Genomic DNA, 72089 nt, shown 5'->3' on the forward strand with positions numbered 1-72089 from the left:
CCTGATATGTTGATTAGGGAAACCCTTGATCAGAGGAAAACCCTGGTGGGGATGAAACCCACAAGATGATGTACTATTATAAATGTTCCTTGTGAAAGGCTAGACCCTATTTGGAGTCTGATTAATCACATTCAGTACATATGAGTCCCTATTATGAGACTTTGAATCCCTGTTACACAATTACAACCCTATTAGGAGTTGTGGAAGGTAGTTGAACCCACTATCCAAACAACTTCAGAATCATATCAACAAACCCACTGTCCAATTGATCTCGGTACTATTCCTTTTAGAACAATAGATGTGTAACAAGCTTTTACTTCTTCCTTTGTCCAATATGTCATACTCTTTCAACTTTAGATTGTGCAATAGATCTAGAACTCTATACTTAGTAACAATAACCCTTAAGGTCACTTGCATGCATATGTAGGTCACTCTACTTCTGTATTGCTTTACTGCTCAGTAATTCACAAGTCATCTTTTCTCTTTATGTGTTAAACATGAAAAACATCTTTCCTTTATACCATACTCAATAATAAATCCTTGAGTCAGCTTCCCACTTAATTATAACATGTTAATTAAATGAATATTCACATTTAATTAATGTTGTCGGCTCACAGTTATAAACAAACTTTCACATGTGCAACTTCCGCACATGCACACTTTCTAACATCATCAATGGTCAAAATACTATCTCTAGTTAACTGCACCTTTCACTACATTTGTAATGAACTGCTACAATCATGCGATAGGAACTACTTTCCTAATACTCTATTTCCATATGGTTCTTTGTAGATCAATCATATCTTTTGTACGCTGTTGATTCAAGTTATGTGCACTCACCCTTGTAACAAGGACATATTGTAGTATGCATTGGATACTATGCATAAACAAATAAGTGATATATTGTCCTTAATACAAAAATCATAGTCTACTGCTCTGTTAGTCTTTGCAAACTTATTACTATGTTGTCATCAATGACAAACATAGTTATGAATACATCATATCAATGTTTTGCAATGCTCCCCCATAGCATTAACATTCATGCTAACAATCTCCCCCTTTGGAATTGATGGCAACATAGATGAAAAATATCTAAGTTCCAAGAATACCAAATGTACATCTTCATCATGTTCTACTTTCTTCCAATTGAATGTTTTTCGCATTACTCTCTCCCCCATTGACATCAATGTCAAATGTAATATACAAATGATTTAATTGTTCAAAGATACAATAATTTACCAGCACAACTACAAGTTGGTTTGTTGCTTTACAATCCATAAACAACTCAAGTGTCTAGAGACATTGTTACTTACCAATAATCAATTACCAAGAGTCCTCTGACTCTGTTCACCACATATACTCCCCCATTGAGGAAGCATCATTATTTAGTCCAGTCTAAAAATGGTGCTCTATTCCCTAGACTGATGCACTTTTACATCTTCTATTTTGAATTAGGCAGGGGCATAACTTGAAGCATACCTCTTAGGTATTCAAATGTATCCTTTGGTTAGGTTTTTGTGAAAATATTTGCAATCTATTCCTTGGTGTTAACATACTCTAGGTTGATTTCTTTTTCTGTGACTTTCTCTCTCAACACATGATACTTTATAGAGATGTGATTAGTTTTAGAATGTAAGACAGGATTTTTAGACATGTTAAGCGTACTTGTATTATCACAGTAAATGATAACATGTTCTTTGAATGTAATTCCAATATCCTTCATCATTTACTTCATTTGTATGACTTGATCATAGTTTTTTGCTATTGCAACATATTCTGCCTCTGCAATACTTTGTGAGGTGCAATCATGTTTCTTATTGAGCCAAGAAATTAGTTTTCCTCTAAGAAAGAATACTCCTCCATTGGTTCTTTTTCTATCATCCATATCTCCAGCCCAATCAATATCAGTATAGGTGCAAAGAGTAAAACCATTGCTTCTGCCATACCAAATGCCATAATCAAATGTCCTTTTTAGATATCTAAATCCTTTTTACTACTGCGTAGTGATATTCTTTAGGATCAACCTAAGTCTTGCCACAATTCCAACCACATTAGCTATACCTGGTCTACTATGAGTTAGGTATTGCAATCCTCTAATCATAGATCTATACTTCTTTTGTTCAATAGGAGGTGTCTCATCTTTGCTAGATAACTTGTGACCAGTTACCATAGGGGTTCCAGTAGGTTTACAATTTTCTAGTCCAAATCTTTTTAGCAAATATTTCAAGTACTTAGTCTAATAAATAAAGATACCTTCTTTGTTTTTAACAATTTGTAATCCTAGGAAGAATTTCATCTCTCCTATCATACTCATCTTGAATTCACTCTTCATATCTTTTGAGAATTTGTTACTAGCTTCATCATTTCCTCCAAAAATGATATCATCAAAAAATACAATGATTATCAACAGAACATTTTCTATTTCTTTCAAGTACAAGTTGTTGTATGTTGTCCCTTTAGCAAATCTAAGCTTTGCTAAGTATTTATCTAACCTTGCATATTAGGTTTTGGGTGCTTTCTTTAATCCATACAAGGCTTTCTTTAATTTGCAAAGTGTATCCTTCTCTTTTGTCAAAGGAAAACCTTCATCACTCCTTGGATCAAACTTACCAATATCATCATCTCTTTCGATGTAACACTTGCTTCCAAATATTCTAAAATATTTGATTGATGATGAGTATCCAAACCATAATTCATAAGGTGTTTTTCCATGCCTTTCCATACCTTTTCTAATACCAATTGTTAGTAATTAATGTTCACAATATAATTGAGAAAGGGGGGGGGAGGTGAATCAGTTATGCAATTATCAAATTCAAGAGCAACTTAAATCTAACTTAATTATGTGAACAATGTAATTAGCAATCATGAAAGATAGATATATACAGTGACACTAGATATGTTGACTAGGGAAACCCTTGATCAAAGGGAAAATTCTAGTGGGGATGATACTCACAAGATGATGTACTAATATAAATGATCCCTATCAAAGGCTAGAACCTGTTAGAAGTCTGATTAATCAAATTTAGTACATATGAGTCCTTGTTAGGAGACTTTGAATCCCTGTTAGGAGATTCCAACCTTGTTAGGAGTTGTGGAAGGCAGTTGAACCCACTATCCAAACAACATCAGGATCAGATCAGCAAACCCACTGTCCAATTGATCTTAGTACTATTCCTTTAAGAATAATAGATGTGTAACAAGCTTTTACTTCTTACTCTATCTAGTACATCAGACTCTTTCACCTTCAGAACATGCAATTAGATCTGGAATTCTATACTCAGTAACAATAACCTTTAAGGTCACTTACATGCATAGGTAGGTCACTCTACTTCTATATTGCTTTACTGCTCAGTAATTCACAAGTCTTCTCTGCTCTTTATGTGTCAAACATAGAAACCATCTTTCCTTTATACCATGCTCAATAATAAATCCTTGAGTTGACTTCCCACTTAATCATAACATGTTAATTAAATAAATACACATTTAATTAATGTTGTTGACTCACAATTATAAACAAACTTTCACATGTGTGACTTTTGTACATGCACAATCGCTAACATCATCAATGGTTAGTATACTATCTCCAGTTAACTACGTAACCTTTCACTACATTTGTAATGAACTGCAACAATCATACAATAGGAATTGCTTTCCTAATACTCTGTTTCCATATAGTTCTCTATAGATCAATCATATCTTCCATACACTGTCGATTCAAGTTTTGCGCACTTACCCTTGTAACAAGGACATACTATAGTATGTACTAGATATTGGATAAAAACAAATAAGTGATATATTTTCCTTAATACAAAAATCACAGTGTACTACTCTGTCAGTCTTTACAAACTTATTACTATGTTGTCATCAATGACAAACACAGTTATGAATACATCATATCAATGTTCTACAATGCTCCCCCATAGCATCAACATTCATGCTAACAATTTTGACTATTAGGATTCCTTTCCTAGGAATGTTTTATGATTATTTAGTCATTTATGGATCATTCATTATCTTCCCCACATAGTAGAAGTGGAAGCCCAACTAGGTGACCACGCGGTTGGGAGGTAGTGTATTCTTACCATTTGGGGCCCCCCAATTTGATAGATGTTGAACATTCATGGATGTAGTTGTACCATTATCATTCATATTCTTATCTTAGAGACTTCTATTCAGTTTATGTATATGTTTTATCATGTTCTCTTGTACTTTGATGTACTTGTATGTATTCTTGCATACCATGTAACATGTGTAGTGGATGTTATTCATTGGATATATTTTTATTGTATTAGTTGTACTTATGCATTTTCTTATGAGTTGATGTATTTGTTATTTCCTTGTGATTCATGAACATGTACTTAAGACTTAAACTATTTAATATAACTTCTTAAACATTATTCAACACGAAGGAACCCTTCACGAATGAAATATGTATTGTCTGCATTAGTGTAAATGTTGTGTTTGTGTATATTGCTTCCACATTATTAGTTTAATATTGTTTAAATTTTAAAAAAATAGTTCAGTAAACTTTGTAACATATTAATTTTATTTCTCTTGGGTTCCTAAGTGGGGTGTTACATGTGTAAAGGCTATGAGATGGTGGCCCTCAAATGAACCAAGTTATGCAACCCTTGCAAGGTGCACCATAGAATGAGAGATTCAAAGATGAGAGCAAGAGTGCTAGCATCAAAGAACCAATATGCAAATGCAATACAAGCTAAATGAAAAATATAAACTAGAAAAAATGAGAGTATTACAAAGCTTTCCTACCTAAGCTATGTGAGCTAATCAAGAGCATAAAGAAAATCCAAAATAAAATTTCACAATGCAAGAATGAGAAAGCAAATATGAAATGCAAATGCAAGAATGGTCCAAGTCCTTCAAAGCTCCAAAGTCACCAAGAAAACCTACAACACAATATTAGCATGAGAGTCTAAGATTTTAGAATGAGGAGAGAGCCCTCCCTTTTAAATAAAAATGGACGGTAGAGATTAATAGGCAAAAGAGTCATAATCAAGGGAGGAGAATGCATCTTGAGTGATCCATGTGCACAAGCATCTCCACCAATCACAATCAATAGTTGATTTTTAAGAGAGTTTGATATGTGTGGAGGAGAATTAAAGTTATTTTAAAAATAGAAGATTCCTTTCACATAGAAAATTATGCATTCATGTGTAGACAAAAATGTCTTTTCCTCTTATTTTTAAAATAGGAATAATGCTTTATGTGTGCACATTTAGGATAAGTGGGAAGTGGGGCTTTTTATTTAATTAAAAGGGATCATGTTCTTTTAATTAAATAAAAGACTTATGATAAAGTGGTCAAACCATAGGTTATAATCAAATAAATATATTTTTGAAAATTTGATCAAAGATAAGTAATGGATAAATTATACAAAATTGCTAGAAAGGGGGCTCATAGTCTAGATGACCATTTTTGGGTGATTACATTTGTCCCTCTTTGACTAATGTGTGATTGATCTAGGAACACATTACATCAAGGAATGAAGAAGCCAATCGAGTAGCAATAGATAGATCTAACTCTAAAGAATGAAGTGCAAAGAGATAGCAATTTTTTAATGCACAACCTGTTAGCAGCAAAACTAGGCATTAGGAAAGAGCAATAGACAATACCAATACGTGAGATGAGCACTAATATGTCAAGACAAGCAAGAAGATAGATCAAGAGAAAATGGAAAGGTCAAGCACATGCTCTAGAGAAATAAATAGCCATATAAAAGAAATTTGCATAAATGATAGAATAGTCTTGCCACCTCGGGATCGAAATCGAAATGAGGTAGAGATGTAAAAATGAGCTAGATCTAGATCAAATTGAGATAAAAAATAGTCCATGATAATAGATAAGAAATTAAAACAAAACAATTTCCACCAAAAAGTGATATGATTCCCCAGTTTGACCAAGAAAGATAAAGTATATGAATTAGGTCAAACTAAAAAGAAAGGAGTGAAATGGAATAGAAGTGAATGAATAACAAGAGAGGTGAAGAGAGCATAAATGATGAAGAAATGAAGAAATAATGATTTCCCTAGTGAGATTTGAAGATTAAGCCTCAAAAAGGCATCCAACTGCATAGAAGAAGGGAGAATTTTAAAATACAATTTTGACTAGCAAGATGAACCCATATTTCAATTTTGATCCCAAAAATGGATCCAGGATGATTACAATGACAAGGAAACAAACAAATAAACAAAAAAAAGGAGATGCAAAATTTGACACTTGAAAATCCACAAAAAAACCCCTTCAATATTTAAAATGTGGCAATAATGTAAACTACATCTTACTAGACACCTTGTAGTTAATTAGACTACATACAAATTTTACTTTTACCATTCCTAAATTGACCATAGTTCAAATAGAGCCTTGGTGAATGTGACCAAAATGATCAAAACTAATTAGTAGCCAACACCTATGGCAACCCTATTTTGCTAATTTTTGAGTCGACTAAGAAATAATAAAATTTCTCCAAATTCTACAAGGTTGATAAAAGTTTCAAGTGAAACTAGATATCTCTACTTCCCATGTACTAATTGCTCAAATTTTTATTTGTACCTACTTTAAAAATGCACCATTTAATGACAATATCATTGGAACAACTTTCATTTTTTAAAATATAATTTATTGAGAAGACATCTTCTTTCCCACTATTTCACATCAAAAGAGAATGAGTTCAACCGTATCAAGGACACCATAGTTCCTTGCCAACTCAAATTCTCAATAGAAAAATCCCATTGTCATTCTTATTGAAATCTTTGGAGTTGATGGCCTCATGGTTTGGGATGAGTAAATCTTTTCTCTATCAAATAATTTCAGATTTTACATTCCAAACTTGTTGTTCATTGGAGACTCCAACATGAGGAGATCCTACTAGTGGGAGATATTTCAGATGAACTCTATAAAAGACATATTAGATTGTCTTAAAGGGAAGAGGCATCAACAAGTGTGCTAAACTTCCTAACAAGAAGAACCATTCCAACATCGAAGGTCATGAGAAACTTCGAGATTGGATTGTCTTGATTTTATATTTCGTCAATGCCAACTAATTCACGATGTTGACATAACCACTATTTCTTGGTTGTGTGAGATGTTTCTTGTCATTGGTTGCCCCAATGAAAAGGCCTATCAGCTAATAAACAACAACCTTAATCTATTCTTCAATCTATTTGACTCTGAGTTTAAATGACTTTTATCTACTTGACAAAATAAATACAGTAAGACTAGTTGGGCCTTAGCTAGGATCTATAGAGCACTAAGGTTGGTTCAGGTTGGTTTGAGTGGAGTCAAGCGTGTACTTAATTACAATGGAGCTATCCCCTTTTAACATCACTTATCTATAGAAAATAATCAATATCCAAAGTTGATAATCTCTATTTAAATATTTAAATATTTTATTTAATATTATCTTACTTAAAAATATATAACTAGTTTTCAATACCATTCTAAAATTATAATCATACTTCTAAAATTTTTTAAAAAATAATAAATAATTTAATCTATTATAAACTTGAAAATATATAGTATATGTTTAATTTAAATTACAAATTAATTTCTTAACAATATTAGATTTCCACAATCCATATCAATATTGCATTCTTACTTCAGTGATAGATTGTGTGACAGTTTTTACCATCAATGTTTCAGATCACACTACATGATGTGATCCAAAACATTGAAGGTAAAAACAATCACACAATCAAACCCATATGTAAGAATAGAAAATTGATTCTTATTTATTTTAATCTCTTATGCATAGTATCATCTTATTTTTAAAACATATGAATCATGTCTAATACAAAAATAAAATTGAAACCACACCTCTAAATTTTAAAAAATAGTATTATTTTTTTTCCACCAAATATACCAAACCCTCTTAAAACTATAAATTTTAAAATTTGAATTTAATCTTTCTTTTTTTTTAATATTCTACTTATCCTATACACAAGGCAAGAGCCTAGAACATAATGGTAAACTGTGAGCCTCTTATATAGCAAGTCCTTTTTTTTGGACTAGTAAGAGGTGGAGCCAAGATTAATAAATATTAAGTGTTGTGATTGATTATCATTATTATTATTAAGCTCAAGTAGACTCAAACCCAAGACCTCGCAAATAAGAGGCTCATAATTTACCATTGTGTTGTAAGTTCTTGCCTACCTGGGCTTCGACCTCTTACTAAAAAAACTCGTATACACAAACAAAATCAATCTTGGTGTATTATCTTTATAAAAAAAAAACCATATTTCTAATACAATACTAAAACTAAAATCATACCACTACAGTTTTAAAATTTAACTAATCTTTCCTACCAAAATCTAAAAAATATACTAAACCCTCTTAAAACTATAACATTTGAAATCACATATGATAAACAACTTTTCCCACTCTAAAATTTAATTTAATTTTTTTTTTGAAAAAAGAGGGGTAAAAACTTTATTGAAAAAGAAATCAAAGCAGTACAGAATAGACCAGGGCCTGAACCCCAGGAAACACTAGAAACCACAGAAAAACTGTAGAAGCAAAATCAACTCTCCCTAATTCCACTAACATCCTCTGTCAACGTCCTCTCCAAATCTTGACGTAACTCACCTAGCAGCTGCTCCCACTCATCAATCCGCCAACCATCTATAGTTCTAGATGCCCATTTTGCCAAACTATCAACTGCCCTATTCCACTCCCTTGGAATATGGGTATAAGACACTGAATCCAACATAGAACTAACCTGTAAAATCTGTTGCACTATCAAAGACAACTCCCAGCTAACATCCGAACACTTTCTCTCAAGTAGAAGATTCATAAGAACTTGAGAGTCAGATTCACAAATCACCTTACGCCACCCAAGAGCAAATGCCCTCTGTAAAGCATAAAGAATAGCCAACCCTTCCATTCTATTAACAGTTTGCATCCCTTTATTGACTGAGAATATAAAAACCACCCTACCAGAATAATCCCTACCAATTCCACCTATACCAGCAGGCCCTGGATTTCCCCTAGATGAACCATCAGTATTAACTTTTAAAATGCCAGCCAGAGGGGTCATCCATTTCCCTATCCTTTGAACTTTATGTTTCGCCCTTCTACCTCTCCTAGCACAGGCAGAGTCTGGAGAAATTCCTAGAATTCCAAACTTGTCAACCATTATAGCATCCTCCCTCTTAAGAGGCATCACCACCTCACTCTTAGCTAAGACTGTGTCCTGAATCATTCCCAAAATTCTAATCCAAACCTGTTGAATCCTTAAAGCTTCTCCCCGAAATATTCTCCGATTTCGTTCCAGCCAAACTTGCCATAGCAAAAAGGTAGGTCCAATATACCAAACATCCTGCAAGAAGGGAGCCAGGGACGGGGGCCTCCCCAGTCTCAACCAAAAATCTGCCAGAGAGGAAGCGTGAATGCACGGGCGTTTCCAAACATCCCACCAGAAATGCCATAACTGTAGAGTGAAAGAGCAATGGAAGAACAAATGCACAGAGTCTTCCTCCTCACTACTACAAAGGATACATCTTGACGGGCCGAAAAAACCCCTCTTCCGAATATTGTCCCAAGTCAGGCACCTGTTCCAAACCAAGGTCCAAGTAAAGCAGTTACATTTTGGCCAAGAAAACTGACTCCAAACTTTCTTCCACCATTGAACCTCCCCTCCCACTAGCTGTTGGGAGAGCAACTCGTGATAACCAGAGGAAACAATATACACGCCCTTGGGATTAGGGGACCATGCCAACACATCATCACCCCTAAGGGCATTATAGTTCCGCCCCGAAAGAATGTACTGGAGCTCAGCTCGCTCCACTTTCGAACCAAAAAATAGGCCATTCCTCTGAATTCTTCCACCTCGCCTCCACTAGCTGACCCTGAGGGGAAAAAGATTTAAAGTCGCACACTCTTGACCATCCAGCATCAGAGAAACTCTGAGCCAACATGCGCAAATGAGGATACTGAACAACCAGGGGAGGATACTCATCCCAAGCATCATGCCAGAACTGAGCCTCTAAGCCACTTTTGCAGATCCAATGTAAGCCACCCTTAATGAGCGCATCTCCTTTCTTGAGAGTACTCAAAATCACAAAGCCTTTCCCGCTCAAGCTATATCGAGGGATATCCTTATGGGGGATCCCTGGAAGGTACTTCAGAGACAAAATTCTAGCCCAAACCTGATCATTTTCCACACACCAACGCCAATACAATTTGGCAGCCAAAGCAGTACCAGTTAGCACTAATTGTCGTAAACCAAGACCACCAAACTGTTTTGGGCTACAGACAACCTCCCATTTGACAAGACTCCACTTGGTCGAAGAAAGATTACCAACCCATAAAAATTGTCTTGCTAAGGAGTCCAGTTCCCTAACAAAGCTCAACAGTGCCACTTGAACCATACTCCTATAAAGAGGCAGAGTTTGAACCACAGATTGAATCAGTTGGACCCGACCAGCAAAGGATAGCCAGCGATGGGTCCAATGAGTAACTTTGGCTCGGAACTTGTCAAGAATGACCTGCCAAGAATCCTTAGACTGCCTACCACCAGAGATAGGAATGCCAATGTAGAGCATAGGAAGACTTCCAATTTGGAATCTGAGAATATGAGCGATTCTCCTCTGAATAGAAGGTGGAGTGTTAAAGAAAAAAAATGGAAGATTTGTCCTCATTAATCAACTAACCTGAAGCAGCAAGATAAACATCCAACACTTTGCATATATTAGAAGCCTCCTGAATGGTAGCCATGCCCATCAAAGCCTTATCATCCACAAACTATAGGTGAGACTGCACAAGAAGACCTCCTCCCCATTGCCAGCCCTGAATAAAGCCCCCTTCAACATTATTTTTTATCAACCGACCCAGACCTTCTGCCAAAAGAAGAAACAAATAAGGAGATAGGGGATCGCCCTGTCATAATCCCCAAGAGGCGCCAAAGAGATTAGAGTGTTCCCCATTAATCAAGACTGAGAAAGAAGTCAAATTCACACAACTCATAACCCATCGGATCCATTCCTCCTCAAAACCAAAGGCACCCAGAACCTTTTGGAGAAATGACCAATGGACTTTGTCGTATGCCTTAGCCATATCCAACTTAATGAACATAGCCTTGTCTTTCGAATTGGCCATAGAATGAATAGTCTCAGTCGCCACAACCACCCCATCCAGGATCTAGCGTCCCTTCACAAAGCCACTCTGTTCTTCAGAAATTAACATTGGAAGCCACTTTTTTAACCTATTAGCTATCAACTTAGATATGATTTTATAAATAACATTACAAAGAGAGATAGGGCGAAATTGACTTATCCGATCAGCCCCCTCCCCGTTGGGGATGAGAGCAAGGAAAGTAGAATTCAGAGCCCGAAGCACTTGTTTGTTCCTCTGGGATTCTTAAACAACTGCCAGTAAATCTATCTTAATAATATCCCAAAATTCCTGGAAGAACTCAATCGGAAAGCCATCTAGACCTGGAGCTTTTCCTTTTTTCATCTAGAAAACACTCTAAAATTTAATTTAATTTACAAATTAATTTCTATTTTTTTATATCTTAAATCTCCTATACATAAGTAAAATAAATCCTTGTATATTATCTCGCTTAAAAAATATGTAAGACTTTTCTAATACAATACTAAAACTAAAATCATGCCACTATAATTTTGAAAGCATAATTAAAATTTTCTACCAAAATATACCAAACCTTCTTAAAAGTATATAAAAATAGTCATAGGCCTCTCTACGTTTACTATTATTTTGAATTGGCAGTGATTACATCCCTTACGAAGGTAGTGGTTCTCATGGTAGGAAAACACCATGGATCTAACCAATAGATTAGGAAGACTTGTTAGAATATATAGTCCACTGATATAATTTGTGGGGGGGGGAGAATCAGTTATCCAACTAATATCACAATTATCAACCTTAATAAACTTTAACCATGTGTGCAATATAATTAGAAACCACAACAAGATACTCATGCACAATAAACCAGATATGTTAACTAGGGAAACCCTTAATTAGAGGGAAAGCCTTGGTGGGGATGGTACCCACAAGATGAGTACTAATATAAATATTCCTTGTAAGAGGATGGACCCTGTTAGGATTCAATAACAACATTCAGTGCATATTAGTCCCTGTTAGGAGAGTCCAACCCTGTTAGTAGTTGTGGAGACAGCTGCACCCATTGCCCAAATAGATTCAAGGGAAAGATCGGTTCATTGTCCAAATGATCTATGTATTATTCATTGCAGAAAAATAGAAATGAATAGTATTGTTCCTTCTTCTTCCTATCCTGTCAACTGGACTTCTACTCCTTCTAATCTTGTAACCAGATCACAAGTCTTGCATCCAATAATCCCTTGGATCGCTTACTCGCATTCAATAAACACTCTGCTCCTTTTCACACTTCGCACTCAATACATCAATTACAACTACCATGCACATCTTACAAATAAGGAAAACATATTTCCTCTATACCATATCTTCAAAATAATTCCTTGAGTTGGCCTTGAGGCTTTCCAATTAATTATAATAAGATAATTAGTTAATTTACATAAATGACAAACATAGTCATGAATGCAACGTGTCAATACTCTCCAATGCTTAGGATACTCCCCCAAAGTAGTATCATCAACATTCATGCTAACAATCTCCCCCTTTGGCATTGATAGCAACATAGATGAAAAACATCTAAGTTCTAAGAAATACCAAAATAGTACTCTGATGTTGTTGCTGCTATTCTCATCTTTTCAAATCCTCTTCATTAATCAAATCTAAAATCCTCTAGAATGTTGCTTTATTCTTCTTCTTCTTTAGGATTGACAATAATTGTTCACACTAAACAACTCACCATACATCAAAATTCCTTATGCTATATATCTCCCCCATAGAGACATTCCTCCTTCTTTCTTACATGAATCTTTCCAAATCTCCCTAATAAAGTAGAGATTTCTCTCGCATTCATACTTTTCTTATGCATTATCTCCCTCATTCAACTAGAGGTTGTTTTTCATGTACATATCTCCCCCATCGACATCAATGAAAAAGGCCTCATTATATCAATTTACTGCTCCAAGTCTTTAACCAACTCAAGTGTCCAAAGACATTGTTCAAGACCAAATACCAAGAGTCCTTAATGACTCATCTCATCACAAATACTCCCCCATATAGGAAGCATCAATATTCAGTCTAGTCTAATAATAGTGCTTTGTATCACTGGACTAATGTAATCATTGCATCATCTACTTAGAAGTAGGGAGGGGCATAACCCAAAGCATACCTCTCAAGTACTCAAATGTATCTTTAGGTAAGGGCTTCGCAAAGATATCTACAATATGATCTTTAGTACTCACATATTTCAATGTAATCTCTTTTTATGTTGCCTTCTCTCTCAAGACATGATACTTCATATGCTTATTCTTAGAATGCAATACAAGATTCTTAGACATACTTATAGTAATTGCATTATCATAGTATGTGATAATAGGTTATGTAAATTCAATCCTAATATTCTTCAATATTTGTTTCATCCATACAACTTAATTACAATTGTTTGTTGCTGCAACATACTCTGTCATAACTGTACTTTGTGAAATACAATCTTGTTTCTTTCTTATCCAAGAAACCAATCTTCATCCAAGAAAGAATGTTCCACCACTAGTACTCTTTCTGTCATCCATATTGCTTGCCTAATCTGCATCAATATATGTACATAGAGTGAAATCACCCAATCTATCATACAAAATTCCATAGTTAGATGTTCCTTTCAAATATCTGAATATCCTCTTCACCACTACATAATGATACTCTTTAGGATCATCTTGAAATCTAGCTACAATCCCAATTGCATTTTCTATATTTGGTGTGGTGTGAGTCAGATATTGCAAACCTCCAATCATGGATTTGTATTTCTTTTTCTCAAATGTAGGCATCTCATCTTTGTTAGATAACTTGTGACTAGTTATCATAGGTGTACCAAAATATTTACAACTCTCCAATCCAAATCTCTTAAACAAGTCTTTCAAGTACTTAGCTTGTGAGATGAAAATACGATCACTATTCTGCATAATCTATAATCCTAGGAAAAACTTCATTTCTCCTATCATGCTCATCTCAAATTCATTCTTCATTTCTTCAACAAACTTATCACTTACTTTATCATTACCTCTAAATATGATATCATCAACAAATATTACTATTATCAAAAACTATTCTTGATTTCTTTCAGATACAAGTTACTATTTGTCGTACTTTTAGCAAATCCAAGTTTTGCCAAATAGTTGTCCAACCTTGCATACTAGGTTCTAGGTGCTTGCTTCAATCCATAAGGAGCTTTCTTTAGTCTACATACCATATCTTTGTCTTCTATTAGAGGAAAACCTTCAGGCTAGTCAATATACACCTCGTCTTTAAGTTCTCCATTCACAAAAGTTGATTTAACATCCTCTGATATACTTTGAACTTCTTATTCACTACATAAGCCAAGAACATTCTTACTACTTCTATTCTGGCTACTAGGGCATATGTTTCCTCATAGTCTATGCCTTCTTGTTGTGAGTAACCTTTGCATACAAGTCTGGCCTTGTTCCTCACAACTTCACCTTGTTCATTCATTTTATTTTTGAATACCCATTTGGTTCCTATCACATTCTTGTCTTTAGGTCTAGGAACTAAATCCCATGTTTCATTCTTCACAATATGATCTAGTTCTTCCTTCATTTCTTGAATCCAATGATCATCTTCATAGGCTTCATCTACACTTTTTGGCTCAACTTGAGAAATCAAGCATATCTCTTCATTAACTTTGTTTCTTATCATTACACCTTTGTCTTTACTTCCAATTATCTTCTTAGGAGGGTGATTCTTTGTCATGTTCCTATTAGAGGTAGGAGTTGACATCTCAGCTTTGATCTTATCTCTAGGTCTAGACCTCTGCTCTCCTCTTTTCTCAACAATTTGCACATCATTCTGCAGATCACTGTTAGTCTCAAAGAAAACTTCTACATTTTGTCTAACAATTCCAGAATTATCTTCTTTATTTGAATTGTAATCTAATATATTTTCCTTAGTTCCAAACTTTTCATCAATCTTTACATTTGCGCACTCAACTATTGTCTTAGTTTTGTGATTAAAACATTTATATGCCTTACTTTTCAATGAATAGCCAAGAAATATACCTTCATCACTTCTTGGTTCAAACTTACCAATATCATCATCTCTCTTAATATAACACTTACTTCCAAATATTTTGAAATACTTAACTGATGGTGAATGACCAAACCATAATTCATAAGGGGTCTTGCTCATACGTTTTCTGATATGTACTTTGTTCATAGTGTACACTATTGTATTGGCTACTTCTCTCCAAAATGTCTTAGATACATCATTCTCAAATAACATCGCTCTTGCTACCTCTGCTACTGATCTATTTATTCTTTCTGCAATCTCATTCTGTTCATTCTCAACTATATTCTTAAATACCTTAAACTTTGCAAAAGCTTCAAACTTCTCTTTAAGAAATACTACCCACACCATTCTAGTGAAATCATGAAATACCTTTCACCATAGAATCCTCTTGTTCTAGAGGGACCACTCAAATCTGTGTGAACAATTTCCAGCTTCTCTATAGTTATGAACTTCTTGCTAGGAAATGATACATTTTTCTGCCTAGCCAAAATATATTCTTTGCAAACAACATTAGTAGGCTTTATTATCTTAGGCAAATCTCTGACTACAAATGTGCTACTAACTTTTAAAATATGATCAAAGTTTATATGACAAAATCTCCTATTCCATAACCAAATGTTGTCCACTTTAGCAACCAAATATGTCATTTCAATGGAATTCAACTGAAATACATTACCTCTTGACCTAGTTCCAGTTTCAATGATCTTACCATCTTTATCCTTGATAGTACAAGTATTTTCTTTGAATTACAATTGATGCCCTTTGTCCACCAACTATCCAACACTCAACAAATTATGCTTTAATCCATCAACAAAATAAACATCGTTAGTGTTAGTTCTTCCATCTAAAGTAATGGATCCAATCCCTATAATATGATAGGATGAATTGTTACCAACTCTAACAATACCTCCATCATAGTTTATGAATGTAACAAACTTATTCATATCACTAGTCATGTATGTGAAAAACTATTGTCTATTATCCAATCAAATTTCTCTTCAACTTGGGAAACTAGAGCCTTTTCTTCTTTAATTTCTCTATCAAGATATATTCCTTAATAGCTACAAATCCTAGCTCATCATCACTTTCACTCTGAACTTTTTCATTAGATTCTTCTTCTTCATTAGCATACAAGAAATTCCTAAGTCTTCTAGAATTAAAGTTTCCCTTATACTTTTTCTCTCTTTCAGGACATTTAGATGCATAATGAGAAAACTCATTACAAGTCCAACATTTAAAGATATTCTTACCATCTTTTTCTCTTCTCACAAGAAGAGCTATACCTTCCTCAATCTTGTTATCTCCATCAGATCTAGTCCTACTACTACTAGCAAAATCTCCATGTGTACTTGCACTTCTAGGCAGACTTGGCCGAACATTTAACACACTGAAAGTTGTCTCCACTCTTGTTAGTTCTCTTGATTGTCTCCAACCCACTTCTGTTGCTTCCAATCTTCCAAGCAACATTTCCTTGACAAACTCCTTAGTACAAGGTATAAGTAGTTGAATCATTTGAGCTACTTGTCTAAATGGTGTGTCAAAGTCTTCAATATCTTCAACGCAACCTCATCTTCTTCCTTTTTTCCACCATATCTCATGATTCCTACAGAAATCTCCGATATCCTACCAATATAGCTTCTTATAGATTCATCTTCCATCATGTTATCATCTTGAAATGCACATATATAATTCTGCAATCTTACTCTTTTGTATGTGTATCACCTTCAAAAATAGATTCTAATATTTTCCAAATATTATCAGATGTTTGAATTGACTTTACCTGACTATATTCGTTCTTTGAAAGAGCTAATAGTAAAGCTTCTCTAGCTCTCTTGTTGCACATGAATAGATCTCTCTCTACTTCATTGTGTTCTTCAAGTTTCCCTTCTTTGACAATTATCTTTTCACTCTTTATCAAGAGCCAATAACCTAGACCCATACAAACTAGACAAGTCTTCATCATCTCCTTCCAACTGTCATAGTTGGCCCCATCAAATCTAGGACAATCCTTTCTGAAAAGATTCACCATAAATCTCCCAAAGCGGTTAAGCTTATCCTTCAAGGACCTAATGCTCTGATACCAATTATTAGACTGTATAGTCCACCAATATAACTAAGAGGGGGGTTTTTTTTGGGGGGGGGGGGGGGGGGGGGGTGAATCAGTTATCCAACTAATATCACAATTATCAACCTTAATAAACTTTAACACTGTCAACAATATAATTAGATACAATTAGATACCACAAACATGCACAATAACACCAGATATGTTAATTAGGGAAAACCCCAATGGGGATGGTACCCACAAAATGATGCACTAATATAAATATTCCTTGTTAGAAGATGGACCCTATTAGGAGTCAGTAACAACATTCAGTACATATTAGTCCCTATTAGGAGATTTTGAATCCCTGTTAGGAGATTCCAACTCTATTAGGAGTTGTGCCAACCCTATTAGGAGTTGTGGAAGACAGCTGTACCCACTGCCCAAATAGCTTCAAGGGAAAGATCAATGAACCCACTATCCAAATGATCTTTGTATTATTCCTTGCAGAATAATATAAATGAATAGTACTACTCCTTCCTCTTCCTATCCTGTCAATCGGGCTTCTGCTCCTTCTAATCTTGTAAACAAATCACAAGTCTCACATCCATTAATCCCTTGGATCTCTTACTTGCATTTAGTAAACACTCTACTCCTTTTCACACTTCCACACTCAATACAATGATCACAACTACCATGCACATCTTACAAACAAGGAAAACATCTTTCCTTTATACCATATCTTCAAAATAATTCTTTGAGTCGGCCTTGAGGTTTTCCTAGTTAATTATAATAAGATAATTAATTGATTTACAATTATTATAGCACTGTTGACTAACAGTCTATGCAACTTCTCACATGTGCAATACTAGGGCTTGCGCATCCATTGACATTTGACTGCACATCAATAGATTATACCATTGCTCGAGGATATAATGCAAACATCAGAAACTAGTTCTTAGGTAGTATGTTTCTGTACCGCTCTCTGTCAATCAGGTACAACTTCTGTATGTCTTTGACTTACATGTTGTGCATTGAACCTCCACATCAGGATAGTGAACCAAACATGTCCATGAACATGCATCACCAGACAATCAAAACATTGTCCATACAACTAAGATCTGTGTCTGCTACTCAGTCAGTCTTCACAGACTTATTGCTATGTTGACATCAATGACAAACACAATCATGAATGCAACACGTCAATACTCTCCAATGCTTAGGATACTCCCCCAAAGTAGTATCATTAGAATTCATGCTAACAAGGCCTCCGCTTTCAATGTCAACAATGCCTCTCTATTGGTCATTTGGCTATAAATTATTCTCCTTCATGTCTAAAAGGTGTTGCAACATAGTAGAAGGATGCAAATGATGATCATTTGACTGCCTTGGCCTTTGAATCTTTCTTAGATGACCCTTTATAGGTTGATGGTGTCTCTCTTAAGGGTGGTACTCTTGTTGTGGTCCCCTCTAACCCAATGTAGATGTCTCCACCTCCTGTTGTTGATACAATCCCTTTGGTATAGTGTCCCCCTTTTGATTGTTTATTACTATTGATGTGCTCCTTCCTAGAGTTGTTGATGTTCATCTTTGTCAACACTCTATTCTCGATGTTGCTACTACATTCTCTTGTAGTGGTGACCTTCCTAAAAATATAGCTTGGATGATTGTTTGTTAGTGAAGCAAAAATCACTCTATTATCACTCTCTATTCACCCCTTGATGTTAGTGAGTTGTCTACCATCTCTTGATGTAAGGGTGTACAATTTGAGTTAGCCAGGTTGACTCATTTTACCTTGTTGGCACCTCTGACTAGGTATCTTTCTTTCATGTGGGCTGACTGGGTTGTCATATTTGACTTGGTGCCAAGATTTGAGACTGACCTGCATGTTTTGGAGCAAGGATAATTTGGGTTCCATGATGAGGCTCCCATTCTTTCCAACATTGTGATTTGGTAGCTCACTTCATGGATTCATGTAACTCTTTTTTACCTTGGAGAGTGTTCTTTTGGAGCCAGCTTGTGTAGCCATAATGTCTTCTTAATCAATGAAACATGTGTGATGCATTGATTGAGGATACAAAATGTTTGGATCTAGCCCTATTTGGCAATGACTAGTTCTCCTGCATACCCAAGGTGTCTCTATTTAAAGATACCTTGCTCATTTATTTGGACATGAGGATGGTTGGAGAAATTCATATTCAAGCAGTGAAGGATTTTCGACAATGGGACTTGGAGAAGAGGAGAAAACTGGGCACTCCTACTAGGTGGGTCTTTATAGCCATTCTTTATATTCGAGCCAGGACTCATTTCTTTGTAATAAGATATGTGTGAAGACTTCCTTGACAAGAACCTTGGGGACAATATGTATTTTTAAATACAACATCCTATCCTTGTTATTGTAATATTGGATTGCATATAATAAAAGAATCTGGGCATTTCACCCCACTATAACTTGGTCTGTGTTGTTGCATCTTTTTAATTTGGCACCATTTTGTCATGCACCACATTGTTAAGATTTTGCATACTTGGGATCATCTAATCTGATCATCTACACATTCTGCATAGGTGCATAGGAGAGACATAGTCTGGCATCTTTTTTAGTAAGGTAACTATTGACATTTTTCTTATCACACTTTAGCCCATTGCAGATAACCGATCAGAGACATCTTATATGCGCTAAGTTCTATTTGTTTTTGGCCTAGGAAAAGTTGTGTATTTTCAGCATTCTTAGGTGCACAAAAACATTGTGCATTTTTGGGCGTCGAAGTAGTTGGTTGAATGAGTTTGCTTATCGTATGAGTCCGTTTTTGCTCATTCAACATTTGTAGGTCAAAAATATAGTGCATTTTAGTGCTCATGTAGGATCACATGATAATTTGAAGAGAAGGGACTCTTTGTTGTGAGTGCACTTTGTGTTAGCCATGTCGACTCATTTTACCTTGGTGGCACATCTGACTAGGTATCTCTCTTATATGTGGGGCGATTGGATCGTCACATTTGACTTGGTGCCAAGATGTCAAGTCGTCCTACATGTTTTGGAGCAAGGGTAATTTGGATCCCATGGTGGGGTTCCCATTCTTTCTAGCATCATAATTTGGTAGTGCACTTCATGGAGCCATATAACTCTTTGTTACATTGGAGAGTGTTGTTTTGGAGCCGACCTATGTAGCTGTCATGGCTTCTTAATTAATGAAACGTGTGAGACATATGATTGAGGAGATAAGACATTTGGGTCCAACCCAATTTGGTAACAGCTAGTTCTGGAAGCAAACCTGAGGTGTCTCTATTGAAAGAGACCCTGCTCATTCATTTGGACATGAAGACAGATGGAGAAATTCACATTCAAGCATCGAAGTATTTTTGATGACGAGACTTGGAGCAGAGGAGCAAACTAGGTACTCCTGATAAGCGAGTCTTTGTAGCCATTATTTTTATTCGAGCCAAGGCCTCATTTAATAAGATCCATGTCAAGATTGGCTTAGCAAGATGAAACCTTGAGGGTGATCTGTATTTTAAATATATCATCCTATCATTGTTATTGTAATATTGGATTACACATAATAAAGGAATTTGGGCATTTCGCCCCATCATATCTTGGCCTGTGCTATTGCATCTTTTTAATTTTGGTACCGTACTGTCATGTACCACATTGTTAAGCTTTTGCATACTTAGGAGCATCCAATACAATCATTTGCACAGTCTGTATAGGCACATAGGAGAGGCGTAGTCTGCTATTTTATTTTGTAAGGCCTGCTTGCAAATTCCACACAAGGTAGCCATTGCCACATGTGCAAGTACCAAAGTCCGTGACAAGTTGCTCCTCTATTAACAATAGTCTAATTTTGATTTCGTTATAATTATTCTATTGTTTCATTTCCTTCAGATCATGATTTTGTAAGGATCAACATCCTTTATTACTACTTTTAATATAAAAACATTTGAAATCACATATGATGTATAGCTTAATCCACTCTAAAATTTAAACAAAATATTATTTTAACTTCAATTGACAAATTAAATTTTAAATTTTAATTTTTCCCATACAAAAATGAAATCAGTGCAACAAGGATTAATTTACAAATGCCAATTTACATTACAGAGACAATCGACGGACCGGCTGCTTCACTTACTTGTCGGTACCGTAAGAATCAACGGCTGCGGGCGCCTTTATCCGGTTCCACGGTTAGTAGATGCAACCATGTAATTTCTTTAAGTAGCCTCCAGCCATTTCGGCAAACGCTTGGCGCATTTTCAACTCATTCCTTGTCGGTACCGTCTGCAGGAGTGGAAGAGACCTTTCAGTCTATTTTTGAAACCCAATTGATTATATTCTGAATCGTAATCCTAATCGAAAATCACTTGAATCCGATTTTCTTTCCCACAACTGTAAGTTCCTTAACCAGAAGCCTTTATTGATATGCTACTCCGTAAGGTTGATTGATAATCATTTGAATCCAAATTTCTTTTCCCCATTTCCAGAATTCCTTTGCCAGCAAGATTGAAGGTATACTTCGGAAGGTTGATTGAAAATCTTTTGAATCCCAATTTTACAGATAATATGGGCCACTTGATGCGTCCAAAGTTCCTGAAGATACTATTCGTGTTTCTACTTTTAATTACGCCAATTCTAGCGTCTGGACGTCACATTGTTTTGGTATTAGACGATGACGATGCCTTAAAAGAAGCTGCGGAAGGAGAAGGAGGTGCGAAGACTGGAGATGGAGGTTCGGTTGAATCTTCTGAAACAGTAGAAATGGAGGATTCTGAAGATTGGGATGAATTTGGATATTCAGGGGACAGATCAGAGGAAGAGCTTGATCCGGGGTCATGGAGAAGGGTTTTCGAAAATGCCTCAAGCACCGAAAATATATCCGCAGATGGCCGCTTATATTTATCTGGTGTGAATAAGATGATGTTTGCTGTCAGTGAGGGCGAGCCAGAACTCATGAAAGAAGCGGTAACAGATCTTCAGCTGGCTGCCGATGGAGGCCATGCACATGCCCAGTCAACGCTGGGTTTTTTGTATGGGAGTGGAAAGGGAGTGGAACAGAGCGATGCAAAGGCTTTCTTGTATCATCATTTTGCTGCAGAAGGTGGAAATTTTCAGTCAAAGATGGCACTGGCATACACCTATCATCGGCAGCAGGTACAGTTGGTTTGTTTTTTTATCATTTTATTGAGATGTGGACATAGGTTTTCACAGTAAAATCCAGCGAGGGATGAACGACTCCGGGAAAATCTGTGTGCGTGTGTATACATGTTATGTTTGCATTATTGTTGCCGACCACACCTTGATCAGGATAACGAGGTAATAAGAAGTATTAAGATTTTCGCACAAGCTTTTCTAGAAATTTCCATATGAACTATAATTGCACAAAGAAAGTAAGGCCCATTCCCTCCCATAGCAATTTATCATCACTGAGAACTAAGAATTTTAATCTAGGCTGAACCAACAATAATCTTTTATATGCTTCCGAAAGCTAATTTTAACTCAAATGCAACTGCATGTCAACTCAAAAATACTAACCAAAGTTTTAATAATTGTACTACGATTTCTACAAGCTTTCCAATGCTGCAACTGTAATAGCCCCTGTGTGCAATGAGTGATACAATTATATATTTGATCCCTGTCTGCAATATGTAATTCATTTTTTATATCCATATGTAAAATATAGGAGAGACGGTTATATGATGGATTAAACAGCAAGTTAATGGTTTATAATGTTAGCCCAAATAGTAGGGATTGAAACAAGCGTATAATAACACTGCTGTAGCCAGAACTTGCAACAGCAATTTTTAGGTGTACATTCAGGTCTGATATTACATTATGTACTATCCCCAATTGGATATTTCCCCCAAAGATCTTCCAGAGTAATTTTTAGAATGCAAACAGATCGTCCATGCAGTAAACTTTCAGATTAAACAACAAATACTCATATAGAAAACTTCAAAATTTGCCTATGTTATTATAATTTTCAATAGTACAACAGTATGACCAGCAAAGCTTATGAAGAATAAGTTATTGCATTATACATTTGCAATACAATAACCAGCTATTAAAAACCCAATCTTGGATAGAGTTTTACAGTCAGATTGTAAAACTAAGAAAAAAAACGTGTAAATACACATGAGACACCTGCTGTGACGTCTCCACGGACAATGGGGTTGTGTCCATTGTATAGTGGTATGAGGGTTTCCATCCTGATACTGGATGAAAGCTGAAGCTTCCCAAATAACTCTCCAAGAGAGAAACTGAAATCTGAATCATAAAACCAAGCATGCTTAAATGAATGAAGCTTTCCACTTTTATGCTCATAATGGTGATCCTTCCATTTCCTTCTCCGGTCCTTCGTTTTTTTCTTCCTTGTCACCTTTAACCCACTTTATAACATTAATTTGTCTCATTTTTTAAATTTGCATTAAACTCCCTTGAGCCAAAATTAATATTTTATGAATAGGACTTTAGGATTTCTAATGTCTCAAAAAGGGCACATTACAAGTCCTCCCTTCTCGAGATTGCTTGTCCTCAAGCAATCGGTACCAAGATCCCATATAAATCTGCAAGTAACTTTGTAGCCCATCCTGAAATCATATCCTGTAATATGATGAAACAAGGTGTTCATCTGCAACTTTTTAACCATTGGAATTTCTAGATCCCAAGTCAATCTCTGCTACTCTGCTGGTTCTGTAGGATGTGCGACTCTGATCATAAACCTCAAAGTGTGCAGTATCACAACATGCTCCCCCCAATGCAAAGCACACCCTGTGTTGACTTTGGATGCCAAACCAACTTTTCAGCTCGATCCTGGGTGTAGAAATAGATGATTGGTGAATCACCAACCTCATGATTCAGCCAGCTGAACAAATGGATGTCTAACACACTGCCCATATGCAAGGAAACCAAATCATCCTATCTCAGGATGTCGCTGCCATAACTTGGATCAGCATCAAGAAGGTCAACAGTGTCACGACTATGTCGCTGAACTAGAAAGATAAACATCTCATATGGAATATGTCGCAACATGTGTGGCCCCCACTCATCTACCAGCAAGTCAACAACCTATTTAGGCCAATCAAAATGTGACAAGCTACTAACAGTCCAAGCAGTGAAGCCATTGATAACTGGAGTATGCAAAAAGATAAAATCACCAATCAATAAGTAGGAAGCTGCCATATCATAAGATCTTGGTGATAAATCTCTAGGTAAGCTGTAAAAATGCTCAAGGCACATTGAGGACAACTCTGAATTATCTGCTTTACCATGAGTATCATCACGAAAATTGATATCTTCATCAACAAAATTATCATCTTCACACATAGGTTTCGAAGTAAAATTACTTGGTTCATCTTCCACCTCATGATAAGGTGAGTTCATGTAACTATTGTTGTAAAAATCAGAAATGTGTTTTGACTTCTTACTGGTCCTTGAAGCTTTCTTTATCATAATGAACTGCATTTAGATACAGTGAAGTGGGGAAGCTAAGCTCATCTTCATTGTCACCAAGGTATTGATCCCTTCTACTATGTGTATGATATCCTTGGTTCTATGATCAGGTCCATCATCTATGGGAGTGGCTGTTATGGAATTCTGATTTTATGCCTGATATAAAGAGTAGTGTGTCATACTCAATTGGAGACAAAGCTCATCTATCTCCTTCTCTTAATCTTCAGCATGTTTGATAGCCATAGCCCTGGCTTTGAGCAACTTCAAGTAATCTGATTTCATTCTTTCCAATGCCCTCTTAAGTGTGTGAAGGCATGCACTGTTGATTTGATTCGTTATTCCTTTTCCTTTTCAACATTATGAACCTCCCACATGGCCTCTTCAATGTTTTTATGGGTTTGGTTAAAATGCAGTAAAGCTGCAATGACCATATCATTTGATATTTTCAGCTTGTCCTCCAAATTATATGCTCCAAAATCTTTATCCTGAAATGGAATTTCTGATTGGTCCTTCAAATCAGCTCCTATAGTAACATCATCTTGCTCTAGACTTTGAATACTAGATTCAATTTCAGCTGTACCATTTTCAGAGTTTCCTTTTATCTTCATTTGTTCTCATCAACTATTATGCTATTGTTTTCAAGTAGTCCATCCTCATGAAGCTACATTTTCATTTTTAGACATACCATGTAAATAGACATTCTCATGAAATCACTTGTCAATAGCCATCTCCAATTCACCAAATAAGATGCTAGAACAACCCTTACCATTATCCATAGCAGGATCCCTCTCATGGTCTGCATCACATTGAAGTTGGACTAATGAGTCCTCAACTAAGTCAACACTAATATGCACTTCTTGAGCTGATTCTTCTTTCTTGTTTTCCTCAGAAGGGTGATCAAGTGACCAGATGTGCTCTTTGGTAAAACAAATATGCTCTTTCCTCATTTGGTTCCTGCCAATTTTCTGAGATTCTACAACTTGTAATTCTCTCGCCCTTAATTCTTCTTTAACTCATTGATGTTTATACTTCACAATTTTTGGCTCACATTGTTTGAGCACCTTGTTGACCAACTTACAAGTAGCTTTTGAAGCCATTTGTTCTCTATTTGAAATCACTAACAATTTTTGTAATAGTGGCTGGAAATTAGCATCACTCTCATTAATTGTCATAACCATGATGTCTTCCATGGCTGCTACAACATCTGCATTGTGTTCTCCCTTGATTGTGCCTAGTAGACTTTGAAACATGGTATGTATTAAATCATACAATCCCATGTCGAGCATAAGATTGCATAATCTGATTTCTGTAAATGACTTCAGTATAGCAGTCCTTCTAGGGAAATGATGACTTCCAGTATCCCCAAGATTGTGAAAGCTATCTATAATGAGCTGAAGTAACTTCTTCATTATCTCTTCTTCATAAGGTTCTTGAGGTGCTAAAATCCTTGTAACTTCCATCGAACAAGAACTAACAAACATTTTACCTCGATATCTGGGTGCTCCAGTCACTTGAGGGGATTTAAAGCAGTCACTATAGGAACAAGAGCAATCTGCAGTAAGTCAGAGGGCGATTGCTTGACCATGCTTAAGCATCCCTTCAATTTAATCAAAGTGATGATAGAATGTTCATTTGTTTGCACATCCAACCCAAGTTTACTACTTGTTTCATAGAGCATTTTGGCCAATTCTGATGTGTCTTTTGACGCCATTTAAAACATTGAATTCTCTAATTTAATCTGCTGAATAGGATATACAAGCTGCCCAGTTTTTGATCTCTGAGCTTATTTGAAGTTTGATTGAGGACTTTGGTCCAGATAGTTGTTATGCTGTAGATTGCCCCCTATTTGTCAGTGATATACTTGCACTTCTGTGGTAATTCTGTCAAACAGTTTGTATGCAAAGATTGTTCCCAGCGTCTGAGTTCTTGTATCTGATTGTAGTTGAGTTTTAATGTTGCTAGAAAATCAGAAGCATATAAACAAGAAAGAATTGGAAAATGACAAAGTTCTTTGATATTGCCTCTCATCAAATTTAAGCACAAACAACCATAACTCTGTCACTGCTGTAAGATCACTTACTATAATTGATCGCAAATTTGCATCAGAATTTTATGGACTCACAGAATGATATTTGAGCAAATACTTGTATTGGTTTAACTTCCAGAAATATTCTCATACTATCCCTTGACAACCAATATGTTACTTTTCTTTCCAGAAAATGGGCGACCGCTCAGCTCTTATTCAGTGATGAGAACTGCACCTCAAAATGAATAAAGCTGTGCTAGATAAACAGCGAAAATATTTTGAAGATTTTAGAAACATAAATTAACCTAGTCATACATTATTCAATCCTCCAACTCAGTGATTTTGTTTGCAAACCTTCTCTCGTCCAGTCTTGTAGAGTAACATACAGTAATGCTCAAATGCTCTTCAGCAGCTGTTGCACGTTCTGTAAAGATTCTCTGTCATCAATTTGCCGTTACATTATAGATGTTACATTCCACAACACAATTTTTTTGCCTGTGGTTCTGTGCCAACTGCTTCTTTGCAAGTCTTTGCACGACGTTGTTGACTGATGGTCAATGCTTAGCAAACCACACTCCATACCTGATATAGAGCCATCTTTCATACAAGCATCAGGTACTTAGAATATCACAACTGTATTTGATAGCATAACCTCTAAACTGCATGCTGTAATTCCCAAATTTATTTTTAGAATGTTCCGTTACTTTGGTCAGAGTATGCTGCTACTTGAGCGGACACGATTAAGTTTCTAAGGTGAGTGTTTAGATTCTTGCCATTGCAGGTACAAATTTTTTTCCGGCAATTATATCTATCAATTAATATTTCTTCCTCTAACTTGACGTATTGGGTTTAGAAGGTTGAGGCTTAATCCGTTCTTATGTTCTGACAAAAACAACTCAGTTGCACCTTCACGGCAAAATGTTTATGGGGTTACAAATGCTAAGATTATTTTGTAAAGAATAAGACCCGACAACCTTTTCAGTACCGAGGGGCGTTACAACCAGTTATGATTCTTTCCGTAGTTACTTTGCAAGGTCATTTCTCAGATGATTTGGAGCTTGAATTCGACAATTACTGCCGTTTATTGCATTTCATTACCAAGGGACATTGCACATAAATTTTTGAATCCGGCCAATGTAGAAAATCTCCAAACTTCATGGTGTAATTAGAAAAGTCCAATTATATAATGTCATATCATCCCAAATGTAGTCACTGTAACTTGTTGACTGGTTATAACCATACATCGATGGACATAAGTCTCTGCATGTCAGCAATGCCTTAAGACAACGTTATCACAACCAGAGCATCCTCGCAAGATTAGGAATTCCACTTTTAGTTACCCACAATTTTCCGGAAATGCAGATTATGCCCTCATCTGCTTTTTCCTCACGTTTCATTATGGCCTGTCAGCCTCCACAGGAAATTACAATCTAGAATTATTTGCTCGCCTTTATCTGGTATTTCAATACAGTCGCTACCTTTGAGTAAACAATGCAAAAAAATTGTTTTCAGGCTTTAGAACAGCCGCCCATAGAGAATGGCAAAGCTCACGCTGCAAAATTTGTACCAACGCGAAATCACGACAAAGTTATATATATTTGCTCATTGAATATTTCCCTACCGCATCAGAAATATAATATGCCCAAACGCCAAAAATTACTTTACCTGCCTATAGTCCAACGTCTTCCTAATGCTCCCAGCACAAAAGATGGGGACCCGCAATCGCTCAACTAGTTTCCACAGGAGAAAATTTGGCCAATATATTTCTCGTGCGAAATTCTAAAGCATTTTATTAATTTATTGATTCCGGCCCATATTAAGCTTCATCTCATGACAATCATAGTATAAACTATGATTTACAGCCGTTACCTGGAGAGTTAGAACTTTCAGAGAGCTGAACTATTTCAATTATATTCCCTTTATTTATCTGATAGAAATACTCTTTCAAACACCTAATAAAATATTATTTTTATGAGGAGACTGAGTTCTTTGAATAGATACATAATTCATCTACCTTGTTAGTTATTATTATTGTTATCTCTCATGGCAGAAGAACCAACCTCTGATGATTATCTGTAAAAGCCTTTGCTTAAACTTCACAGGCTGGTGGGAAAATCAGCTCTGAATACCGTTGTAATATCCCCAATTCGATATTTTCTCCAACGTATCTTCTAGTGTAATTTTCAGAATACAAATAGATCGTTCTTGCAATAAACTTTCAGATTAAACAACAAATGCTCATATAATTTTTTTTAGAATTCGCTATTGTATTATGATATTCAACAGTACAACAGTATGACTGGCAAAACTCATATAAATTCTTTAGAATAAGTTATTGCATTATACATCAGCAATACAATAACCAGCTATCAAAAACCCAATCTTAAAAAACATAGTTTTACAGTGGAAAACTAAGAAAAGAACCTATAAATACACGCGAGACACCTGCTGTGACGTCTCCACGGACAATGGTCCACTATCTACCAGCACAAGGATTTCCATCCTCAGGCTGGATGGAAGCTGAAGCTTTCTAAATAGCTCTCCATGAGAGAGACTGTAATCTGAATCGTAAAACCAAGCATGTCCAAATGAATGAAGCTTTCCTCTTTAATGCTCATAACGGTGACCCTTCCATTCCTTCTCTTGTCCTTAGTCTTTTTCTTCGTCACCTTTAACCCACTTTATAATATTAATTTGAGCCATTTTATAAATTTGCATTAAGCTCCCTTAAGCCAAAATTAATATTTTATGAATAGGATTTTAGGATTTCTAATGTCCCAAAAATGGGACATTACACATTAACAATGAAGGGATTTTTCCTTGAAAACACTATATATTTGTATACCAGTCTAGGTATTGCATATATCAACAGTTCTGGAAAAATAACAATAATCACTAAATGATTGCATGCATCTACTTTGCCTCTTGATAAACTCTCCAAGGTATCCTGTGTATCTTGGCCATGGCAAGTTGAGTATTTTCTGACCCGCACCCTGTTGTGTGACATTTTGAGTATGCTATGGTGGTCTGAGAATTCACTAGTCTTCATCCAGTGCTTAACTTGAGATGACCTGCACCTTGTCAATATGGCAATTTGTATATTAAAATATTTACTTTGCAAAAGATTGTGCTGGTAGGTAGTGTGATCTGATTTATGCCTGTTTATCATGGAAATGAGGACAATGACTGTGACTGCCTTATGAAATGAGCGGTGGCTACTCCTTTTCTGACTCTACAAGGTTGGAAATCCTTACGTCTACAGTATACTTGCTCCAAGGTGCAATGTCACAAACCTGGCAGTGTAAGGATCTCGACTTCCAGATGCAGGGCAGATGATAGGTTGATGTGACGTGAAACAACTCCCCTATAATACAAACTCAAACTTAAAAACATAAAATATACAAAGACTCACGCCATTCCATACACAACAGATTGCAACACAACAAAATCAACTCATTTATACGAATGTTTAAATGAAATTTACATCACATGGCCTGTCGAGGGTCTCTCAAGATTTCCATACAAATTGTTCCTCAGCTCTGTTCATTTTCTACAGCAACTCTTTTCACTTTCCTCTGCATCAAAATCTAACTAACCTAGTTACCCCTTTCTAATCCCAGGCCCAAATATTGATTTTCTATGCCCTGGCCAAAATCTCTTTCCTTCAGGTAGTGTTTCACATTCTACGTTATGCTGCTTCCTTCCAAACTCCTCCTTCAACACATTCCCCTCCTTTATGCCCTTATGATTGCAATCTTAAAATATCTTTAATTTACAAATTTTCATTGTGCAAGACACTTAATAAGCTACTATTCTCCTCCACATATTTACTCATCTGCTGCATTTCATTCCCCCTTTGATGTTTCTTGTCATATTCTTCCCAACAGGTTGCCACCTCCACTATTTCTCTGCTCCCTATTACATGTATTTGGGCCTCCATTTCATTTGTCCCCACTGCCGATAATTACTGTAGCCGTTTTTTCCTACCTTGTCTTGACTGCTTTGATAAAAGGCGGCCTTGGATTTTCAAGGCATGAGGATGATGGCCAAATGTTTGGAAATTGGCATTACACCCGCCATTTGCCAGAGCTTGTAGAATTTTGCATTAAGTTATTATTAAATAAATGTCCATACCCTGTTGCAATGCACCTACTCTGTCATGGGTAGGTAGGATGCTCCTGCACTAGATGCACTGGTAGAAAGTTTGTGAGCATAGGCTTACAAAAGTGGAGCTGAGTATGACCCTTGAGATTGTGAACAATCTGCAGTGAACTCCACCATTGATAATCACCCATTTCTTTTTCCTCTTCTTCCAATATCTACTTGGAACACTCTACTTCCTTCTCCATGAAATCTGCACTTCACTTTTCTTTGCCACCATGGAATTTGGTCCACTTTCAACCATCCTTAGGTAACATGCTTCTTCAGTACCCTTAAAGATCATCTGCATACAAATCTGCACTAGCAACAAAAGACTTCATTTTTCACTTCTTCATCACACACCAATTTAATTTTTTTCAAATTCAAGATAAGGCATTACCTCCTCTGCCGCTGCTACAACTTCTGTTTCATCTTCTACCGCAACATCCTCACTTGTCACATCCCCTACTCTATCACACAAATCTTTTCCTGCATATAAATCAGCACTAACAATATGCATTGGTACCATCTCATTTGTATTCACTACATCATTCATCTGAACAATCAAATAATCTTTCACAAATTCAAGAAAGTATGGTTTTACCTCTTTCACATGCTTTTCTGCTACTACAACATCTGTCTTCATACTATCTACTTCCATCTTTAAATCTACATACGATCCTTTCTCATTTTCATTGCAACCTTTTCATCGCGATGTTATCACATTTTTCTTCATTCTCTAAGTTCTTCAAACCTAGGAACCACAAAGTCCATCGTCTCAGCTCCCCCATCTCGAGTATCTTCTTGACTTGTCATAAAAAACTCCCATATATTTTATACCTTTACCTTCTTCAGGCTCTTCTTCAATCAAATCCTCATCTTCAAACTTATGACCAAGTATAGTGTCATTATCACTCCATTGCTCTGCTCAGGTTAGCAACACTTGATGTCGTTACCTCATCAAAATTACTCTCATTTTCCTCTAATTTGAATTTCGAAATTCTAGTCTTGCTTCTAATTAGCTCGGTCAATATGGCTATTGTGAGATCCTTCATCCCATGCTGCACCATCTCTTTCTTATCTGCAATCTTTTATTCCCTAATCTTCTTCTCCTTTTTCTTAATATCACTGTGTCTTTTAATCAAACTTCCCAAAGTCCCTGCCATTGTTTCTTCTATCTCATCAATCATACGTGCTATTTCTCTAATCTCTGTTTTCTGTCTCTGATGTCTATAGAAATTGATTCTTTCTTCTAAGTCCAAAATCTGGACCCTTGGTCTCACATCTATTTCTTTCATTGTGTGAGATCTTCTCTTTCTCTTCGCTTTTCTTACATCTGATGTGTAAGTTTCTTGGTGCAAAGTTGCCTCAAATTGGCAAAATTTTATTTTGACTTCCAAATTCATTTCCCAGTTACAAAATCTACTTGGCAATCTGTCTGTGCATGGAAGATACACTTCATTCAACCCATTTTGAGAAATCTGGTGCAAACTGCCTCGTGTTTGACGATCTGTTTACACATCTAGGGACCTCCTGACAACTCCACCTTCAGGTCTCGGTGCCAAGCTGCCTGCACCCTTAGGAGTGGTAGATCTGATACCATTGATGCAAGGTGAAACAACTCCCCTCTGAACAAACTCAAAACTTATAACATATAATATACAAAGACTCACAACATTCCATACACACAACAGAGTGCAACACAACAAAATCAATTCATTTATTAAGATTTTTAAATGTAAATTACATCACACAGCTTGTCAGTGGCCTCGGCCTCTCAAAATTTCCATACAAGTTGTTCCTCAGCTCTGCTCATGTCCTAAACAATTCATCCTCATCTTACTTTCCTCTGCATCAAAATCTCTCTAACTCATTGCCCACTTTCTATTCCCAAGCTCAAATATTGATTTTCTATTCCCTGGCCAATATCTCTTTCCTCGAGACAGCCTTTCACATTTTTTGTTATGCTGCTTCCTCCAACCTCCTTTTATGCCCTTATAATTGCCATCTTAAGCTATCTCCAATTTGCAAATTTTCATCATGCATCTAATCAACTATTATTCTGCACTACATATTCACCTATCTGCTGCACTTCGTTCTCCTTCCATATATCTTGTTATGTTTTTTTCCGACGGGCTGCCACTGTAACATGCATAAATTCAGAACAATAAATTAATGGCTAGTTAATACGTAACATGCATAAATTTAAACTAGAAAGTAACAGCTAGTTTCAATATATATATTTTTTGAAAAGCTATGCAAGATATAAATTTGAAGTAACTAACTTTCAGAATTGATCTAATATTGAATTCACATATGAGCTTGCACAAGCATAAATTTTATACAACTGAGGGAAAGTACACAAATAAGTACAACTTACAAGAATCTAAAATGCAACCTTTGATTCTACTCACAAGAGACTTTCTAATCATTTAAATCATTTATACTTGTAGCAAGGGATTCTGTTGCAAATGGTGACAGGCTGTCATGAATATCAGGCCCTCATCTTGGGTGGGGAAAAGGCATTGTTGGGGCATTTTACCACCCATCCATGGATCATTTTGATCCTCCCTTGCTCACTTCCTTCTGAAGTGGGCCCAGTCCTTCGCAAGGGATGAGGTAAGAGAGGTAGCAAGCATCCTAGGAACTGGCATGAAGGTTCCTACTTCCCAGTTGGTCATACCCTCAACTTCCTGTTGTCTGATAATAAAGCCTGACTGAGATAGTATCCGGAACACTTAGGTTGACCTGCACTTCAATAGTGCATCCTGGCCAAGGTTTTCATATATATGATGACAGCCATCTGCCCTATCCCACCTGCATTAAGGCTCTGGTTTAAAGTGATGATCAGTGTTGGAATTTTTAACCAATTTGTAGTCTTGGGTTTTACCCCCACCCGGTCTTAGTGATCCCTCGAACTTGATAAGAAACCTTCACCTCTAGTTAACTTAAGCTCAGACCTCTTATCACATTTCACCTCTAGTGATCCCGGTCTTAGTGATCCCTCGAACTTGATAAGAAACCTTCACCTCTAGTTAACTTAAGCTCAGACCTCTTATCACATTAGGGTAAGTAATTAACTACTTGATTAAGAACTGGAAATTACCATTAACTTCCCTTGTTTTACTTTGCTTGACTGAGTTTCTCAATTGCTACTGTTGTGTACAGTTACAGCAATGTCATGGCTTTATGATTTAAATTGGAACACACGTTATACTTCTGAATCTGTTTTGAAAAGAGTGGTTATGTCCATCCTTAGCATGCAATTTGGATATACTCTGCCTTTGATAATTTACCAATTAACCAGATTGTATTGATTTAGAGTTTTAAGTGAAGGAGTATAGCTACTGGTCAGGAGTCTCTTTCATTCTAACTGGTGAAGAAAGGGAATATTTGTCTAGATGATTTTAATATTCGAATTTGCAATTTTTTTTTGAAACTGTCATTGTGTTTTCCCATGCTAGCAGACATAATGGTGTGCATGGCTGTGCCTATTATATAAGACTGAAAGGTAAACCAGTTACAGCTTCAGAACCTTAGACTTGCCTCTGACTGTTATGGTCCATATTGATTTTCAAGAGTAAAGAACGTTATGAGAATATAAGACTGACCTTCGAAAGTCTGATACAAGAACTGTGTCTATTTCCTGCTAAGCTTTTTTAGAAAGCGTTGAATATACATGGGCTCTTGTTATGAAACACTGTTGTTATGTTTTTCTATTGTAAGAACTGAGTTGAAAATTCAGAGATATCTTCGCTAGAAATCTAGAACTACTTTTATCATCTATACATGGACAATCTTTCTTAACTCACATTGATTTCTGAGCAAATAGTTTATTTTAGTGTAGAGAGAAGAGTTTAATGTGCCTCGAAAACTTCAAATAAGGGCTAGAGAGTAGGAGTTGTTGAGGCTATAGCTGACGGACACCCGACAGGATGCAACAAGCAGTACCGTCCAATGAAACCCGGAGAAGTAGAAGAACAAGAATGATGGCTGTAGACTTGGTAAACTTGGTAGACTGGGAGTATTATGAACTCTCACCAACTTCTATTTTCTGAGATTCTAATTATCTCACCGATGGTGAAGAAGTTAAAACTGCAGCTTTTATTGCTTAAGCTCTGTACGAGCTAACCAGATCCTTCCTCACTACCTAGCTACGTTTCTTGCTGTGCAGCGTCTGATACTTGTGAAAATTTGCTTTCTTCTTTCGGTACTCCAAGAACGATATGCCAAAATGGATTAAATCACTTCTCACAAACCTCCCACAAATATTACCCTAATTTTCCTTCATCTATGCCGTTTGCAACAGTGACTCATCACTATGGATCAGCCACCACCTTATGTGTACGAGTGTTGGAAACTAATCTTTCTCCCATGGGGTTCTTGTGGTTAAAATCAATATCACAGGCTTCGACTAATGTTAATTAAATGATCATCAAGTGGTTCTAAAGAATACCACAGCAATGATAGCTGGATGGTGAAGAAGAATCAACACAAGGAATTAAATAATCTTTTAACTTAAGGAAGGCTTGGTTAATGCCAAGGTGGTAGCTTAGATGTGGAATAGAAGTATGTTACTTTAAAAAAGAAACATTGAGGTATAACATGCTGGATTAATTTTTTATTTATTTTTAAATAATATATGTCCAAAAATTGTCTAGCCCGCATTGCTCACTTATGTAAGTGTGATTATCCATGACTCAGAAACTTGAGTGTCTATAATTTGGCAACTTTGCATAACAAATGATTACTCACGGTGGTTAATAGGTTATATACTCCGAGAGTGCAGATGGCTTGATCATGGTAATCACAAAATTTATAAAGGTTATGATGATCATGATAGAATTATTTTTTGGAATGTGGAGAGGAATTATCTGATTAGGTACACCTTTAGTTGAGGAGCGTCGACGCCACATATTGAAGACCTAAGCCTACTAAGACCTAAGCCTACTAGGATGCACTTTTTCATTGCCTAGTCAGTCTTAACAGTATCAAAAGATCTTTACCCCTCTTAAGACTATTGTACCTCATCCCTCTTTCCCGATGATACCATTTCCCCTTCAGGATTGGCCACCATGCTCTTGCATTTAATTCCAGAACATGTCATTAGACCATTAATGTTTAAACTTAAATAGAAATGATTTGAACATAAAATTACTTCTATTCAAAAGAAGATATTTCAACAAATATTTAAATCATTTAATCAAATCAAATTAGTTAAAAACCTTAATTATGATTATTAATACATCAAAACATAATTTAAGTCATGTAGTTTCCATTTACACAATGTTCATGAAACTGGAAACCAGAATCTGCCTAGGGCACAACTTGCAAAACCATGGTTTAGACCATGTAAAACCATTTAGGGCACATAGGTAAAACCACTGTATATCGTAAAACTAATATCACTTAGGGCACAAAAACCATTTTTAAAGTAACTACAAACCGTTTAAGGCACATTTACAAAACTACTGTTTACTGTAAAGGCAAATCAACTAGGGCACATAACAATAAATGCCATGAAATATAGCAGTTCCAAAAAGGAGTGTGACAGCCACCTCTACTATTCCTCCACCCCCTATCACATGTATCAGGGCCCCTATTTCGTATATCCACTGTCTTTAACTCATGCAGCCCCTTCCATAACTATGCAGTCCTGCCACATATATTAGGCGTTTTTTCCTACCTTGTCTTGATCATTTTGATAAGGCACCTTGCATTTTCAAGGCACGAGCATGCTAGCCAAAGGTTTGGAAATTGCTGTTACAACTGCCATTTTCCAGAGATTGTAGAATTTGGCGTTCACCTGCTATTAAATAAATGTCTATAGCCTGTTTCAATACACTCACTCTGTAACGAGCAGGCAGGATGCTCCTGCATCATAGATCCTTAAATTCTTCTCATTCTTGCGCATGTCTCAAACAGCAGTTTTAAATCACCTGGACAGGCCTCAAGATTTCACAGTTAGGGTGTTTTGTCCTCGATTGTGGAAATTTTGGTTTTCAACCTATGGTGCAAATTTAGGAAATTCAGATTACCCTAATGAACAATGGAAGCAAGTAGGTCCTCATTCAGATTATCCTCAAATATATTGGCTAGTAAACAAGGGACATGTCTGTCATTTTTTCCACACTTTCAGATTTTGATGCTCAAAAATCTTACTCTTGTGGTTTCCTTGAGCTGTAGATTCTTCCATTTCATCAATTACCTAGAATGACCTTGTTTCTTAGCCTTGTTTACCTTATGTTGATGATAGCTTTGGGCTCCAAAATTGTTTTCCTTTATCATCAAGTGGTGGCAGAGCCTTCTTAAGGCACGACACATGAAAGACATTGTGAATTCTGTTGTTTTCTGAATGTTCCAGCTCATATGCAACCCACCTATCCTGTGTATGATCTTATGAGGTCCATACAGTTATGGTTTATGCCTCTTTGCATCGCTCCCATTTATGGATGACTACCTATAAGCTTGAAGCTTCAACAAAACCATGTTTCCCACCTTTAAAGTTCTCTCCAATTGATGGTGATCAGCATACATCTATTGTTGATTTTGGGCCTATAAACATATGATGATTAGAATTCTAGCAATACTCCCCAAGGTAGAGCGACTTAACCTATCTTGTTTGTTGGCTTGTAATATAAATCCTCAAATATCCTTCTAACCACTTGTTCACAATCTCTGTTTGCCCATCTATTTAAGGATGGTACATGATGCTTGGAGATAATGCTATACTTGTCACTCGGAAAAGTTGTTGTCAACATGAAGTAATGAACCTTCTGTCACTGTCATTCACATATTCCATGGCAGCTCCATGGCAGCTCATGTAGTCTAAATACCTCTCTTAGAAACAAAGCAGTCGCTTGTGGAGCCTTGTATTCTAAAGATACGTAGCAACTTAACTAAAATGATCATACTTAGTGAGTCTATCCACTAACAAAAAGATACAATCCTTACCTTGTACATAGAAAGATCGCTGATGAAATCCATAGATATGCTTTCCCATTTTTGATTGGGAATAGGCAAATGTCGCAACGAACTACTTGTAAATGCATATTCTACTTTGTTTTATTGATAGGCGAAACAATCCGTAAATGGTTCACAACATCACCTTTGAATCCTTATGAAAAATGTTGTCATGTTTGTATGTGTTGTAGTATGCCAGGGGACCATCTAGTGGTTTTCCATTACGTGGTCTCAAAATTTTCTTTATTTTTGGGCAAGATACATCAGGTCCTTGTAAAGGATGCACTCATTAACGGTTCACAACATCACCTCCGAATCCTTATGAAAAATGTTCTCATGTTTGTATGTCTTGTAATATGCCAATTGGACCATCTAAACTCTAGAGGTTTGCCATGATGTGGTCTCAAGATATATATATATATATATATATATATTTTTTTTTTTGGGGCAAGATACATCAGGTCCTCGTAAAGGACAAGCACATTAACTACTTTGTTCTTGTCATATTGTAACATGCCATCCAAAATATCAAAAGCAAAAGTGGTCTTGGCATATTCAGTTGTTAGAGAAACCTTCCAATTCGTAGATTGATTAGTCATAAAATACAAATAAGGTTTCATAGATAATAGATTAGCCATTACATCATTATTCCTTCAATTCTCAATGACAAAATCATAGGCCTGTAGCTTATTTGCCCATTTTTGCTATGTGTCACGAAAATTCATAGTTTCAAGACTCTTCGTGAGTTAGGTGAGAATCCCGGGTCCTCGAGTTGGGTCAGCCTTGTTGTGTCCGGTATGATGAGTCAAGTCAGCCCTGCCCATTTCAATATATGATAGCAAAAGGGTGAAGGCAAGGGTAAATCTTCATAAAATTTTCAAGGGTTTTGTCTCTATGTTGAGTCATGGCTGATTCCGAGTTGGTTCACGGGTCGAGTTATCCTTACCAAGTCAGGGCTGGGTCTGAGTCTGGGAACTTTGCGAAAATCCATATGAATGAGGATCAACCTCAAACTATCATAATTTGTATCTACCACAGATTTTCCATCAACCAAATATCACCTAAGCTTGGTTATTGCACGCATGATGGCCAACACCTCCTTATTGTAGATAGAAGAACGACTCTCCAATTCCTTTTACTTACTATGCTTGACTGAAATGGAGCTTTTTTTACATCAATACTGCTTCAATCTCCTCTTCTGAAGCATTGCACTTTACAACAAAAGGAAGTGAAATGTCTGGATTATCCAAAACATGACATGAACTCTTTACCTCCTTCAACTTATCAAGAGCTCTCCTTCTCGTCAAATCTGTTAATGGGGCTTTTAGTAGTGAAAGCCTTTTGACAACCTTTTGTAATAGTTGAATAGAGTGAAAAATCCTCTCAAGTGTGTTAATTATGAGGTGTATGGTAATCCATGATAGTCTTAACCTTCTTATCATTTGTGCTAAGTTGCTAACCCCTTTGGCATTAATCTGATGCCCTAGTGTCATGTCCCAGCCATAATAAACAAGATCACAACATTGTTGAATATGAGTGCTGCCTTATAACCTTGATAAATTCATAATATGAAAGAGGTGACTCTTTTAAGGGAGTCGATGGGGATTTGTTAGGCAGCGATTCCATAATAAAAAGTTGTGACAGCTATAGCAAAAAGATGTGAGTTAGTTCAGGGGGTATAACCTTTCTAAAGTTTGTGATGATAATAAAGGTTGTGTCTTTTCATCCTACATTGGAGGATATAAAAAGGAGATCTGGATTTTGATGGCTACGAGAAATTTTCAGTTTGGAACAGTGGGAGTGAAAGAGGTAAAGAACATGGTGGAATCCCGGTGTTTATAAAAGAGAAATGGTATGATGTGGTAAAATTTGAAAAGGAGGATCCTAATAAGTAATAGATATGGCTGCGTATTACAACAAATGAGGACTTGGTCCGCAGGATGAAAACATGGATGACACAAAACATAAACTGGCTAAGTGGAACATCAGGTTACAAGAATGTCCTAATGCCAATATGGAAATAAAAAAGTGTCATAGAGAAATTTCGGACTGCCATACGGACTAATAACATAGGTCGAAAAAGGCTCACTACATCAAACTCTTCAACCAACCTGGGAATGTGATGATAAGGCTTACCTAGGGGCAGCTATTAAAGGGAAAGCTAGATTGTTAGGAGCTCAATTGAGGATGGTTTCCCATCATCTTAGATGCAAGATAGGTAGATGGAAAAGGCTCAAAGAGGAGTGGGAAGAAAGGATTTGCGGGTTTTATGAGATAGGTGCAATTCAAACTGAATGTCACTTTGTTAGAGAGTGCTCAATGCATGATGACATTAGGGCTCAACACGAGATCAATTCAAGGGTGGACAACATGCACAACTTGTTTGATCAACAAAACATAGTAGGAAGATAAGATCAACAAAACCGCTAGTTTGATCATCAAGTTACATAGTAGGAGGTCAATCTTGGAAAAGAATTTGGAGTTAATGTGAGGCTGTGATCCTGCGGTCTATTAGACCTATTTGATCTCATGGACGTCATTAAAATTCTTCCTTCATTTAGTCAAGATATTTTATTAGAATTAATATAGCAAATTTGTTTAGCAATCTATTTTGACTTTATAGAAATGTCTTGTAAATAGGAAGGACAACTAATCTAAGTTGATAGTTGAAGGATCAAAAATCCTAAATGCATGGATGAGAAATGTTGCCATGCATTTAGATTGGTGGTCAAATGGACTAGAAAATTATTCCATGCTCTTGGGCTTGGTCAAGGAGGTGGACCAGCCTCCAAGGTGGGCCGAGGGATGGAATAAATTAGAAATCCTTACATGCTTTCACAATACAATGATGGCCATCCTCAAAATTGTTATTTGCAAGCATTTCCCATTGATTTTAACATGGTTGACTATAGGAATATGCCTTGAATTAAGTTTTACTAATATTAGGGCATATTGATTTAAATATGAATGATGGTCATATAGATTTAGATGCTATCATAGGTTCTTGATATTAAATGTTTTAATGTTAATCTCTTGCAATTATTATTGTTTGCAAAGCTCTAAACCAGGAGCAACCTATAAAAGGCTTACAATGCTAATTTTATTATAAGCTTATAAAGTTATATTAATACATATATTTCATTTCTCATCTTGAGTTGGAATTGTTTTTTTAGGGTAGAAGTGTAGATTATTCTAGAAGGGGTCATTACACCTAGATATAATAACTCAATCAAACCAAATTTGCATTTTGATGCCTTGTCAAATAATGACTACTGCTTTGGAATACTAAGCACCTCAACTATGTGCCCCGAATGATCTTCCCATGTCTTACTATAAATCAAGATGTTATAAAAGAGAACTAGAAACACTTTTCACTAATTGTTTGATAAATACTTGGTTCATGCAACACTAAGATGTCATGCTTTAGTCAACCTAAATAGTACGGCGAATAACCCATGTTGCCCACAATGACACTCAAAAGTTTTCTTTTACACACATTCTCTTTTGTCATCCTTTTTGATGATTCCTTGATCATAGATCAATTTTGAAGTACATTGGATCATGGAGCTTATTCATCAAATTAATAATCATGGGGATGGGTAGCCATTCTGGCTCCATAACGATGCACATCCTTGTAGTACCATCCTTTTTCTTGACCAACACCACATAGAAAGCAAAGGTCATAGAGTTGGGTCATATGTTTAGTATATCCAATAATTCCAATGTCTGATGGTTTTTGTATGAACTCGCCAAGTCAATGCAACCATTGCACATCCAAAGCCAAATCTGTCTCATAAATGCCAACAATATAATATATTCCTACTCTCTGTGTTTCTATAGGGTCACCTCAAGATGTTGAATCATTTTGTTGTAGAGAGTAGTAACCCATCAACCATTGTAACATCAAATTCCTCAAAATCATATTTCTTCAATCTCGCCTTAGCCACCAACTCTCATTAATGAAGTTATGTATAGCTCTTGTTGGGTCTCAAAATTGCAGGTTGTCAAACCCTAAAGGCATGCTGGCCTTATGATCAAGTTCAACAATGAATTTGGCCAACAAACAGGATTTTGATCAAAATGATCAAATTCTCCTACGCTTTTGGTTCTGCTAGCTCAAGGTGGGTGTACTTCAATATGATTAAGCAAATTATAATATGTGGTATTAAATTGCTTTCTACTTCTGAGTGACATGCATGTACAAGATAGATAATTATCTAAAAGATTGTTTCCTAGACCAATGAGTTTTCCACATTAGCCTTTGATTTCACAATGACCACTTAAAATCCTCTTCGGTGATGGTAGTGTTTTTCCTTTTATTGACATTTACTCTAAACAATTGACAATACATAAGAGCTGTTACTTCGTTGACATTAGTCTCCTCGATGAAGCCATTTATTTGTATTGTCAACTCATTTTTCACAAGGACTTGATAGATCTCTCTAGGATACAGTTTCATTCCTTGCCAACGTTCCATCAACAACACATAGGAATAGTCTTTCTGATGAACTCTTTGATGATGTGTTTTCTTTCGTCAAGGAGAAAATGACAAGCTCTAGTCGATGAAGAAATCTTTGATTGAAGAATGGGTTTTTTATTACTTTATTACTTTCTTTTTATCGGGCAAACTTTTCATAGTGTCTTCTGGATGTTACATGCCCTTACCAATGAAATCTCTCCTTTTTCCTTTTAGTTGGTAAAACCTCATAAGAGTCTCCATGATGAGGCCACCCTATGCGAGTAGCTATGGTCGACCAACCTTTGCGAAGGCGTGGTGGAAATGCATTCTTCTCCAGGAGAAGTCTAAGGTGAAGTCTTGTTTTCAACTCCATGACTTTGATTTTATGTGCTTATGAAATAACCATGGTGAATCATGTTATGTTGAGATAGTATGTTTCAATGAGAATCTATATGATGAGGATTTATCATTGACATCTTTGGTTGCAGCTATGTGTGCTCGCCATACTAAAGATCTCTCTCTTTCTAAGAGGGATTGCTGAAGAGTTTATCTATGATAGAGATCTGTATCTCTGATTTTTCTATTGAGAAAATACCTCTATATAATATCAACAATTGGAGAAGATATATATGATAATATTATATGAAAAGATTTGTGTCATGTAAAGAGTCACACGTTCAAAAATATGAAGAGACTTGTTTTTGGAAATTGAAGAGACCTTCAGTTGTGATGTGAAGAGTCTCTCAATTCTATGTGTGTGTGTGTGTGTGTGATTACTTTGTATAAATACATCATTACATCAAGTGGAAAGCATTGTACTTGAAAAATTTAATAATAAAAGAGATATTGTTTTGGTGTGGTTGGGTTTTTGTTACATCCCAATTTTCGACCCAATTTAAAATGTTCATATAGCTGTTGAGATCCACATGAAGTCAGTTGATAGTTGAATTTGTTATAGTCTTGCAAAATGGTAATATGGTTATTCATTATAATTTCATATGAAGATAATATGCTAGTTAATTGTTTATCATCAATTCATGGAATTGAAAAGGCAGTTAGCCGTTATGATTATTTATTATTAATAACTTCTTATGGCAATACGATTTAACTGCGGAGAATTTCCTTGTACGGAGCACGTCGAAGGGGTGGAAGCATTGTCAGAAAAGAATTGGGCACACAAGCATCACCATCACTGGGCAAATGGGTATGGATCGTGAATCACCATGATTGAGGACCTAACAATTGCATAACAGGATACACACATTAGACACACATGAGCTATTAAATAAACAATTTAAAATATAAATTAATTTAATTAAAAATAATACGTACCTCAAAGGTTTTTGATTGATCTTTTCTCCACAGCATTATAATATATACTTATTTACGTACACATAGATACAAGAACAAAGTAGCACCATAATATTATTTTCTTTATAATAAAATGATGTCACCTCATAAATATATCTATGTGCATATAGATAGATATAAACCATAATTATTTTCAATTTATAACCTTCAAATCTTTTTCCACCTTTTTATTCATTTTCTTGCTTGAAACCGATTGAAACACTTGGCATATTTATTTGGCATCCAAGAGCCAAGACACTTCTTTATGTTACGGCTTCTTGGAAGCCAAAGAGACATTATTATCTCTTTTTATTAAGAAGTCAAGAGAGGCGGAGGAGATTGATATTTTTCAAGCACCCAACCTCCATTTTCAAACACCCGACTTCTTTATATTACTGACCACATTTATCATGGCACTCGATAGCTCTATCAACTAGTAACCATTGCATTCTATTCCATCTACGATTTCTGGTTTTTCAGAAGTTTAGCTGAAATCGTGAGCAACATTCATACTGAAACTAGCATTCAAGATCTTTTCTGAGGCAGGTTGATGAGCATCCGACAATACTCCTTTCTATTCTTCAGATTATACGAGGTTATGTGATTAACCAAAAATCCAAACATGCATTATAATTTCTTACCAGTTGCTACAACATTCCGATTTATATAGCAGTAAGCTACAACTTATATCATGATGCAAATTATCTTGCTTAGTATCATAGTTTAGATGTTCTCTAAGTTAGAGTCGTTTATGGCAAATAAAAACCAAGTATCCATGACATGCTATCATATTCTATTTATACCATTGAAAGTCAGAATAAAATGATATTTATTTTACAAGTCTTCAAGATTACATTTCTCGGAATCACAGATTGTGATAAGCTGGAAACATATAATATTCTTATATTAGTTGAGGATCAATCGAAAGAGTTGGTTGCTTTGAGATTTGATCACCTGGGACTCACCCAACTGTATAGCCAAGAAAAAGGGTGAAGAGGTGAAGTGTTATTTAATGTCCTAAACGATACTGTGATATCTGATGCCCTAAATGATACAATGGTATCTGATGCCCTAATGATCCAATGGGAATTGATGTCCTAATTATTAGAACGGTATGTGATGCCCTAATTGATATAGTGGTATTTGATGGTAATCATCTTTTGATTTGATATAATGGTATTTGATGGTAGTCGTCATTTGATTTTGATATAATGGTATCTGTGGACTAACCTGGTTGTTTGCAGAAGCAACCCTAAATTGATTTCAGTTTCGAAATTCCGTGGTATGTAGATTTTAATTTCCATAGTAAATTCATTGATGGTGTCTTCAATTGTTAGTTATGAAATTTCCATTTAATTGACTGTAACAGTTAATCTCATTCACTTGAACATAACTGATATAACTGTCTTCTATGAAAATGAAGTAGTAACCGTATTTCTTTAAAATGATAGTTGTTAATTAAGAGCCAAGAAAAGTGGATGTTACAATATTTCCCTCTAGATTGGAGGGTTTTCCCAGGATATATGTCTTGCGTCTTTTGTACCTATTTTTGTTCTTTATTGTTGTTTTCATTAATTCTAGGCAAAACATTAACATCCCTCTCCCTGTGATACTTCCCCTCTCCTCTCGAAGGGAGGTGAAGTCTCCTACATCCTCTTGGAGTCACAAATGTATTTAGATTAATCTTAAATCATCTCATGCATACACGCATACACACATACACACATAGATATAGATATATCAAAATAACATTGCACTTTAAATGTTGTATCATATATATATATATTAATTGCAAGTAAAATCAACAAGTCATTAACTTTATCTATACAACCATATATTCTTTTATATTAACATTATCATGCAAGAAAGAGTGCAAGAAAAAAAGACAACAATCTTACCGTGAGAGAGGATTTTAGCAATCTACTTCCTTATGCTTAGGTTCCTCTAGCTCCAAATCCTCGTTGAACATCACCTCAATTAGTGTGTCTGGTCCTTTAACCAAGAATTTGTGACATGACGCCCATACGTCTCTATAAGAAAAGAATTTTTTTTTCTTTCAAACGTCAGTTTTGGACTCTTCCATCTTGCTGGACTTAGGAGGTAGTGTCTTAGATTGAGGGAAAACCTTATGAAAAGGTTCTTTATGCTGTCCTAATGGTTAGTGTGTAACTTTTCTTAGTTATTGAATTCTCCAAACTTATTGGGCCAAAAGCCTTGACAAAACCTCGAAGTGGCTTGACTGGTCCTGTTACAAGTAAGATAATGAGCCTCCTCTTAGTCACATGCAACCATAAATGATCTTATTGGAATTTTGCATTTTATTCATCCATTGTGCCATGCTGCCTCCAACGGACCAACTCTTTGAATTGCATCTTGGGTTCCTTCATAGGTGATAACATGGTTGAAAATAGTGGCGATATGCTGCTAATCTCGCAATATATCACAAGCCAAACTCTAGGCGATAATATCACAAATAACTCATGAATGATACATTAAGAAAATCATAGTGGTATTTGGAAGATAAAATTGCGGTTTGCTGCAATGTTTTTGTCAAAAAGTTGCTAAGCAATGTCAACTTTAAAAACAATGAAGTTCCCAATATGGAATGGGTTTTGTCATGTACGTGACATGCAGCGATGGGATAACATTATCAATTATGCAGGAGGGGTTCGTCCCCACCACACCTGATCCTTAACCTATTCGACCAGACCATGCATAACTGATTGTGTTTGGTTTGGTGATGTGACACTATCATTCACAGCCTACTCTACTAGCAATAATGTTCACCCGCTTTATGCAATATATTTGTTGTGATAGCTAAAGGAAAGGTCGGACGGCTGAGAATGAAAAGTGCAACTTCTGAGAAGGAAGTCATCCACCATTGGAAGTTAGATGACACTTAGGCACTGAAGCTGCATCGCCATTGTTAATCATAGAAGCTGCAACATCGTTAATTCAGAAACGGTGACTATAAATTAGAGTTTCATTGAATGAATTGATAGTATATAGTTTACAGTTAAAACCATAATTTCAAAACTCACGTGTCACAACTCAGCAAAACATGGAAGACCCAGATTTTTCCTTGGAATCAGCAAAAAGTTAAAACTCAGTGAATCTCAACAAACTAACAGATTCTTTGAAGTCATTCAAAACTGTAGAACCGTGCATAACCCAGTTATGAAACATTTGAACTATATAATATAAATCGTAATGTTATAATACTTTACTGTAAATTATAATAATATAATATTATAATATATAATTTATTATAAATTATAATATATAATTTATTATAAATTATAATATTATTATTATAAATTATAAATTATAAATTTTATATTATAAAAGTAAAAATTATAATATATAATTGGGTGTATGTGTGAGTTTTAAAGAATATTTTAACAAATTATATATTTTTAAATGTTCAATAAAATGCCAATTTATTGCTGATTTTTTGGCCTAGTTTTTCAATTTTTTTGGGTTGGCCAAGTTATTGCTGAGTCCGAGCTTTTCAACTATGGGTGATAATGTGACCATGTTCTTGGGTGATAAATTTTGTGATGGCACCATTAATGGGCTTTACTTCCCAAACAAAGAATTGTAAATTTGATTTCTTCTTCCAACATAGGCTGATTGGCAGGTTTATAACTTTTGAATCCAATCTTGTGCAACATTTTTTCCTGATCCATCAAAAGGGGGAAGTGTTAACCTGCTTAACTTTTTCTGACTGATGTGCAAGTCTTCTGTCCACTCCTGGTCCACTCAAGATTTAAAATTGAAAATTTAAGTTGATTTTTAATGTTCAGATCAATGCCCATGTACTCATCCACGCAAGCATTGATGTGACATGTTGCTGGACCCTGTTATTCCACTTCAGGTAAAGCCTCTCCCCTCTGTAAAAAGGTGAGTGCAAAAGGTCTAATTGCTGATCCAGCCGAAACCCTGTTATGGTCATTTGAACTGTGGATCATTTTAGTTACTCCTTCACCAGTGTGATTTAATATGGTTTGGTGGTCTTAGAGTGGCTTTCATTTTTTGTATACTTGGATGAGTAGCTAGTTTTTTTGCTAGTGTTTTTAGATAAAAGCATTCCATCACATCTGCCGCTATTCCAATTTCAACCTTTGTTTGTGAGTTGCCTATCTCAATTTCTTCCTTTATAGAGCTCTTAAATCCATCTGGATCAATTGCATAGGTTCAAAATTCTCATCCACAGGCTGGTAGTTGTAGTGCTCTGATACTAATGTAATATCTGTTGGCTGCAATGAGTGATAGTTAGGTATTTGATCCCTGGCTGAAACATGTAAAAGATACAAAATAGAGGACAGAGTCACAATAGGGATTAAACAAGTTATATTAGCCAAGAAATTTCTAGTAGTCCGCTAGGTCTGAGATTACAATAACAGCTGAGAAAACGTTACCATTAAATTGATATGTTTGTATATCAGTCTGGGGCTCACAGATATGAACAGTGCTGAAAAATTATCAATAATCACTTACAGACCACAGGCATCTACTGGCTTCTTGATGAACTTGCCATGGTATTCCATGTCTTGGCTATGGCTATCTGAGTTGGAAGAGAAATAAATATAGCAATGTTCAATTGCGATCAGAGAATTTGCTGGTTTGCACCCTGCCAATGCAATGACCTGACTCTAGTAAAACAATCTGTATATTGGCTTTGCAAGAGATGGCATCATAGTTACCGGATTCGCGTATCAGACCCCGGATCCGGATTTGCACGTGGATCCGTGAGGATCCTGCCCGGATCCTCAAGGATCCAAGCATGAATCCTGAGGATCCAGCACTAATCCGTGGCAATACAAGGCACAAAAACATAAAATCATGAAAGTGAATGTTCTGATTTTCTTTATAATCATGAAAATAGATCAATTATCAAGTATACTAGATTTATAGATGCACACTAGAATCATAGATTCATACTATGAAATAATTTCTCTTACTTTTTAGTGTACACACACACACACACACACACACACACACGAATCCTCTACGGATCATTATTGGAAAAAAAAATTAAAAAAATCCCAAATCCACGGATCCGATTCGCATACCCGAATCTGATTCGTGGTGTGATCTGCTTTATGGCTCTCCAACAGGGAAATTAGGGTGATGGCTGTGACTGCCCTATGAAATGATGGTGGTCACTACACCTTTGTTGACTTGTACAAGTTTGGAAATGCCTCAACTTGCATAGTATACTTGCTTCAAGGTGTGATGTCCATTACCATATGCAAGGTGGATGATGGATTCTTCCCAAACTGGCACACCTCTTGAACAATAGTTTGAAACCACTCGGACAGACCTCAAGATTTCTCAGTTTGGGGGGTTTTGTCCTCAATTGCTTTGGATTTATTTATTATTTAAACAATAATGTAAAATTAGGAAAATCAGATTTCTAAATGAATAATGGGAACTTGCTTTTATACCTACGTTGGATTGGGCCACCAGGTCCTTATTTTGGTGCCTTGTTCAAAATTTAAATGTTAATTTATATTAATATATATATTTTTAAAAATATTTGTTGATATACATGTGTGTATGTATAGAGTATTTAAAAAAAAATTAATGGTCATGACACAAACCGGGATTCTTAGAATCTTTATCTGTGCCATTTTAAACCGATTTTTGGAAAAGGGATTCCAGGTCTGAGAAACATTAATTAATGTTATGCTCCATGCTTGGGGTTTCATGTTTATGATCTTAGGAAATTTTCTATCAGTAATATTATGTATTTGTATCAATATTTTATTAAAAAGATATTACAATAACATCAAATAATTCACCCCTACATCCACCTGCAAAAACCCTGTTCTACATACCAGAATACTTTTTCTACTAAACACTCCCGCCTTTTGGGTAAAAGGACTGAGATATTATGAACAAAATCTCAGTCATTACACTACAGCCTCGAAAATAAGTTTTCAAAATTGCCATTGAGATGGCCTTTGCTACCAGCATCGGGCCAAGCTACTTGAAATTGACATATGTGGGGTACCATTATAGACAGAAAATGGAATAAAACTAAAGGAATTCATGCCATGCAAATGTTTTTCTATTTTTTTCTCCTTCTGAGACTTTAGTAGACGGTTGATCTAGAAATCCTCTGGCTTGAACCTTGTTCCTTGCCTCATGAGGAAGTCTTTGAGTGTGTCCTAGCCCATCTGGGCTAGAGTTCTTCTTCTTTCTTTACTACTCTTTGCACTCCAAATGATAGAAGGCTGAATCTCTCTATAACATACTAACAAAGATTTCTGCCCAAAATGCCATCTGTCTTCCACATACTCCATCACCCTTTCAACCCCTTTGAATTTTCCTTTGTCCCCATCAATTGACTCTAACCGAGGAACTTCAACACTATTGTTGCATTTCCACCTCTGCTTCTTTGATATTCTCCTAAAAAATGCAGGCAGGTGCTTGACTGTAATAAGTGTAAGCCCGGCCTCCATTCTTCTTCCTTCATGTAAAAGCTTGAACACCTCACTAGAGAATACCACCTTCCTTCTCACTGCATTTTAGCTTTTTTCTCCTTAATTCATAGCATGCTTCAAAAATGAAATGTTTCCCATTTAAACCACACTCCTCATGCCAGTCACATCACCTTGGTAACATGTGCTGAAATGATGTTAAGTTGGCTCTCTCAATGTACAATACATCTCCCCCCAAAATCCAAATCTCGCATGTGCTCCCAATAAACCCCCCTTTGCCCCTCCATAAATGCCACCGCTCACTTGGACAATTTGGCTGCCACCTTGTTACCAGATTGGAGCACATGAGTGATTTTAAATTCTTTAAAGGTATTTAAAATTTTACATGTTGATTTAATAAATTTATTCAAGTTCCATGCTACTGCTTCTCCTTTAATTAGAGCATTTACTATGATCATCGAAACTCCCTCTAGGTGAACTTTCTCAACTAATAGCCTCTTTGCCATAATAACTGCTTGGAGAGCTACCTGCACCTTCGCTTGCTTGAGCCATCCCTATTCTGGTTTTACCCATTCACTAACTTTGATTTCCTAGGAAACTGGATTAACCCAGTGAGACCCCTTAACAGACCGGTAATCTCAAGTGTACATTCATATATCTTGAATGTTTTATTCAATGGAAAGTCAGTATGAAGTCCACAATAGCTTCACATTGTTTTTTATAGTTCAAGATAAAAATAAGATTATATAAAGTTCACAATAGCATAACATTGTTCTTTGGCTCAAGATAAAAGGCAGATTATTCTAATTAATTATGTCAAAGGAGTATTGCTAGGCAAAATCAGTTTAAATACCTCTGTGAGTATTGTAATTTGATATTTGAAATTTCTTGTAATATAAGGAGAATGAATGACATTTATTATAACTTCATATGAAACAGGTGTCTTATACAACCTTGCTTTCTGTAACAGATGCATGAAAAGTCTGTGAAGCTATATGCAGAACTTGCAGCAGTTGCAGTTGCTAGCTTTTTTAGTGCCAAAGAATCTCCATTAATTGAGCCAGTGAGGATAAATGATGGAGCTGAAGAGAACAAAGAGGCACTAAGGAAATCACGTGGTGAGGAAGATGATGATTTTCAGATTATAGAATATCAGGCCCAGAAAGGGAATGCAATGGCGATGTATAGACTTGGTATCTTCTACTACTTTGGTTTGAGAGGGGTACGCCGTGACCATGCAAAAGCATTAATATGGTTTCATAGAGCTGTTGAGAAAGGGGATTCACATTCGATGGAGTTTCTTGGAGAAATTTATGCACGAGGTTCTGGAGTTGAGAGAAACTACACCAAGGCACTTGAGTGGCTAAAGGCAGCCTCCAGGCAAAAGTGGTTTTCTGCATATAACGGCATTGGCTATCTGTATGTCAAGGGTCAGGGAGTGGAAGGCAAGAACTATACCAAGGTGAGATCAAGTGATTGTATCATATGTGGTTAGTAATGTTTTTCTCAGAAACTTGGTTACTTTAGCAAAAAAGAATATGGTCAATAAGAGTGAGTAGTCTTCCACAATCCATCAGATGATCTGTATGAAGCTTGGGTAATATGGTTAATGTTAAACACACATGTATTTTATTTCTATCTAATAATGAGATCATTTCCATTGAAACAAACAATACTCAACTCCTATAAGAAGTCTGAAATTTTTGGAGCCAGAGCAGAGGTCATTTTAGATTCTTTGATTCGACTGTTGGCTTTCTTTGTTAGGTAAGTGATTGATCGATGCAATAATCTCTGTCATTGTGGTCATCAGTTTAGTTCTTATCGTGGTACATCTGTTTTTAAACCTTTTGCTTTGTGAACATGAGATGCACTTTTTTTATGAACTTCCCATCTCATATGTTTGACATTATGTCATATTCTCTTTTATGTTAATGATTGATTTTTGTTGAACATTTGGAATATTCTATAATTGCACGTGACTAGGACTCTAAAATGTTGAGTCTGTTCATTGGAGCACGGTTAGGGAGGCTGTTGTTCATAGGAATCCATTTACATTTGTTTTAGTTTTTCTTTTCAGGCTAAAGAATACTTCAAAAAGGCAGCAGAAAATGATGACCCTAATGGACATTATAACTTAGGTGTTCTATACTTGAAAGGAATGGGTGTGAAAAAAGATGTGAAGTTAGCTTGTAAGCATTTTATAACGGCAGCTAATACTGGTCAACCAAAGGCATTCTATCAACTTGGAAAGATGTTCCACAATGGCATTGGTCTGAAAAAGGATCTGGCTATGGTGAGTTTGTTTCTTGTGTTGCGTTTACAATAGAGTTTACGTTTTTATATTGGAATAGGGAATTATTTGTTCATTGTAGCATGTGATTTTTAATTAAGCGTCACTTTTACAAATTATTGCTTATCGAGGGTTAATTTCAAACTTAATTTTTCTTGTCCCAGGCTGCCATATTGTATAAACTTGTTGCAGAGAGGGGTCCTTGGGGATCTCTGCTAAGATGGGCTCTAGAATGCTATTTGAAAGGCCAAACTGGCAAAGCTCTATTATTATACTCAAGGGTTGCTGAGCTTGGATATGAGGTTGCACAGAGCAATGCTGCATGGATTCTTGACAAGTATGGAGAATATGACATATGTATAGGAAAGTCAGGCTTTTGTACTGATGTTGAAAGGCATCAACGTGCACATACACTTTGGTGGCATGCATCAGAGCAGGGTAATGAACATGCAGCACTACTGATTGGGGATGCCTATTATTATGGCAGGGTGAGTTTTTTCCATGTGAATTTCAATATGGATACCAAGGTAGCTCATATACTAAATGCAATTCATTGTTGATGGTTGATTTTTGCTTCATAGGGCACTGATAGAGATTTTGAGCGTGCGGCGGAGGCTTACATGCATGCCCACTCACAAGGGAATGCCCAGGCTATGTTCAATCTTGGGTTCATGCATGAACATGGAGAAGGGCTTCCTCTTGATCTGCACTTGGCAAAAAGATATTATGATCAAGCTTTAGAGAATGATGCCGCTGCCAAGTTGCCTGTGATGCTTGCATTAATGAGTGTATGGTTGAGAAAGAATTATTCAGGGAGCAGTCTTGTGAGTTCTTTCACACTTATACCAATTCTCTACTCTGTTCATGAATTGATATCTACTTTCAGGAGAGTTGTCTTTCTATTCAACTTCTGCATTGTTATTTCTTGCTGGCATGTTATTTTGTTGGGGAGTACCTTTTAACTGGCTGCTGATGGTGGATAGTTTTTATGTATGCTATTTTTGTGAATTTGCTTGCATTCTAACTGAGCAAGATTTGACTGTGTTGCAGGTGGCATTAATTGATTCTCTGCCTGATATACTTCCCAGATTGTTGGAATGGTTGAAGAAAACCCTTCTTGATGATGGCAATGTGACTATACTTACACTTGTTGTCTGCCTTTTGACAGTCTTGTATCTTCGTGATAGACAAAGACGTGTAGCTGCTCCTGCAGTTCCTCAGCCACAAATTGGCAATAACTGATGTCTAACATTTCTGAGGCTTTTGTTGTCTACGTCCACAGTGGTTCATCCATCCCATGTGATCAGTTTTCCGATGAGAGATCTTTTCCCTTAGAATTACCATGTTCAGCTATCAATGCCATTATTCATGCAATCAATATTTGTTGTTACCTCTAATCCAACATTTAATTTTAAGAAGTGTGGCTTTGGGCCTTTAAAGGTTTTATTTTTGCTTAATGAAGTTATCTTAATTTCAGTTTCAGTGTTTTAAGGATTTACAGCAGTAGATATGAACTAAGTATCTTATCTCTTTGCCCTTAAAATTATGCTAAAATTGGATTATTAGTGGATTTAATAAATCAAAGAAAATTTGTAAAATAGCTATATGCATAAATTTTTTACTAAGATTGATTATGTAATTTGTTTTGGGAATTAGCTTTGATTTTCAGGTTAATCTTTTGTCTCTATGGAGCTGCTTCCCAGTTTCTACTCCTCTACTCTTTCTTCTGGAACTGATTTCCAGTCTCTATCCTTGCCTCCCTCAGCAGCTCACATAGAGGGCTGAGAAGAAAATAGTTTACTGGATGACTTAACCTATGCATATGGCTAAGTTTCATGTTTGTTTCTGGCAGCTATGTTCGTCCACTATTCTTCTTGAATTCATTTTGAGCAATTTTTGCAGTGGATCAGAAAGGATGCTTAGGGAATTTTCGTAGGCTCATATCCGTTTTGAGAAGAGATTTCCGAGTGCATTCAAAAGATAGGTGGTATGAGCTTTATTGCTGTTGAGCTTCAGGTAATTGCTTTTTGTGCAATTCGGATTATTCAGGATATGCGAGGGGATGGGCCTTGAGAGGTCTTGGACATGACATTGACCATTCAATGTTTTCTTAGATAAGTTGTAAAGGCTTGGGTTTTCAAAACCTTGTGTTTACTCATCTTGATGAATGTTTTACGTACTACCTGACTAGGTGTATTCAGAATGCTAGGGAGTAAATTGAATCATGTGCTATCTAGGAAGCACTCTACATTTTTTTAATATGGTTCATTTCGATTTTTTTAATATCCATGCTTTTGCTTTTGGCTCAAGTTTTGTCTTGAACTCTCTGGTGAATAAAGTAGGCTATTGTTTAAATCAGAGCTAAGGTGAAACTTAGTAGTGACAATTGTCAATAAATTCATGACCTGGTTTCTTGGGAAGGCTCATAGTAAGCTTAGTTTCAACCTGCTTCATATGGGGTGTAGGTACTAGAACTGGACAGTGGATACCTGGTCAGCCAAGAAAAAATGAAACGCACCTTATTAACAAATTACAGCCGAGGTATGTGTTGGCAAGGTTGTCATTATAAAGTAGGCTATTGTTTAAATCAGAGCTAAGGTGAAACTTAGTAGTGACAATTGTCAATAAATTCATGACCTGGTTTCTTGGGAAGGCTCATAGTAAGCTTAGTTTCAACCTGCTTCATATGGTGTGTAGGTACTAGAACTGGACAGTGGATACCTGGTCAGCCAAGAAAAAATGAAACGCACCTTATTAACAAATTACAGCCGAGGTATGTGTTGGCAAGGTTGTCATTAGAGTGTGGCAATTCAATTCAACTAAGATTTGGATTAAAGAACACGTAACGTTAAAGATACGGGGCTACTATATTAAACACATGACAGTCACCTCCGTCGACAGGTGGTTTTTTAATTTTGGAAGTGTTTTATGTTTCCTGTATAACCTTTATGTGAAATACTTACAATGCAAAATGGCACTTCAATATCTTGCCCTGCTCTTAGTCACCAAAAGTTATTCAACCATACATTTTGGTTTCAATGATTAAAGAAAATATGCTTTATACTATGTTAATCTTTATTGGCTCTCTTTTCAAAAAAAAGTGGCAAGTGGCAAGTAGTTATTGTTTTATAGGTCTTTTTTATAGAAATTTTGTAGGGGGCTTAGTTTTGGTAATACAATTACCATGCTAGAGGTTGGCTGTGCAAAGTGAGGGATAAACAAATGTGTTTTTATTAACAAAGCAAAATAACAAGGGTGTTGTTCCTTACAAAAACAATATCCAGGAGGTTGTACAATCGGACCATCCCGTACATAAAAAAGAACTAGAAACTAGACAAAGAAGAGATGAAGCCCCCATGGGGTCAAACAATTGTAGAAGAGATGAAAAAAGAGTAGCAAAGAACTAGAATTATGCACGCCAACAACTCACACTATTGGTAGTTTTGAGTCACTCCCCTTGAGGAAATTAAGGAGCTCCCAATTATCGATCTCACCATTTTGAGAGTCTTGGTGTAGTAGGCAAAATTTAGTAGCTGCAATATACACAACCCTATGTTTGAACTTCCCATTTCTACCTCTTGGATCTTGGTGACAAAATAATCCACCCTAATTTTTAGTGTCTTAACATCCTCCAAAAGGGCCAATCATGTGAGTTAGTCATTGAAAGGGGAAAAGGCCCCAATCCTAAATAATCTAAGACCCTTTACTTGTCTTGAAGCAATTAGAGACACGAGAAAAGAGAATTGTTGTCAATATTGTTAGTTGACATCAACCCATTTCATCTTATTTGTTGCCTGGCAATAGTCTTTGCATCTACATGCATTGCAAAATCCTCTGTCTATTGGGGCTTGAAAACATTGTTGGTAGGACCTTTTCTCTTTCATTCCTCTCTCCAACTAACACTCTAGCAAAAACACTACTAGATGCTAGTATTCCTCCAAATCATCCATACCAAATTTGTTGTTTCCTTGGTCTTGTTGCTTACCAGAGTTTGTTGTTATGACACTTGCCTTTCTCCAACATGTTTGCCTTAATCCTTGTAGGGTACGGAAAACAAATGCCAACATTTCTGTTGGGTCCAATAGCAATCATTCTCCCCCTCACCCACTAACTCTTTTGATTTCTCCTTATCAGTAACCCAACCTTTTCTCATGTGAACATGCCAATTGGCATATTGAATGGTCATTACTTCTATCAATGCACTTTCTTTGGAAGTTCTGGGTGGTATAGTCTAGTTTGAATTTTTTTGTTTGTGAGAGATTATATGTCAACTCACAAGTGACACATTTTGTACTTGTGAATTGATCTATGTTAAGTAACTTTTCTTGGTTTGCTTTGCAACCTACCATGCTTACCCATCAAAACTTCAAATCAACAAGGGGCCAATAGTGGAGTTTCCATCAAACCATAATACATGTGGCATTAACATGTAAAGTGCCGTTCCTCACAATTGGCCAATTCAACTCTTTTTCCCTGAAGATTGTTGACCTTTAATCCACAAAGATAAGATTATTATTAAAACAACCATCACTATAGATTATTATTAAATCAACCATCACTATGGATTATTATTAAAACAAACATCACTATAGATTATTATTAAAACAACCATCACTATAAGTCTTATAAGTCAATTTCTAGGTGGCCATAAACATTATAAGGTCCATAGCTATTAGTTCTTTATTTTGCATTCCTCTCTAACCATTTGTCTATGTGAGGAGGAATACTATTGATTCTATGCTAATGGCCTAGGCCATCGATGACAAGATCTAATGTAGCCATTACATCCATAATTCTGTTCCATTTCGTATATGTGTTTGATAATAAAATGTTGTAGTCTTAGGAGAAGTATCTTGATATCTACTACAACATTTTTTGTTGACCAACTTGATTTAATTTCCCTTATTATTGCTTTAACAATGTACTAAGAATCACCTTCAACTTCCAAAGTTTTACGTCCCACATATAAGACAAGTTTAATTCCCCACATAAGATACATTCCTTCTGCTTGGTTATTAGAACACCCTTTCAAATTCCAAATGTACGCCAAAACCATACCACCATTATGTTCTCTAATAATGCCTCCTGCAACAACCCTTTCACCCTAAGCCACGCTAGCAAAGTTCAATTTAAACCACCCTTGGTTTGGTGGTTTCCACTTTTTACCTTTAAATACAAGAACCTTTGAATTGTTGTATGTTGCTAATCTCTAGGAAGCCCCCTATTTCTTGCAATTTTCTCTTCATAGGGTGTTGAGGGGAAGAACACACATTTTAGTTTGATAGACTTAATATTTTCAAGAAACATTTTATAAAAGGAATGAAAGATTGTCCATAGAATCCTCCAAGTTCTAAAAATCTTGTTATATCTTTCTTTCCACAGGCTCCACGCAATGTGTGGGGGGATTATAGTTCTCACAATTACTTGATTTTTTGGTTGAAAATTGGGCCCCTCCATTCCATGCACATCTATTGTATATTGTTATTAGCAACCCAAGATATCTTGAGTTTTGTGAGGACTATATTCCATAAATCGCGAGAAAACTTGCAACGAATTAAGATATGAGAAAAAAATTCTTTCTCTTGTTTACAAACGACACATCTATTGGGGTAATTAAAGCCCCTCTTTCTCAAGTTACCCTAAGTGGGGATTATATTATGCATGGAAGCCCACCAAAACATGTTAATATTTGGAATAAGGTGAGTTCCATACTTCCATAGCCCAAGGAGGAGGGCCTTTCATTTTAGTTAGCATAGTATATATTAATGTTGAATATATCATCAAAGTTTAGACTACAAAAGAATTTATTGTCCCTGGGGAATATAGGAATCATGATCCTTTCAACATTTATCTATAGCTCTCTAGTCAAATTAAGTAGACGAGTCTGGAATTGGAAGCATAGACCATGTCTTCCCAATTCTACAATGGGGAAAGGTAATCAACAACTTTAGCCTCGACATAGTCACTAACCATCTTATATCATAAAAAAAACACAGGAAGACAAGGACCTGTCTTTATTCCAAACATCTTCTCAAAATCTAATAGTTTTACCATTCCCAAGTTGCCATTTCAGTCCTACTTGAATGATGCTTCTCCACTTAGTGATAATATTCCAAAAACGTTATACCCTCTAATGAAGGTCTAGTTGTGGAGATTTTCACAAAAAACTTTTAGAAGTCTAGTGTTTAATACACATGATATCCACTAGTCAGCCTTATGTAGAGTAAGTTTCCAACCAGTCTTTGCCTTCAAGGCATTATTTAAAGGGGTAATCTTGTGTTGACTAAGGTCACCACACTCATGTTTAAAAAGTGTGCTCTAGCTTACTAAAGCCATTGTTCTCTTTTCTTCCATACCTATTCATAAAAGTGTTCTATGAATTCTTTCTATCTTATCAACGATGGTGCCTAAAATTTTGAATAGAGAGAGGAAGAATAGATGAATTCCTTGCAGGGACAAGGACAACAATTATTTTTAACCTGCATTACATGAAATTTTCTCTTTCCAACCAACCAACATCCTTTGCAATCTCTCAAGAATAGAGTTCCAGAAGTTTTGATTAACTTCTTTGACTTTGAGGGGAAGGACAAGGTACTGACCCAGGAGGACAAATAATTTTCTTATCAGAATAGCCTGGATTTTAATCGGATTTTATCTTATAAATCACTCTTGATATTATATAATTATAAGTTTCTCTTCTCATGGGTTTTGCATTGGATTGATGCTAAAGCATAGTCAGTCAAGAATGTCCTCCTAACCTTTGCTTCAATAATAGAGGCTTTACCAAACGAAAAATACTATCATCAACAATTGTTGTAGAACACTTGCAGGTAGGGAGGAAGCAACTTTAATCTCATGAAGTTTACCTGGGCTAACAATGCCTAAAAAAATCCTCCTAAGGACCTCCATAAGAATGGTGAAGAGGTAAAGTGCATGGGGATCACCTTGTCTTAGTTTCTTATCAGCTCCAAATTGCCCTCTTGGAATTCCATTTACCAAGACAAAGAATTTAATAGTTTCAATGCTGACTTTTATGAGGTTAATCAATTTCTCATTAAGGGCTAGCTTATCTTAGACTTTATAAAGAAAATCCCATCTAACCTGGTCATAAGCTTTAGAGATGTTAAGCTTAAGAACTATCTTATGCACACCACATTGGTTTATTGAGTGGATCAATCCACGAGTTGTGGTAATGACATCAAGGATTTGATATCCCATCAAAAATCCTTTCTGATGATTATTAATAATACTAGCAAGAAAAGGCTTGATAATGTTAACGACTTTGGTGAAGATTTTATAGATGGTGTTGCATAAGCTTATAGGTCTAAAATCCCTAATCCTTTTTAGCTTCTATATGTTGGGAGTGAACACAATGTATTTGTTGTTAAGTTTCATGAGTAATCTCCCCATTCATAAAAAATCCCTAGTGGCCATAGTAAGATCAAACTTGATATGTCCCAAAAATCTTGTAAAAAGGAAGAAGGGAAACCACAAATTTCACCTTTTCTTCATAAATCTAGATAAGACTTCAAACATTGTCCTCTAGGGTAAGAGTTGGTTGCATGTAGTGTAAGATTTCTTCATCAATAACATCAACCCTTTATCCATCATCTTTGTAAGCCTTGTAAATTAATCAACAACCTATATTCCCAATCACCAATCATTAGTGACATCTCAATCCCACTCTCAGGGCTCACAATCCTATTTTTTATATTATGTTTGCAAGCTGATTTGTGGAAAAAATTAAGAGTTTTTATCTACTTTTAACCATTGTATATGAGATCTCTACTTCTAGAATACCTCTTCCTTCCTTAGTGTTTCCTTCCATATTTCCTTTGTGGATTCTTCTTCATTACATATATCATGTGAATTATCCCTTGTTATCATACTTACTTGAATCTCCTTTTGTTTACTACCTATTTTCTTCTCCTGAGAGAAATATCCCCAAATGTCAATTTGTTCCAATTCCTAATTAATTCCACCTTCTAGCTACCTCTAGACATAGTTGAACTCCAATTTGGTGTATTTTGCTAGTTATTTAGGCAATTTTTGAAATTTGAATACAAAGAACACAAAATCTCATACATGAAAGGCACATAGCCTTGGTTGTAGTTGTTCTTTTGACTAAAAAGAAGGGGGGTGATTTGATATTGTCCTTAGAAGGGCACATGATGTGGCACTGTACCATAAATCCCACTACACCAAAACCAGAAACTTATCAAGTTAACCCAAATCAGGCTATTTTCTTTGCTATTATTGGACTAGGTGAACTTTTGTTCAAACAATTCAATATCAAGAAACCTAGTCAAATTGATAAATTTAGCTAGGGCACCCATGTTGTCTAAGTGATCTACCAATTCCCCTAGCTTCTTTGAGGGGAATAATCAAATGCTAAAATTCCTAGCAACCATCCAACAAGCGTTGGGATTGTCCATGATCATGTTAGCTATCTCCTTCCAAAAAATTTCTCTACCCGATTGGGTATTGTGGGTGTGAAAATTGGACCTACAACTATGACACAACACTTTAATAAGTCATTACATTCATGGTTAGAATAAAAATAATCAGATAAATGAATACATAAAACCATGATTGTTAAAGTATCAGACTGTGAGTAAATAATATTTTGAATTGTTTCAATATAATATTGATATGTAACGTTGAAATGTTATTAATGAATGTAGGGAAAATGTTGTTAAAATGAATTCACTGAAAAAAGATTGAAGACTTATGAAAGTTTCTGTGTTTGTTGTGTTTAGTCAGCAAATTTCAAAGTTATATAAATATGATGAAGGTCAGACAGTGAGTCATAACCATTAGGCGTGACTCAAAGTCACCCTTGATACTATATAACCCATGACAAGACTAAATTGACGCTAATGCAGTCAATTAGTTAAGTTGGAAAGGTTATCGATTTCAATATATTGAAATATGTTTATAATATAAAATTTTCCTATATATATATATGATTCTTATTTTATATCTAAACATATGTAACAATAACATAAATAATCACAGATTCATTTAAGATCATTATAATTTGTGTTTGACTAATCTATACATTAACACTCCCTCTTAGATTAGTAAGAAGGAAATACATAGAAGAAGTCTTTGATCAGAAGACTTCTTAATGTCAGATAAGAGTTGATTCATCAATGAAATAATATTCATCAACTTATATTTGACATTATATATCACGAGAGTTGGCCTATCAGAATATCTATATAAAAAAATTCACCAAGCTCTTTAGAGTAATGGCGTATCAGAAACATCAACTGAATGATGATCACCAAGTACTCAGTTTGTTATTGGCCTATCAGAATATTAGGGCAAGATATTCACCAAGTACCAAAAATATATCTATATAAGAAAATTGTAGATAATCAAATTAATGATATCAAATGCCTAGTTGTTGATTTATAAGATAAAGCCTTTACATGAAACAATTTCACAAAAAAAAATCATGCTACAAGTTATTGTAAGGACATCACTTTACAACAACTTCACTTGATACAAGTGAAATCATTTTGAAGTTGTCACTTCTTAATGATTAACATAGGTTTTATAAATTTATATTATATAAATTGTAGAATAATCAATTTCTCTAAGACATTTCCTCAGATTTTACAATCATACCAAGTTCTTTATGAAAATGCTCCAACTTTGTTTTAGCAAGTGGTTTGGTAAGAGTATCTGCAATTTGATCCTCTATACTAATGTATTCCAACTTGATTACATCCTTCTCAACCATGTCTCAAAAATAGTGGTATGGTATCTCAATGTGTTTTGATTTGTTATGAAACACTAGATTAAGAGATAGCTTGATACAACTCTGGTTATCACAATAAATAGTAGTAGGTGGAAGTGGCTTCCCAAATAATCCAAATAGAAGTTTCCTCAACCATACAACTTCTCTTGCTCTTATAAATGCAACTATGTACTTGGCTTCTGTAGAGCTCTATGCTACTGAAGACTGCTTCCGACTAAACCAGGTAATCATTGCTGAACCCAAGGTAAAAGAACATCCTGAAGTGCTCTTATGATTTTATGAATTTCCTACCCAATCAAAATCTGTATATCCTCTTAGATTTAGTACAAGTTTAGTGTATTTCAGACTACATCCAATTGTACCACTGAGATACTTGAGAATGTGTTTTGCTAGTACTAAATGGGTTTGTTTAGGTTTGCACATGAATAGACTACAAACATTTACATCATAACAAATGTCAGGTCTTGTGTTTACCAAATACATTAAAGAACCAATTATCTATCGATATAGAGTAGGATCAACACTTTCAGAATCTTTAGTTGCTTCTTTTAGTTTCTGAAGGTTTGTTTCCATAAGAGTTTTCATTGCCTTGCAGTCCAACATACCAAATCTATTGAGTAGGTCTAGAGTATATTTCCCTTGATTTAGGAAGATTCCTTTGGAATGTTGCCATACTTCTAGGCCTAAGAACTAGTGTAGTATTCCTAAGTCTTTCATTAACTCAGATATGAGATCTTGTTTACATATTTCAATTAGATGATCTTCTCTTGTAATCAAAAGATCATCAACATATAGAACCATGATTAACATATCCCTTTGTATTACCTTGTAATATAAATTTGGATCTGTAATTTTTTTAGAGAAATCAAGTTTTGTTAGATGTTGATCCATCTGTTCATACCATGCTCGAGGAGCTTGTTTCAATCCATATAAAGCCTTTTTAAATTTGCATACATGAGATTGTTTATTTTTTACTTCAAATCCTTCTGGTTGTTCAAGATAAACTTCCTCTTCTATAACACCATTCAAAAATGTAGTCTTTACATCCATTTGATGAATTTTCCATCCCTTGGATGCAGTAATGGCTAAAATAGTTTTGACTGAAGTATATTTGGTTACTGGAGCAAATGTTTCCTCATAGTCTATTGCTTCCTTTTGGGAAAATCCTCTTGCTAAAAACCTTGCTTTGTACTTGTCAATACTTCCATCTGTAACATGTTTAATTTTAAATAGCCATTTTGAGGAGACAACTAATTTATTTTTGGGTCTAGGAACAATATCCCAGACATCATTTTTTAGTATGGAGTTATATTCTTCTGTCATGGCATCTTTCCAATGTTGATGTTTTATTGCTTCTTTTACATAGATGGTTCAGATTTGGAGATTTCACTCATCATTGCAATGTAACTTGAGTATATGTTAGGATGTTTTCTTTCTCTAATGAAATATGAGGGAATGGAATTGTTTTCTTCAATTAGCTTTCTGGTCCATAGTGGTCTTTTATTTTCCTCAGAGATGTGAGTAATGTCCATGGGTTCAATTGATTTATCTTCCTCCATTAGAGACTCCCTCTCATTATCAAAGTTTTATTCTTCTAAAGTTTCTTCTAGGGTTCATTTGAATTTGATTCATTTTCATGTCTAGATCTTTTGTAGGCCAAATCTTCATCAAATATTACATCTCGAATTAGTTCAATATTTCTTTGTCTTGGGATATAGATACAATAAGCTTTGGAAGCTTTACTATAGCCTACAAAGATTCCTTTCATTTCTGAGGACTCTAGTTTGGTTCTCTTCTCTTTAGGAATATGTACATAGACAGGGCAACGAAAAATTCTCAGGTCTTTAAGATTGGGTTTCTTCCTGATAAATGCCTCTTCAGGGGTCTTCAATTCAAGATGAGAGTGAGGACATCTATTTTGAACGAAAACAACAGTATTTGAAGCTTCTCCCCAAAGCAAAGTTTCAAGATTTTGATCATGAATCATTGCCTTAGCATAATGAACTATAGATCTATTCTTTCTCTTAGCTATTCCATTTTGTTGAGGATTATAAGGAATAAAACACTCCCTCTTGATCCCAACAGTTTTACAATAATTTATAAAGATATAATAAATGTACTCTTTACCATTGTTTGTTCTTAAGACTTTTATTTTCTTTCCAGAAAGGTTTTCTACAAGGGCTTTAAACTCTTGAAATTTTGTGAGGATTTCTTCAGATTCTTTACTTTTAAGAAAATAGATCCAAGTCTTCCTAGAGAAATCATCCACAAATATGATATAGTATAGAGAACCTCCTAGGGAAGGAACTAACATATGACCACATAAGTTTGAGTGAATAAGTTCTAGAATTTCTTTGGATTTGTTTTGACTATTTTGGAACGTAGTTTTAATATTCTTCCCTAGAGCACAACCTTAATAGGTTCCTTCATGGTATGGATTACGTTTAGGTAAACCTGTTACCTTTTTTCCTAGAGCAGGTGATCCTCGAAAATGAAGATGACCTAGTCTCTTGTGCCAGATTTTATTTTCTTTCAAAGAATCATGAATTAGAGTTGAATGAGTAAGAGAGTTAATCTGATAAAGACATCCATGTGTGGAGCCAATCTTGTATGCATTTTTTATGTTAGAATTATTAGGCCAAGCTAAGACCTTTCCTTCCATAAATGTAACTTTGAATCCTTCATCTTCAAGAGTAGAGATAGATGGCAAGTTTCTTTTTATATCAAGTACATATAGTACCTAAGTAAGTTCAATTATTTTCCCTGAATTTAGATGAATAGTACATGTTCATATTCCCATTACAAGATAGCTTGTATCATCTCTAATGGTTACTTCATCAACATAGTCTTCTTTGATAGAGTCTAATTGTCCTTTAAAACCTGTAATATGTTGAGAGGCTCTGCTATCAATTACCCAAGTACTTGATCTGGTTGATACTTCACTGGAGAGTGCTAAATAGAAAGCATTGTGCTCAAAATTTCCATTTGAGTGGTTGCAAATGAAGCTTGTGGCTTAATTCTATCAGGACATCTAGATGTCGGATGTCCAATTTTATCACATCTAAAACATTGCATTTTGGAGAAGTTAGGTGGCTTCCTTTTTCCTTTGATTTTTCTTTTCTTCTTATATACTTGAGTGGAGAGAACTTTTAAATCTTCTTTTGAGGAGGAAACATTTTGACCTCGAGCTAATTACATACACTCTTCTTGAATACAGTCCACTTTAAGCCACTCGAATTTAGGTAGTTTTGATCGAGAGCACACCCCTTGTTTGAAGGTATCCCATGATGATGGAAGGCCTTTCAGAGCCATTATTGTTAACTCCTTTCCATCACAGATGTGTCCTATGGAAGAGAGTTGATTTCAAAGTTCAGTTATTCTCATAAAGTAAGAGAAAATTTTCTCTCCTTTATTCATTTTAATATTTGACATTCTGGCCTTTAATGTGATGATTTGAACAACATTATTTATCTCAAACATATTTCCAAGAGCATTGTACATCTCATGTGCAGTGTCCAGTTTTGAGATTACAAGTAGAAGATGAGTTTTAACACTGTCCACAATGAGTTTATAGCTTTATTGTGTCACTCTCCCATTTTTCTAGTTCATTAATTCCTTTGGGTGGTGGGTCAGAATTTTCAATAAACTTATTTAGACCATGTTCTTTTGTTATAAGTTTTAGTCGTAATTTCTAGCCTGCAAAATCTGAGTCACCTTCTAATCTATCTTCCAGCCTCATCTCATTCACCATTTTAAGTATTATTTGATTAAAGTATGATTTTAGGATCACTTCTTTAAACTTGCTCTGATAACATGATAAAGTATCAGACTCTGAGTAAATATTATTATGAATTGTTTCAATATAATATTGATATGTAATGTTGAGATGTTATTAATGAATGCCAAGTAAATGTTGTTAAAATGAATTCGCTGAATTTTTTTTTGAAGAATTATGAAAGTTTCTATGTTCGTTGTATTTAATCAATGGGTTTCAAAGTTATATAAATATGATGGAGGTTAGACAATGAGTCACGATCGATAGGCATGACTCACGATGGATTCACGTCTATCGAGCGTGACTGAAAGTCACCCCTGATACTATATAACCAACGACAAGATCAACCTGACATTAATGCAATCAATTGGTTAAGTCGGCAAGGTTACTAATTTCAATATATTGAAATATTAATATAAAATCTACATGTGTATGTGTGTGTGTCTATGATTCTTATGTTTGACTAATCTATAAATTAACAATGATAAATCAACCAATTTTCTCCTATCTAATATGAGTATGATTGCTCTCAATTTTCTAAGCTATCAATGATTAGACAAAACAAAATGAAGGATTTAAATGTATACAATTCTAAGTTTTTTTGGGGTATTTTTTTAATGCAATAAGAATGATTAATCTAAATGGAATAGAACAAACTAAACAAGATTCTCCAAAATGTGATGCACAATATCTCTAGAGCAAAACCATCATAATAACTCTACTCTTCAATCACACATGAGAAATAAGGAGATGGACCTTGGTTTATAGAAAATCTAGAAAATTGTTGGTTGAGATTGATTGTGATGAATGGTTCAGATTAATTCAAAGGTGAGTAAAAATGAGTTTTAAAGCATGCACATTATGTTAATCAAGTTCTTTAAGAGGTGAAAGAAAAGTTAACCAATCATTTTTTGAGTGATTTTAGAAGATAAAAGAGACCTAAATTTTATTTAATTTGTAAAGCTCAGTTTATGCATAGTTGTGTTAAAAGATTTATTCGTTTTCCTAATATATCTATTTATGTAAACTCAACTTTTGTCATTGATTTTGTCAATTTTGAGGATAATTGAATATTTATCTCAATTAATTATTTTTTCCTCAAATTTTAAATATTTAATTCAAATAAATGATGTTTTTAGAGATATAATTCAATTAAATCAAATTAATTCTTTTTTCATGTGTACATGGAAAATAAATTAATTTTAGATGACTTAATTGCCAATTCAATGTCAATATTTAGGAATTAATAGATTTTTAATAATTTTACAAATGTTGATGAACTATGCAATTTGATGATAAAACCATATTAATAATAGAAATTGATTTCCTTTTAGTTAGGATTTTTATGATTTTGATTGATAATTCAAACTGGGGGTTCATTGTTTAAAAGACTAATTTTGGGCGATTACAGGTATTAGGGGTATACATATTATGTAATGTTTCACCCAAGGATCCTTGGATACAAGGATAAATAATGCACTAATTTTTTATATTAATCATAAATTATCTCACTAGAAGATGGAGTAGCCAAGTTCATTAATTAAACATCTAAACAAGATAAGAAAACATGGAACATGCCATAACTCACATGTTCTCCTACACAAGAAAAAGTCTTTTTAACACTTCTAAAGATTCACAAGCACTAAACCATACTCTCAAAAAAAAGAACATACATTTGTGAGAATAATCAAAGGAGACTTGGATAACATCTACAGGCCCCAAGAGGGAGATGCTAATCTATATAACAAAATTACCATATTTTTTAAGCCCAAAATAAAAGTTCCTAACGTGATTAAGCATACAAGGTCATTACCAACTAACCATAACATAACCAATAAAATAAGAAATTTACCTCAAATGATCACACACAAGGCAAGGGTGTAAGGTTGCATCATTCATCCATTGGAAATCATGCTAAACGACAAATGTTGAATCCTAAAATCGGGCAAAGCTTGAAATTTCTTAAAAACCTTCAAAACCTAGAATCTTAATCTTAGCTCCTAGAAAGATGAAACCACTCTCAAACATTTGAGAGTATATATATCTTCAGTAGAATCCACTTATACTAAGTGATATATTTATATATGGTCTTGGTGCTAAATTAGACTTGTCAAGGCTTGAAAGATATCCCTAGGCACCTTACAAACTAACCCAAAAAGGTCAAAATCATTTCCCACCACCTAAAATTACAACACATCTCAAATTGGGGAGAAATAAAAAAATAAGAACAAAAATGTGTGTGCATACACCAATCTTGATAGATATCAAAAGGAAAGCTAGTGAGGTTTGAAAAACACCTAGTCTAGTGAGGTTGCAAATGACAAACCTCAGGCACAGATGCAAAACTTCTTAGAAAATAATTTGAAGATGCCACACTACTTAGATGGTAATAAAATGTCTTCTAGTGAAGCTCGAGAGGTTGTACACAATAATTGGCTAATCTCGAATGAAAACACATAAGGAAAAGGCCAAAACTAAGATGGAACTAGATACATGCATATTAAGGAAATAGTCATTTGATTACATCGAGATATAAATGTAAAACATAAATAAGTAAGGTTAGATCAACATCAATATACATGTATACCATCAAATATTTCTTTGATGACAAGATTAAGAAGACAAGTTCTAGATCCTACACATGGAGGAGGTCCATCCCTGTTCAATGATCCCCGACAATGGTATAGTTAGAAAAGCCTCTCAACCATATGGAAATCATAGGCTCAACCCACTGTACTGATGGAGATAGTAACCAGACCACAAATAGAAGACATATACATAAGTAGAGAGTGGCTAGTGCGCACACACTAGAAAAACATATAATCTCATAGAACATAACAATGTTCAATACAATATTCTAGAGAAATGTAATCATACATGGAGAAAATTCAACATGAGATCTAGTATACACAAAAATTTATAGTATAGCAAGGGTACTACTTAGTACTAACAAATTTTTAGTGTGGAGGCTCGGGAATGGAATGTCATCACACAACTCATAAGGCTTTTGGAGCATTAAACTACCCTTCTCTCATCAAGGATGCTTGATAGAACCATATCAACATCTGTATATGGAAAGGCTATAGATTACCAAATCAACGCCCTCAATGATAACAAGGTACTATGCCACATTAATGTTCTCAACAATGAAAAGGTGAGACATAGCTTATATATGTCCTCAAATGATGACAAGCTAGTTAGTCAGATTAATATCTTGTTATTATTTTATAATCCCATTCATTTATTTTGTTATCACTTATTAAGTACTCTACCAAGGGATACCCTGAGACCCCTTTGTGTCCCAACCCACCTTGCAGAGCTACTCCACCCCACTACTTGTTAGTGTAAATAATTAATTACTAATTACACTTTACTTTAGTCTACTTAGGTTAATGCATTATTATATTAGTTGTCATGTAGACACCTAGGAGTATGGATTGTCATATGAGCTTTCTTGTTGACAACACATGAGTTAGAAACTTATTTAAACACATGGTGTCTACAACATCTCTTCACAAGATAAACCTTGTTATGCTTATCCTCTCATTGTTTCACGTACATTCATGCACAATGGAGGATAATCCACCTCTAGTGGACGTGTGCTTAGTTGTCATGCTTATCACTTTGTTGACTCCTAGTCATTCTATATGCCTTTATATATAGGAACTTCTAGTGTGTATTCATGAGATATTAATTTTCATTATCATTGTTATAACCATATGTTATTGGTCCATATTGTTCTAAGTACTTGAGCTTCTTGATCTTGGTGTCATTTTGCCCTAAGGAAAATTCTTACACTACTCAGACACTAAACAAGCTCATCTTGTATAATTTTTTTTGGAATCATGAGTGTTGATGATATTCCTATGGGGGAGTATTGTAGATATGTTACTATGATGATATGTTACATTCATGACTGAGTTTGTCATTGATGTCAACATAGTAGTTTTCTGTAGTATTTGACAGAAGAACAATGGAAAGATCAAGTTGGTACGGATGACTAGTTGAGTATTATCATTATCCAAGGTTATGGGAGTTATGTCTAAGTATCTAGTATATGTAATTAATGCTAGATAAAGAAATGTTAAATCTGGAAGAAATTATGAAAGTTTTCGTAATGTTTTTTCTGAGATAGAGTTTATAGAGGCATGTTCTAGTAAACTTGTTATATCTCTTAGCAGAGTTGTTATTATGAGAATTGAGGTTGAGGATATGAAGAAGACATGTGGCTAACTTTTCTCATCATAATATTGTATGTACATAAAGTTATTTAAGTTGCAAGGTAGAAGACTAATGTTATCGCTAAGTGTAATGTGTTCTTAATGTGGTCCTATAATGATTAATTGAGAAGGTCTAACATCTGACTCAAGGAATTTTTTTACGGACTCGCTATAAAGGATGGACATTTTAATTTATCATGTTTATTTATCAAAAGTGATTATAAGCATCAGAGAGGGCAGAATGTGAAGTTAAGCAGAGCAGAGCGAAAGTGAAGAAAAAATCACTGCTGAGGTTTTGTTGAGTGATCTGAGGTTTGATATTCGGATCCAAGTTTCATGACCTAGTCTGCAAGGTCTGACAATGTTTTGTTCTATTGAAAAAACAAAGGAAGAAGAACATAATAGTAAATTGCATGTTTGGGCAGTGAGCTCTTCTTGCAGTTGAAATTGCATGTTTGGGTAGTGGGCTCATCTTGCATACATTGTACTACAAATCCTAATAGGATTGACACAAACCCTAACAAGGTTGGAATCTCCTAAAAGGGATTTAAAGTCTCCTAATAGGGACTCATATATACTAAATATTTTAATAGAATCCTAACAGAATCCATCCTCTAACAAGGAATATTTATATTAGTACATCATCTAGTGGGCATCATTCCCATTGGGGTTTTCCCTTTGATCAAGGGTTTCCCTAGTTAACATATCTAGTGTAATTGTCTATGTGCATCATATTATGGTTGTTGTTTACTTTGGTTGAACGATAAAGTTTGTTTAAAGAAGATAAATGTTTTAATTGTTGGATAACTAATTCACCCCCCCTCTCAATTATCTTGGTGGACCATTGTTTCTAAAAATTGAGGCAAAAAGAAATGACATAAATAAGAATAAATCAATAAGATAAAATTCATAGAAGACTCTCAAAGTCATAAAACATAAAACATGGTAAACTTGATTGGTCTCAAACATCAAGAGTTGGGTCGCTCAAACCTCAAGATAGGAGTATAGGTCAACTACATGATTGGATGTGGTCTCCAACACCATACATCCACATGAAATTTCAATCTCAACCATGGTAGGTGTTAAGACATTTAAAAAGACAAAACAAGAAGGATATCTCAACTCCTAAACACTCAAGGAAAGCAACTGAGTGAAAACCAAAGAAAAACATAGAAACACCTAGCTCAATCAACCACTATGCAAAGAGAATTAATTTCCATGAAATCTAAAAATGATCTTGTAAGAAAATGAAGAAGGCACAAAATTCCCAAAAGAAACCAAATACTCAAATTATGGTAAAATCTAATAAGGCGATGCATGAGCATCTTGTGTACTTTGGCAATCTTGCATCAACCAAAAAGATTACCTATTTATTTGTTCCTATCTACAATTTAAGGAATGACCTTTGTTGTTTGTGTTTTCTTTTTATGTGTAGTTAGCCCCTTAATATGGACCTATCATGGATCCCATACCTAATCTTGCATAAACTAATTCCATTACATACGAGAGTTATCCTTCTCTTTGTTCGAGGAATGCTTGTTTCCTTGTAGCTAGAGTAACATCCAGGTTTGGCTTTGGCAAGGTTTTGTTTGGCTTTTCGTGGCCTTGGTGATCTCTTATTAGATCATGTGTGGACTTATCCTTGTTTCCCCACAAGTTAATTTTCTAAATTGTAAGGTCTTTAATTTCTCCTTTGGGGTAACACCTATATTTTTTAATAATTTTTTTGACATGCCAACTTGTGGTCTTGCTAGCTATATAACTAGATATCTAGGATTAGGAAAAGAAGAATGAAGTTACATAGAAGGAAATACCTAACATTTGGCTCTATAAGCCCAAGATTCTAAGCTCCCAGATTGTTATTTGATTGTATATGGATGCAACTAGGTAGGCCTTATGCTTGGCATATTGAATGAAGGTTGTCTCATCATATTTGCATTGATATCTTTATATGTTCTTGCAGTTTCATTGTGTTGGCTTCCATGTGTAACTCTA

At 35.4% G+C, this 72089-nt stretch overlaps 1 protein-coding gene across 3 annotated transcripts; it reads left to right on the forward strand.

Annotated features, from left to right (window-relative positions):
• The first annotated feature begins 21367 nt into the window (after window positions 1-21367).
• Window positions 21368-53806, forward strand: LOC149535062 (ERAD-associated E3 ubiquitin-protein ligase component HRD3A-like). Of its 3 annotated transcripts, none has more exons than XM_089807801.1 (7): window positions 21368-21595; window positions 21689-22355; window positions 51011-51502; window positions 52118-52333; window positions 52495-52818; window positions 52912-53154; window positions 53381-53806. In XM_089807801.1, the coding sequence occupies exons 2-7, from the start codon at window positions 21768-21770 to the stop codon at window positions 53570-53572; spliced, it is 2055 nt and encodes a 684-aa protein (XP_089663927.1). In that variant the 5' UTR covers window positions 21368-21595; window positions 21689-21767; the 3' UTR covers window positions 53573-53806. The 3 variants fall into 3 exon arrangements, with proteins under 3 accessions (XP_089663927.1, XP_089663926.1, XP_089663928.1); XM_089807802.1 differs by having other exon boundaries at window positions 21457-21595; window positions 21763-22355; XM_089807800.1 differs by having other exon boundaries at window positions 21408-22355.
• The last annotated feature ends 18283 nt before the right edge of the window (window positions 53807-72089 follow it).

Source organism: Cupressus sempervirens, chromosome 10, assembly GCF_028749045.1.
Source record: "Cupressus sempervirens isolate cs-2001-9-10 chromosome 10, ASM2874904v1, whole genome shotgun sequence".
Taxonomy (NCBI): Eukaryota; Viridiplantae; Streptophyta; class Pinopsida; order Cupressales; family Cupressaceae; genus Cupressus; species Cupressus sempervirens.

Excerpts from the sequence above, each read along its gene's own strand:
- LOC149535062 (XM_089807801.1), top strand. The coding sequence starts at position 21,768 with ATGGGCCACTTGATGCGTCCAAAGTTCCTGAAGATACTATTCGTGTTT. Across the intron at positions 22,356-51,010 it reads ACACCTATCATCGGCAGCAG|ATGCATGAAAAGTCTGTGAA; the intron begins GTACAGTTGGTT and ends TTTCTGTAACAG. Across the intron at positions 51,503-52,117 it reads AAGGCAAGAACTATACCAAG|GCTAAAGAATACTTCAAAAA; the intron begins GTGAGATCAAGT and ends TTTTCTTTTCAG.